Consider the following 72,089-nt stretch of genomic DNA (forward strand, 5'->3'; position numbering starts at 1 on the left):
TCCATCTCAAACATACTTATCACCACTTTGGAAAAAGCAGTTTACTTGTGGCCCTGTACGCTGGGTAGGATTAACCTTCTGGGTGTGCTGGGTGTGTATGAGCTCATCTGAGCAGTAATTTTCCTTTTAGAAGGAGAATATTTTCACAACATGTTTTAAAAGTTGACAGCATTATTGAAGGAATTCAGAAATATTACCACAGGAGAGATTGGCTAAGAATAGAAATACTGAGCACGCATGTTCGTGCATTGTGTTTACTCATCTGCTCTCAGGTTGAGAGATGCCACTGCCCGTGTTGGGGCTATTGTGCAGAAAGTGACTTGGCAATCAGCATCATTGTGTGCTGTAATCACAGGGCTGCGAGAGACGCTCCTGCTGCCGCCCCAATGTTCTCACTGATACGGAGCCTCTTCATTAGCGAACCACCCCCCAAGCATTGTCTGAACCAGCCAGTGTCTGCCACCCTGCACAGACAACTCTTTCATCTTGTTTTGAATTTGATTTTTTTGCAGACTGCAGGAGCCTCAACGAATTTTGCAAAAAGTTGAGCATTCAGACACGGCCTCACTTGCAGGATCCCTGTGGCTGCTTTAACCATTTATCTGCAAGCTGACAGTTTACATGTTAGAACTTAAAGGAAGCTTGGTTACTTTAGTGCCAGCCCCTTATTTTATAAAAGAAATGGAGGGAGAGTCTCAGGCCCTTGTTTCATTGTGGAATGAACTGTGGAAGGTTGATTGGAATCTATCTATCTATCTATCTATATATCCCTTTTTTTTTTAATTTATTTATTAGACACACAGAGAGAGATCACAAGTAGGCAGAGAGGCAGGCAGCAGGGGGAGGGGTAGGCTCCCTACTGAGCAGAGAGCCCAATGTGGGGCTCGATCCCAGGACCCTGAGATCATGACCTGAGTCAAAGGCAGAGGCTTAACCCACTGAGCCACCCAGGTGCCCCAATCCCTTATTTTTCTTAGTTCTACATCTCTCTCTCTCTCTCTCAAACACACACACACACACACACACACACACACACACACACACACAATACAACACAATATATTCTATCTCTGTCTCTCTATCTTTATCTGCCTTTGTCTCTATCCCTGTCCTCTTTTCCTTGATGCTATGCTGGGCCTGGGTCTGCCTCTACTTGGCAGGAGCCCTCTGCACTAAAAATGCTCTGGGAGGTGTCCACACGAAGAAGGCATGCTGGGTGAATGCTGCTTAATGAAGCCTTTATCTGATCCACACCGAGGGGCCTTCCTGCTCATGCCTGGTCACAACCATCTCATCAGGCCAGAGCCAGCTGAGGACAGATGGCCCAAAGCTTGGCCAACGATGGTATGAGGGTTGTCGTCAAGTCGCCCCTGTACACGCCTTTTGGGAACACACCTTTTGGGAGCAGCTGGCAAGCTGTAAGGATCCTGACTCCTGTTTGTTCTCCACTAAGCAGCTGCAGCCAAACCAAGCACGGACCCTCTCCTTTTTCAGAAGAACTCTTCCTCTCCGAATTTCCTTTAGTCTCTTCCTTACCAAGCAAGTCAGAGTAGCTCTTTGGGAAGAGGAGCCCTCCATTCCCCAGCTCCTAAGTTTATACTCCAGGGTCTCACTACAGAGGCCAACTTTAGAATGAGTAATTTGGGGGTGGGGAGAGATATACTAAGGGCTTCGAATTAGCTCCCTGTAAGAGGGTAGAGTGAGTCTGATTAAGCCCAGGTGAGCGTCAGGTTTTACCTAATCTCACTACACAGCTGAACGCCCGCCCAGTGAAGCTCTTAATGAACGGCCATGGTTGCTAATTGTCGACCTCATTTCTGCATCAACCACAGTTGTTTCCAAGTTCTGACCCATCTGATCTATACGTAAACCAGAGGCTGACTCAGCAAGTACACAAGGAAAGCAGCAGGGTCCTCTTTGAGATGTAGTAAGGTTTTCAGAACATGGTAAGATTTTTACCTTTTTCATTAAAGAAATGCATGCCTGCTCCCCAATTTTTCACCAGCTCAGAGAGAGAGGACTTCTGCCCCAGGCCTTGCAGAGTGGTTACGTCCTAAGGAGACGTCCATTCTGCACCAGTCTTTCTTGGCTTAGCAGCTGCTTGATTGACCAAAATCTCTGAGCCGCTGGGAACTGGCACATCCTGGAGAGATGAGCAATAACCAGGCTGACTGATTCTGGGACGCCAGCTGGGGCCAAGGGATCACCCATGGGAGGAGGGGGAAGAGAGTCTATTGCTAATAAGTCTCTCTCTTGTTTACTGGCCACGTTTTAAGATCTTTATATATAAAGGTTTCTTGTAAGCCTCATGCCGGCCCCAGGAGGAAAACAGGGAAGGTAACAGTCCCATTGCATAGATGAGAAAACTGGGACCGAGGGACTTACATTCGCTCAGGTACCATCTTAGAAGCGAAATGGGGAGCGTAATCGGAGTCTTTTGGTTCTTAGTTTCCACCTGTCGGAGATCTGGCAACATATTTAGGTCTGCTGGAGGATCCCTTTCTCATTTTTTCCTCTTTTGGCTCTGGAAGATTATTAACCAGTAGCACCAATATGAGATGCTATAAAGTTTCCTTTCCTAAAGGCATTGGGAATGAATCCCTTTTGTCGGTGACCACAAAAGGCGCAGTGGCTTGAACCCGGATGAACCAAGGCCACAGGCCTGTCCTCAGAACCTCAGCACCTTATGTTCTCAGGCGCTCTCTGAGGGTAGCCGAGGGCCTGACAGGCTCGGATTCTCCTAGTTGCAGGCTGGGCTTAGGTGGGAGGCAGACAACCCTCCCCAGTCCCTCTCCACACACTCAATGCCTGTCGCTCGGGAGACCGGCCCTTTCTAGATCTTCTCGCCTCTGGAGTCAACTTCTGCAGTTCACTTTCTCTGGGCAGATGTTGGCTACATTTTAGAACTTTGTCCTTGGCTCAACCCCAGCAATGGGTTTTGTGTCCCTGGAAAAGGGGACTCAAACTCTGATTTCTCTTCTGACCTTTCCTAAGTCAAGTAATGAATCCCACAAAATGATGCCAGCGCTTCTGAATCCCTTTGGTCCCTTCAGTGGAACCATGACCATGAAGGAAAAGAAAAAAAAAAAAAGAAAAAAGCTTTTGCCTTCCCAGCCATCAAGGTGAACCAGGCTGTAACTCCAGGCCTGCCAGGCAGCCTGATTTCTATCTCCCAAGGAAAGGCCAAAGAGCTATGAACTCCTCGAGGGCCGAGATCACGTTGTAATCAATTTTGAATCTTATTGGCCAGAAGTGGCCCCCATTGCCTCAGCCGCCCACCAGTGCTCAGCGTGTTGAGCGACAGCAAGAGGGGAAAAGACTCTCTCCCAGAGGACTCTGGGAGCAACGTCAGACACCTGGCACTTAATTAAGCCTGTTCTTGAGGCAGAAAGACATTTCATAGATCCAATTCAGAGGTCTGGGTGAAGGAGGGGGCCAGGGCAGACATCAGCGTGCAGCAGAAGGCGTTTTTGATTAGTAGGGGAAGAATTCTGGTCACAGGTGTAGGTAACATTTCTGGCCTGTAGGGAAAGACTTTGACTGTCAGCCATATGTGCCAGAGCTGGGATTTGATTCCGGAAGCTTGCTGCCAGGTCCTCGGAGGCAACATTGCAGTGGCATTCTTCTATTTTCTCCACACCCCACCCGAACTTGAGAAAGGTGGTGACAACTCCTGTCCTATGCACAGACCAGAGTCAGAGTGCTAGCCTTTTCTCCATCATGGGCAAGTCATTTGAATCCATTTTCCTTTTCCTGTCCCTTAAAATGGAAATGTGCCCTGCAGCTCTAATCGCCTCTGTCCCTGCTGTTCCCCCAAGGAATGGTCTCTTTCTACCATCTTTCTCTGACATATGACCTAGAGCTTTGTATCTCAACAGGCAGTTTCCAGAGAGGATTGCATTGTCAACTTGGTAGGACTGAAAACAGCTCTTTAAAAAAAAAAAAAAAATCATCCTGTGAGTTTCTTCTTTGGCTTACAGTTGGAAAATGCCAGGGTTGAGATAGAGCTAAGAAAAAAATAAAAAAAGCTCAGGAGAAATTTATTGAACTTTTCCCCTTTGCACTGTGCTTGTTTTCCTGTCTTTAGTGTGTTTCAATGTACAACCAAGTTGTTAATGTTTTCTGTTTAATAAACAGAACATCTGTAACCTCTGTTCCTGATGTTTCCAATCAGCTCCCCCATCAGCTAACAGGGAACTAGTTTGAAATTCAGAACTCAAGGTCACTTTCACTGTTCCTTCATTTGCATTCTCGGTATAATTCACTGTGTTAATGCTCTCCCTGAAAACACCCTGCTTTAAATATATCATTGCTTCCTCCCTTGGGCGCAGGACAAATAACACAGCCCGCGCCGCTTGGCGCCCTGTGCTAGGTTAGCCCAGTGATGCATATTTGGGAAGCTGTGGGGCTCAAAGAGTGACATTCATTTATATCTTCAAAAACGGTTCTCAGAGCGCTGAGGAATTAGTCATCAGGCCCCTGCTGGCTGTCGCCTGGCCTACTCTGGCCTCTAGACTGGAGAGCCACTGCAGCCTTTGTGGAACCCGGGCTTGCTTCTGTGTTTCACTGGGGCTGGGCCAGGGCCCAGAGTTTGCCCATTCTGAATTCCACCGAAGAGAGGGATCTCGAGAGGAAAGAGAGAGATGGGTGGAGGCCCCAGCTCTCCATGGGGCTCGGGCTGCTCCCAGAGAGGACACTGGGCAGCGGTCCCTGTTTCATTACTAACATGTGAGGAACGGGGACCAAGAGACCATGTCAGCAGCAGGGACTGCTCCCCTGTCTGTAGCCGGCACTGTCCGTCCCCAACTTCCCACCTGCTCCGTCTCTGTCCTCACTTGGAAGTAGTGTTGAATTTTCACTCCCTGTACGGTTTTTCTTCTGAAGCGATTTTGTTAGGTCATTTGCTATTATATATTTTTTTCTTTAACTTTAACCTGTCTTGAGTTTTAAGGTGTTGGTTAAAAACTTCAAGGAAGGGGCGCCTGGGGTGGCTCAGTCAGCTAAGCATCTGCCTTAGGCTCAGGTCGTGATCCTGGGGTCCTGGGATCGAGTCCTGCATCAGCCTCCCTGTTTGGGGAGCCCCTTCTCCCTCTCTGCCTGCCTGCTTGCCGCTCCCGCTTCTTATGTGCTCTCTCTGTCAGATAAACGAGAAAAATCTTAAAAACAAAGCAAAACCTTGAGAGAATTAGTAATAACACTTGAATCGCTTTTTAAAAAGTCATCCTTTGTGTGCTTTCGTTTGTCTTCAGGCTTCCGCCCAGGGCCACCTGGAGCAATGCATGACATCAATATTCTCACTTTCTTTCCTTCTGTGTAAGCAGACACACTCCTGGTTATTTTCCTTCAGCAGAAAAAGAAAGTAGAACAAGTTTTAAAGATCTACACGGAAGGAATACGCCGGTGACTTCAACCAATCCTTTGGCTAGAACACGTAAAAGGGCATGAAATAGTTAAGCTGTAAAAGAATATAAACAAGACAAAACTCACAGCTTGCTGGTTGCTAGGGCCGTGGGATTTGGGGGAAAGGGGAGTAACGGTGGGGGTGCGGGTGCGGGTGCGGCCGTGGAAGTAGTAAACACAGACTGAGGAGCTCGGACTCAGCAGGAGAGCAACTTCCATGTGGCCCAGAACCCGACATCAACTCTCCCTAACCCTGGGTCTCTTCCCAGCTGCCAGTGGGCTCCTGCAAAGTTGCAAGCAGCCAGGGAGAGTTTTTGGAGACTTTGATCCCTGATATGCAATCTAAAGATTGAAAGATTATATTTCCTCTCTAATTAAATCTCCTCTAACCTTGCACTGAGTGCCTGTGAGTTGAGCAGGCAAGATCCGACCTGCTGAGCGGAGAGGATTCCCAGGAAGCCTGGGAGACTGTGCGTTCCACCCAGGGGAGACCCCTATCCAGATCTGCAGCGGGAGCTACTGAAGCACGAGCTGCGTGTTGGGGTAGCGGGCGGACACAGTGGGCAGTCGCAGGGAGCGCGGCACAACCAGCCCTTTCCTGAGATGCTGATGTTGATGCGAGCCCTCAGAACAGGTACTGTGTACCAAGTTCAAAGGAGGGTCTGCATCACAAAGGGCAATCTGTTGTCGGGACCCAGCTACTGTATCAGTACTGCAAAGCAGGCTGTGGCGGCCACAGTAATCCTACTCCCACCCAGACCCTGGGCTAGACCCAGACCCGGGGCTAAAAAGGGGCTCTAAGCATTTATAGGAGCTCTTTGCCCCTACCTTCCAAGGATTCTTCAGATTCTCTTGTGTCTTGGGGGGCGGGGGGGGCGGGGGGTGGGGGGGGCTTGCAAGGCCATTGATTGCTAAATAATCCTATTATTTAAGGACCTTAACGATGTTTTGTTCAACCAGTTCCCTTTGAGGAAATGGATGTTCAGAAGGTTACCCCTCCCCCTTCAAGGTCACCCACCTGCTTCTCGGCAGGGTAGCCCTTTCAGGACTCCTTGGCGGGTAGAGCGCCTTCTGTGCTGGAGAGAGAAATCCTTCCTGATGTCGCATTCCGGTCCTCCATCTCTTGCTGCAGTTCACCAGCGGCGACGTGGGGATGAGGAAGAGCTATTCCCTGTAGGGGACAAGGGACGTAGCCCAGAGGAGTGGATCGCAATGGCCCTTCCCATAAGCGGGGGACTCAAGGAGCACCCCAAACCGCCATTTGTATTCGTTTCCTAGGGTGGCTATAAGAAAGTACCACCAACTGGGGGGCTTAAAACAAGCAAGAGTTCTGCTGTCACGGTTCCAGGTCTGAAAACAATGTGTCTGAAACCGGAGAAGAATCCTTCCTTGCCTCTGCCTAGCTTGGGGTCTCAAGCAATCCTTGTCGTTTCCAGGTCTGCGGCTGGTCGTCACACAGCCTTGCCCTGTAAGTCTCGGTGGGCACTTCTCTGTCTCTTATAAGGATATTGTTGTTGGAATTTCGGGCTCACCCGAATCCAGCATGATCTTATTTCAATCCGTACCTCGATTACATCTACAAAGATCCTATTTCCAAATGAGGTCAGATTCTGAGCTTTTGGATGGGCTTGAATTTCCGGGAGCCCCTATTCAACCGCCATGTTATTTATCCTGAAATGTCAGCTAGTAACAGGACACTAAACCTAAAACATTATATAAAACTGAAGAAATCCTCCCCCCTTTTTTTTCTATTTACAAATCCTTGTGATGGTCTATTGCAAACCTGAATTCTGAAGTTAAAACTCCCTAGCAAAAGGCTAGAAGATTATATTAAACACTCAATAAAGTTTTAAGAGAATAATATATTTTTAGTGTGTTTTTCTACACCAGGCATTGCATTCAGTGATATAGTTGGGCTGTTTCATTAACTCCTTTCAAAAGCCCCACTGAGCTGGCACCATCCCCGTCCCATGCTACAAGGGAAGAAATGGGTTCAGCGAGCCTGGGCAAGCGGGCCAGGCAGACCCGGCCACCCTCCTCATCTCTGTGTTGGCCGCAGGACTCCATGACTGTGTGGTCCCACTGGAAACTGCAGAGAAGAACTGTAACCACTGGTCATTGAAAATGTCCGTAGGATTCCAGATCGCTGGGGCTGATGCCTGGGGGTGGGGATATGGAGGTAAAAGTCAATCCCTGGAGGCAGACTGCTTGAGTTCAAATCCCCCATCCACCTGTAACAGCTCTTTGCTTTAGCTGCTCCTTGCTACAAACACAGAATCGCCGCACACTTAGTAGTTCAAAACCACAAAAGTTTGTTATCTTACAGTTCTGGAGTTCTAAAATTGAGGTGTTAGTGGGGCTGCGTTCTTTCCCAGAGGCTCTAGGAGAGAATCTGTTCCCTGCCCTTGGCAGGCTTCCAGAGGCCACCTGCGTTCCCTGGCATGTGGTCCCTTCCTCCCATCACTGCAACCTCTGTTTCCGTGGTCATGCTGGTGCTCCCGCCTCCTGCTTCTAAGAACCCTTCTGACTATGTCAGACCTGCCTGAATAATCTGGGACGATCTCCCCATCTCAAGATCCTTGACTTAATCACATAGGCAGTCTCTTTGCCATGAAGGTGACACTGCACAGGGTCTGAAGATGAAAATGTGGACATGTTTAGGGAACCATTATTCTGTCTACCACACTCTGTTTTCAGGGGTTAATTACTTAGCTGCCTTAAGGCATACTTTTCTGCTCTAAGAAAAATGGGAGGGGTGCCTGGGTTGGGGCAGTGGGTTGAGTGCCCAACTCCTGATTTCAGCTCAGGTCATGATCTCAGAGTCATGGGATCAAGCCCCACACTGGGCTCTGGGCTCAGCATGGGGTCTGCTTGAGGGTCTCTCTCCCTCTCCCTCTGCCCTTCCCAATTGTGCTTCCTCTCTCTCTCTCTCTAAAAGAAATCATCTTTTTTTTTAAAAAATGGGCAAATAATGGTAACCTAGCTTGTTAAGCCGTTGTGAGGATCAAATAAGAATATGATGAGCTCATTGCCTGGAGAAGTAGGTGAAGGTGGCTGGTCATATTATCGCTTTTGGTGAAGACATGAGCCAGGAGCTGTTGTTGTGAACGAAGGTGGTGCGAGTCTGTAGGGTGATGGGTGTGGGCTTGATGGTCTCCACCTAGGACTAGAGTGCACAAGAGGTGCCCTCATTTTGTATGTAGTGAAAACCCTGTTGAACGAGGTCCAGCCACTTGGACCTAGTGAACTGGAATTTGCGAAATAACAGGCTTTCAATTCTACTGAGACCAAGAGGAAACAGAGGCACTGAGCAAAGCTAGGGCCGACGACACGGGTAAAGAAGACAGGTCTCCATACAAGAGCACCCTGCACTTCTGACACCAACTGCAGGGTCAGGGGCTCCCAAACCACTCCTAGACTGAATAGCTTGCTAGAAAGACTCACAGAACTCACGGAAATCTATATCCTCACAGTTACGACTTATTACAGAGCAAGGATATGGTTAAGATATAAGAGTCAAAGGAAGAGACAGGGTGGAGCCCAGAAGGATTCCAAGGCAAAGCCTCTGTTGTTCTTTTCCCATGGAGTCAAGGCACATCAATCTCCTGGCACTGAAGGGTGATGATACACATGGAGCATTTCCAGCCAGGGAAGCTCAGCCAAACCTTGGGCTTCAGAGTTTTTATTGAGGTTCCATTACAATGGCGTGATTGATTGATTGCTCAGGTGGTGGATCTCCATTCTAGTCTCCAGCTTCTTTGGGTGTGACTTAAAGTCCCATCCTAAATCACATCTTAGGTCTTTCTGGCATGGCCAGCCTCCACTCTTAACAAAGACTTTCCTATAGAACCCAAGGGCCAAGGCCAGGTCTTTTGGGGGGTAAGGTTAAATTCTATGCTATACTGTCCTGAGGAATTGAGTGACTCAACTGAGGTCACTTGGCTAAGCTAACCTATTTAAATTATTAGCACTCAGTAATTCTTCATAGTCTTTTATGATTAGTACAGAATATGAAGCAATATAGTGTGATGATTAAGACTGTGAAGTCTGGAATCAGGCTTCGGGGCCAGCCTACAACTCTGGCATTTATTATTGTGTAACTTTGGCAAGTTTCCACCCTTTCTGTGCCTCAGTTTCCTCCTTTATAAGATGGGGGGGTAATAATAAAACCTACAAAATAGAGTCAATATATGTCAACACTTAAAACCTTGTCTAGCGTGTATTAAGTCTTTAATTTTAGTTTTTCATATTAAGCGGGAAAAAATATGTAAGTAGATTAGAAAGCAAAATTTATCTGTAGTCTTCTTTTTCTCTTCCCACTGAATTGATAGTTGGCTCTATATGTTACCAAAACTTACCACTTATAAGCAAATCATATTATACATACTCTACAATTTCATTCTTATCATAATTTTCATCAAAATTTTTTATTTTTAAATAATAAGAATTTTGGAAATCCTGTAAATATTGAACACATGTGGAAAAGCTAAGCAACAAGAGAACTACATTTGTTGGCTGCACAAGCACTAAAGAAGTGAGCCGTGGAAAGGCACCTGGGTTATAGAAGCCAAAAGAGTCCTTTTGATTTGTGTAAAGTCGCCATAACAAATGTTGTTTGTCCCCACACATTCCTGCTCCAGCTCCACGATTCTTTCATCACCGAGGAGAATAGTATTTGTCAGGAAACACTGCTTTCCTAACGTCGAGGAAGAAAAATAACTGTGGAAATTTCTGCTCACCTCAGTGGCAAACTTCCAGTTTTCCAATTGTGAAGCAGCAAAATATTGTTTTTAGCTGTTATGCCTAGAACTCAAAAGAATTGTGTTTAAAAAAAAAAAAAAAAGACAATTATGCTCAATTAAGGGAAAATGGGATCAAGTTCCAATTATGTGCCAGACACTGGGCTGGCCAGTCTCAGGAAACCAGAATCAAAGAAGACATTGCCTTGGGTCCCCACGTTCCCCTAGCCTAGCAGGACACACAGATGCACAGATGACAGGCCCAGTAAAAGTTTGGCCCCAGGATGTGGAGCTGCATTGGAAGGGCATATTGTTTGTTAGTTTGTTTGTTTTTTAATTTTTTAAAAAAATTTTTATTTATTTATTTGACAGAGAGATCACAAGTAGACAGAGAGGCAGGCAGAGAGAAGGGAGAAGCAGGCCCCCTGCTGAGCAGAGAGCCCAATGTGGGGCTCGAGCCCAGGACCCTGAGATCATGACCTGAGCTGAAGGCAGAGGCTTAACCCATTGAGCCACCCAGGCGCCCTGTTTTTTAAATTTTTTAATAATTTATTTGTTTTATTAAACAGAGCTCAAGGGAAAGGGAGAATCCTAAGCAGGCCCCATACCCAGCAGGGACCCTGATGCAGGGCTCAGTCCCACAACCCTGAGATCATGACCTGAGCAGAAATCAAGAGTCAGACACTCAACAGACTGAGCCACCAAGGCGCCTCTGGAAGAAGCATTTAATTCTGAATGGGCTGCAGGAAAGTGAGGACCCTGAGCTCTGCCTTCAAAGATTTCTGCAGGTACCCCAGTGCGAGAGAGCACCTACTCTATTAAGATGAAAGCAGGATACCACATGGGCATCCGAGACTGGTTATAGCGAGAGAGAATTGCGGCAACAGAGTGGTGACACAGGAGTCATAGTTTTCCTTCCTATGATGTGAGAAGTTGGGCCTTGTGAGAGGAGGCAGGTGGGAGGGTCCGGAAACATCGCTCTCTTGTCCCTCCAGTTCACGTAGGGCTAACTGGTTCATATCAGGCATTTACAGGGGTACTTCATACTTTTCAAGGGGACTTTAGGGTCATCAGCATGATTTGAACTTAGACTGACTTCATGGGAGAGGGAGGATGGGTGACATTAAATGCAGTGGGGACAGTGAGGCCGTGGGTCACAGTGTGAGCTGATCGCGCACAATTGGGAGCAGAATCACAGTCTTCCTCAAGATCTTCCTTAACTTCCACCTTAGTACGCTCAATATTCTTTGTGCTTCATCTCCTACATGCTAAGCTTTCCAGATTCCTTTCCTTTTCTTTCTTCCTCCTCCTCCCCCCTCCTCCTCCCCCCTCCTCCTCCCCCCTTCTCCCCCTCCCCTCCCCCTCCTCCTCTTTCTCTTCCTCCTCCTCTTCTTCTTCTTCTTCTTCTTCTTCTTCTTCTTCTTCTTCTTCTTCTTCTTCTAATGGGCAAGGGTCTCTAAATTTCAAGGCATGCTTGGCACAGTTTACGCTGTAAGAGGCTTACATTTTTAATTTTCTTTTCCATTTCATCAGAACATTTTCGAAAGTTGTACAACTTTTCTTTCCACTGCATTCTGAACATACTCTACCACTGTGATCCTAACCCCTGCAGAGCCTGGGCAGGGTTGGACTTCCAAGAAATCAGTGAAGATAATGAGAGGTCCAGCAGGTCAAAATGTTCCACAAAGCAAAAGTGAACCAAGCGCTCTACCTTGTGAGAGCCCATTACCATGAAGGAGATGGTGGACCATGGACTCTAACAGCCCATGTGCTCCTCGCTTACTTAATACCTAACATGCTCCCTGGAGCTCCACACATTTTCTACCTTATGTCCCCCAAACCATTATCAGTGGGCAGAGTCCTTCCCGGCCTCAGACTGTTGAATTGCATCAGGTTGTACGTTGCTGCATTCCATGGCAGCCACTGATGGTATCTATCTGCCAAGTTTCCATCTGAGTGTCCTCCTCATTAGACTTCAGGAGGAATGCTTAGTGGTACCATTAAAATTTCCTAACTTATTTTGGTTTCACCCTTAAGCAACTGCTTAATTGGCTTGTTTCCCTTGAGACCAAACATTTTCCCATGGTGGGAGCATAGAAAATTAATAGCTTCTGGAATATACAACCACTGGGCAGGGATTTGGGAAAGAATTCTCTTTTTTCTAAGGTTCTTCTGGGGAAAGAATCATTGTTACCACCTTCCTGGGCCTGAATCCTGTATTCTAAACATCGCCTGTACTTACCGCTGCTGACTTCCAAGTCTATTAGTGAAAGGGGTAAGATGGATCCCCATTGTCTGGTGATACTGAGCATTTTTTCATGTGTCTGTTGACCATTTGTATGTCTTCTTTGGAGAAGTATCTGTTTGTGTCTTCTGCCCACTTATTGATTGGATCATTTGTTTTTGGAGTGCTGAGTTTGAGAAGTTCTTTATAGATCTTGGATACCAGCCCTTTATCTGTAATGTCCTTTGCAAATATCTTCTCCCTTTCCGTGGGTTGCCTCTTAGTTTTGTTGACTGTTTCCTTTGCTGTGCAGAAGCTTTTCATCTTGATGAAGTCCCAAAAGTTCATTTTTGCTTTTGTTTCCCTTGCCTTTGGAGATGTGTCTGGAAAGAGGTCACTGTGGCCAACATCAAAGAGGTTACTGCCTATATTCTCCTCTAGGATTTTGATGGATTCCTGTCTGACATTTAGGTCTTTCATCCATTTTGAGTTTATCTTTGTGTACAGTATAAGAGAATAGTCCAGTTTCATTTTTCTGCATGTGGCTGTCCAATTTGCCCAGTACCATTTATTGAAGAGACTGAGCCAACCATTAAAAACAATGAGATCGGGGTGCCTGGGTGGCTCAGTGGGTTAGACCTCTGCCTTTGGCATGGGTCATGGTCTCAGAGTCCTGGGATCGAGCCCTGTATTGGGATCTCTGCTTAGCAGGGATAAGATCTGGGGCACCTGGGTGGCTCAGTAGGTTAAGTGTCCAACTCTATGTTTTGGCTCAGGACGAGATCTCAGGGTTGTGGGATCAAGCCCTGTCTTGGGCTCCACACTCAGTGGGAGTCTGCTTGAGATTCTCTCTCTCCCTCTCCCTCTGCCCCTCCTCACCGGGCCCATGCACATGTGTGCGTACACTCTCTCTTTCTCTAAACCTTAAAAAAATAAAAAATAAAAACAATGAGATCTAGGGTGTTAGGTTACTGTTCACAAGTTCAGGCAAAAATAGCCTATTGTTCTTGAGAAAGCTCAGAAAACACACAGATCAGCAGCATGTAGCTGTCTCTCAGTAGCAATCTCATTGTCCTGGCCAGCATCCTCTCTTCTGGGTCTATAAGCATAGGAAATGTTCACAAAAGGGATTTACACCTTTGAATTGTGATGGCATTGTCTCATTTCAGTGCTCTTTTGAGTTCTTGATTGTATGTACTATACTGAATGGTTAAAGAAAGCCTGTAGAATTTGTTTTAAATAAAAATACTTTGTTTTCAAGTTTCCTGAATCTTGTTGACAGCTGGTTAAATATTGCCTCCTCTCCTCAGAGAATCATTATGCTTGTAGCTAATGCTGGGAACTGCTCATCCTTGCCTCTTCCTTTCTCCCTTTCAAGGAATTTATCCATTTGTTTAGCGCATATTTATTGACTCTGCTCATGTCACATACATTCTGTGAGGCCCTTGGTGCATGGTAGTAAACACAGGGCATGGTTCCTGCCTCCAGAGAATTTAGTCTTAAAGCAGAGACCCATACTTAAAATGTTGATCTGGATGTGCATGTGTTATGTTGTGCATATACATATGCATACACACTCATGCGCATACACACACACACAAATAACAAATAGTGATAAATTATATAAAGGAAAGAAATGAGAGACCTAATTTATACTGGGGTGGTTGGGAACAGCCTTCCTAAAGAAGTGACTTTGGAGCTAAGACCTGAGAATAGGTTGGACCTAGAAAGTAGGAAAAATTAATTACGGGGAGAGGAAGCAGGTTGTATGGAGGCCCTCAGAAGGAGTAGCCTGTTTGACAAACTGGAAGATGTCCAGGTGAAAGATAGGAGTTAGTATGAGCCACACAACCCTGCCTGGACTCCAGGATTTTGCTAACAGAAGAGTGAGAGCAGATGCTGTGCAATGAGGTGAGTTCAGGTTTAAAGGGATCATTCTAGCTAGTGAATGGAGAATTGGTTAAGGGGGGAGAGGTGTTTGCCATAAAAATGGAGCAAGGGAGGAGGGAGGAGAGGGATTCAGCTACTATCTTGTTGGGAGAATTGACGAGACCTGCTGATAGATTAAATATGAAAGTCACAGAGAGGGAGATATTAAAAAATGACTTCTTCCTTTCTGATTTTTGACCTGACCACTTAGTGAATTTCACCTTAGGTGACCTTTCTCCTAGGACTATTGAAAGGGTTCAGAACAAGTCTCCCCAAAATATGCCACTGCAACACAGTAATTATTTTGTGCTAAGGGCAATCAAAGTCCAACAGTTCCAGAAAACCTGTTTCCCCCCCCTCCCCTCTCATTCCCGACTGCCTGTATTTACACTGGAAAGGGAGCCTGTACCAGGAAGAGAGTATTAGCAGAGATTCCTCTCTACTGGAAGAAATTTACGGACATAATAGGGCCATCTTTGTTTTTCAAACCTCTCCCCTCCCTTCCAGTGAATGGCCTTCCTCCCCTTTGTATTCCCAGTCACTATCCCGTGTCCCCTCAGCTCAATTACCTGGGTCTACATATCTTTACAGGGGTCCTGATTGTACCTGATTAAATTTCTTCTTCTGTTAATCTGTCTTATGTCATTTTAATTGTTTGAACAGGCAAAGAACCTAGAAGGGAAGAAGGAAAATGTTTCCACCCCTACACCATGCAATTTGTCTCACTCTAAGTCAGAAATACGCTGAGCTAGCTTTTCCCTTCTGCTGTAGGACCTTGACTGGGGGTGGCAAGTCAAGTCCACAGGAGGTATCTCTGGCAGAATAAATTCCTGTAGGGATATTTATACCCCCGGATCTTTTTTTTTTTTTTTTTAAACTCCAGATCTGATAAAAACAAATAATGTGGAAGTGACTAAAACCACACTCTGTAATCGTGATCACTCACACGTGTTGTATGTGAGGACCTACTAGAGATATATAATGAGTTATCTTACAAATATCAATTCCTCTTCACCAAGGAACTGGCTTGAACTCTTAATTAGCATCAACAAGGAAATGGTTCTGGCCTGGAATTTGCTTCTCCTCCAGGTCTGGGGATATTTTTGTCTATTTGATTGGTTGTACCATATTGGCTTGCCCCAGGACATCTGGGTAGGAATATTCATTTCTTGGTTTTAAGACTCTCAGGAGTGACTCCTTTCTCTGCTTCTGCAAATATGTCAAGTGCACTTTGAATAATGGGTCTTTGTCAATTGACCTCCACAGGAGGTTTTGTTTCTCTCCAAAATGCTTTCAAAATTTTGTTGTATATTTTATGAGTAAGTAGTCATAATTGATAACAAGTGTAATAGCTACTATATATTGAATGCCAAGAAACTGCGCTTAATTTTAGACCTAATCTCACTAGTGGGTGTCATTGTCCTTTGTCAAAGTCAAGTAGTTCGTGAGTGGGTGGAGATGAAATCTGAAGCCAGGCAGGGCTGGTTCCAGAGCCAGAGCTCTTGGCCATTGCCTAAGATTCTCTGCAGAGGCCACTCTGGGCTGTGAGTTAGGAACCCCATGAGCTTTGGCAAGGGGAGGGATATTTTAAACCACCAGAAGAGGAAAGAGGGACTTCCTCTTTGGCACCCCACCTGAATTTAATTTAGACTTGTAGGTCTAACATCCTGTGGGGTGCTACAGATCCTCTTTGATTTTCTTTTCCTTTTCAGTTTTCCTCTGCTACATTAAAAAACAAACCCTTCTCTCCAACTTCATCTTTATCATTCCCTTTCCAAGCCAAAAAGGACAATTGAGTCATCATGGTGGTTCTATTTAAAAAAAAAAAAAAAAGTTTATTCCAGGCTTGGTTTTGCCATATGATGATTGTTTTCTAATTTCTAATTATGGATATTATCTTAAATGAACCATTAACTGCTTCTTCATGTCAAAGCACAGTGACTGGTGCAAAACTGATGCATCATCTGTGCTAGCTAGTGCTGAATCCTAAGGAAGGAGGAGTCACACATTCGTTCACTTGACAAGCTTGTGTTGAGGGCCCTCTCTGTCCCTGTGCCATGACAGGGGTTGAGGTGCAATGATAATGCTGACACTTAAAACACCTGCAGGCTCCTGACTTCTATTCCCATCCTGCCCCCAACCCCACACTAACAGGGAAACTTGGCAGATTATCTCCCTAAGTGTCCGATTTCTCATGCGACAGTTAGGGTTAACCATAGGACCTATTTCATGGGACTGAGGAGGACCGAACGAGAGTGCACGTAAGGCCCTTCGCACAGTACCTGGCATTTTGGAAGTGATCAGTAAGTGTCTCTGGTATTATTATAACAGATAATAATGTTATCTGAGTTTTTATGTTAGACAACATTAGATAATAATGTTATCTGTTATAATAAGATAGGGGAGCTGGACTCCACTGCCAAGGGGAGCTGGACTCCACTGCCAGGCTGTTTATCAATAAGTACACACATAGACACACACACACATCCATGCATGAGGGATAGTGATTTCTAATGTTGGAGAGAAGAAGGGTGAATATTTGATCTAAAAGTATGTTTGTAAAACTAAACGGCATGTCTTTTATGTAACACAAACGATGGAGAGTCAAGTTCAGCAGTGTTGTTGATGTTGGACATCATGGGTCTTCAGGGGGAGAGTAGGAGGGAGAGCACAGAGTCTCATTTCTGCAGCCTACAATTTCAGTTTGTCAAAAGGGACAATGGAATAAAAGAACAAGACAACTTGAGCCAAAGGCTCTCCACGTCCCTTGATGTTTTCCATAGTAAGTAAACCGATGAAGAATGGACAGATTTCAGTCTTGGTATAAGTTTAAGTGGTGCTACACCCAGCATTACCTAGATTTTCGGAGTGAAGACAGATGTGACCTAGTGGTGTGTGGACAGAGAAGTAGGCCGGGCAGAGCCAGGAATGGGACTTGGCCACCATGGTTATGTTGCTGTTTGGCAGTCACCCAGCAGCTGGCATTGGGCTGATGTTTGGTGTGGAGTCTAAGGCAGAGTGTCTGAAGGATACAAGCACAGGCCAGAGTCCTGTGGCTCTCAGCATGGGGCAAGCAAGTAGACCTCACCCCGGAGGTCAGGATGTTCCAACAAGCAAGCAGAACATGGCCACAGAGAGTGGTAGAGGCAGTGCTCAAAGTCCAGCAAGATCGGCAGCTAACCGTGGAGGAGAGTTTCAGCAGGGAGCAGGGTCCTAATCTCTGGGGGAGGACTCGGAAAAGAGGACTGGCCAGGACAAGGCAAATCTTGTTGATAGACCTTGAACTCCAATGACTTCCAAAGCCAGGTCTGTGTAGCAGAGTTCAGGACCCAGAAGCTACCATGGACAGCTAGAGGAACCCAGACAACCTCTTTTGAAGAGCTTCCTAGATGGGGGAGGGATGAGCCCAGGACCCAGAAGCTACCATGGACAGCTAGAAGAACCCAGACAACCTCTTTTGAAGAGCTTCCTAGATGGGGGAGGGATGAGCCTGTTTGTAAGGGTCTGGTGTCACCTGCTATGAGGAACGGAGAGGAGCAGAGGCTGAAAAACACAGAAGTGTTTCCAGAAGCTGTACAAACAGCTGCCACGCTCATTTCATCTTCCTGTTTTCTGGTTATGTTCAACTGCTAGTAGTACACCACATTGCTTAACTTAATAAAAACAAAACAAAAAATCCAATATATGCTATAAAACTACACCCTGCATCTAACCATAGGATTGAAAATGTCTGGGGTAGCCCCAAGCTGCAGTCAACCTTATTGCTTTTGATACATGGAAGTCATAAAACCAACTTAATTTTTTAAAATAATTTTTACATGCCTTTTGCCATAAATTGACAAATTGAAGACAATCCTCTGCCCTTCACATTTTCCACTCTGGGTTTGGAAAGCCAGCCCTGTTCTGAGGAGTGTTCAAACAGAGCACAGTTGTTGGGTTGGAAAGTGGTCATGCGGGTGACATTCTTTCCAATGAAAAATGCGTTCCAAATTTGAAACAGCCACACTGGACGTTCCTTCTGGGCAAGATCTGTTTGGAATATACTGTAGTGCTTACCCAGAACCTTCTGTAAACTGGTGCTCATAAAGGTCAAATGTGGTGGAGAGCAAAAGAGGCTCTTCCAACCCATGCCTCCCCCCAGATTTGAAGCCACTGAGCCCCGGGTATTTTATCCTTGAAATCAAAACAGGACAATCACTACTGACCATAGGCCTGTAGCCCTTTATGCCTGTCCACTGTTCATCCTTCCCTCCTTCGAATGGTGTCTCCTTAGGATCTTCAGGTGTGCCATCAGGGGCAAGGTTAGCCCCTGAAAGGTGGCCAAGTCCATGGGTCCTCCTCTCTTCCTTCCGTTTCCACGACTCTCTCTCTGGGGTATAGATTCCCTGTCACGACCACACCTCTGGGTGTCCAGGTCGGACATCGCAGAGTCATCCCACAGCAAGGAAGAATTGGTGATTCCTTGGAGATGGTGCATTGCCTCAAGGACACAGCTCCGAGTGTCCCAGTGGCCTGGGGCCTGCTGTATGACTCTGTAAGTTGGACGTAACTGAGAGCTTGCAGAATATTTCTTAGCTGTAGATGGGCAATCCTGTTCTGTCTTGCAGAGGTTGGCGGGATGCTCTTTCCTGTGGCAGAAGCTGGTTTTGCCTCCATTTAGTTATTCATTTCAATATTCCTCATCTATAAATGTGTCTATTTTTCAATTTCTCCCTGGAACCACTTATAACATCTGCCTGGTTCCTTCTTTATGGGTAAAATAAAATCTTTAACATGTGTTCATTTTATATCCTTATGAGTCATGATTTTACCTTTTTTTCTTTTCCTTTTAAAATTGTCTTTCCACATCGTCTTTTTCTCACTTGCAGCTTCTCGTCGTTCATTTTATGCACTCGGCGCTCTTTTTAAATGCCTCTAATTTGTCTCTTTCCCTGCAACCCACTGCTGGCCTCCTGGCTCGGCTCACTGGCATTTTTCACAGGCTTAACTGGAATAGCTTCCCAAGTGATACCCTGCCTCCCGCCAGGCGCCCCCATCACCCCCCACCAGCCCCGTTCTATGCCACACACTATTGCTCCGAAACTGAGGTCCCCGCCTGTCCATTTCCACTTAAAAGTCCTTGAGGACTTTGCACCACGTCAGACTACCAGTCAAGCTTGGGGGGTGGGGGTGTCTAAAAGCTGGGCCTTTGACATACACGGTGAGCTGGGCCCTGACCGCATGTCTGTCCCCAACACTGTCCTCCTCCGCCGATAGGTGACCACAATTTCTTCTGATATCTTTTAATACCTTACTGACCTCTGGGCTTTCTCTCACTCCCCTTCCCTGTGCCTCTCCTCCCCGGCCACTGTAGCTGGGCTAGCTCCTAGGTACCCATCAGGTCCCAGCTTAGATGTGTAAGGGAAGAAAAAAATCTTTTTCGCTCTACCCACCCAGGTGCAATGTCTAGGGCCTGCAGATCAAATTGCAAAAAGGCAGAAGGGAAAGGGGTTTGGGGGCTCCTGAGTAGGGGAGGCAACGCTGTGGGTGTGTGTGGGGGGGAGTGTAACAGAGTGATGTCAGACTAACTACTGAACCACACTGACAACTGTAGAGCGGAGACCCTACTTGATGGGTTTTGGGGAAGGCGGGAGATGAAAAGAGCGTGCACAAAGTGCTCAGAATAACCGCCCGGAGTAAGACCCGGACAAACGTTAACTCGTGATAACGTGCCACCAAACGCGAGAGGGAGGCGAGTCGCTGGGACGGCAGACACCTGTCTGAAGGCTGCCGAGCGGCGCACGCTGGGGAGCCGGAGCTTGCAAATCCAGTTCGGAGATTTCTTTCCAGGAGTTTATTAATGTTTGCGGCTCTCCCTCAAGAAAGATTTGCACATTCGTGGTCGTCTTCAAAGAGGGCTTCATGACTAGACCAGGAGCAGTTACAAGGCAAGACCGGGTCGTCCAGCCTTTGCGAGTCTTGTTCTGTGCGTAGATGTCACCTCTCTTGCGTTTCTTCCTGGCGGCTTTCAGGAAAATCCTCACACCTTCACGTCACACGCTTCAACTCTCTTGATATCCGTCCCCCCGGTGCCCCCTCTTTGGCCCTCACCAAACTTACCCTTTGGCTTTCAGTTCTGGGCTCTTCCTAGTGAATAGGGGTGAGAGTCTGTAGCCTGGGACAGCTGGTGGCCACTGTGGCAGCTGTAGTGAGGAGAAGCCGGACCCGACCTGGTTGGGCGTGTGTGTGTGTGTGTGTGTGTGTGTGTGGTTCTGCCCCCTTAGGCTTCTGCTTTCTGCAAACCACTCTGCAGCTTGGTTCTGGGAGTAGACTCAAGCTGAGCTTGGCGGGAGAAAGCCACATGCACCTGTGCAGCTGCGCGGAGTGGGGAAGTGCGAAGGCCTGTCGCCTCCAACGAAGTGTTTATCCAGTCCCCAAGCCAGATCTGGGGACTACAGAGATGAATGTCCCAGATCGGGACTTGGAAGAGCTTGCTCTGTTATCTGGGGGGTTATGGGAGGCCTGCAATAGGTTATCTTACAGGAAGTTCGATATCATAAAATAAGACTTGTAGGGACGCCTGGGTGGCTCAGTTGGTTAAGCGACTGCCTTCAGCTCAGGTCATGATCCTGGGATCCTGGGATCGAGTCCCACATCGGGCTCCTTGCTCGGCGGGGAGCCTGCTTCTCCCTCTGCCTCTGCCTGCCTCTCTGTCTGCCTGTGCTCGCTCGCTCTCTCTCTCTCCCTCTGTCTCTGGCAAATAAATAAATAAAATCTTTAAAAAAAAAAAAAAAAAAGACTTGTAAACTGACAATTCTGCCACTTAATATGTTAGTATGTATCATTCCCTTTTACTAAACTCCCGTGTGTTTACTATCACCCATTCACCCATGTGCCTGTCTTCACTTTTTAAAAAATGGAATCATTTTAAAAATGATTTTTAAAATCATTTTTTAAAAATCCATTTAAAAAGTGGAATCAGGGGCACCTGGGTGGCTCAGTGGGTTAAGCCTCTGCCTTTGGCTCAGGTCATGATCTCAGGGTCCTGGGATCGAGCCCCACATCGGGCTCTCTGCTCAGTGGGGAGCCTGCTTCCCCTCTCTCTCTGCTGGCCTCTCTGCCTACATGTGATCTCTGTCTGTCAAATAAATAAATAAAATTTAAAATAAAATAAGAAATGGAATCATCACATATCTATCTCTTATTCTGCAATTTGATTCCTCCATGTAATAATGTATTACAGACATCTTTCAGATCAGTATTTATTTGTTTATTTTTTAAGATTTTATTTATTTGAGAGAGAGAGAGCATGCACGCACAAGCAGGGTGAGGGGCAGAGTGAGGGTCGAGCAGAGTCCCCACTGAGCGTAGAGCCCAACGTGGGACTCAATCCCAGAGCCCTGAGACTGTGACCTGAGCCACAGTCAGAGTCTTAGCCAACTGAGTCTAGGCGCCCCTCAGGTCAGGGTTTACAGTGACACTCCATTCTCCATGCTATTTGTTGAATGAATGTACCATAATTTATTTGATCATTCTCCCTTGTAAATGTATTGGTGTATACACGTGTAAGCATTATTGTAGAATGCATATCTAGATAGGGATTTCTAAATTTGTAGGTACCTATATGTTAAAGTTTAAGAGACACTACAAAAATGCCTTCAAAAAAAACTAATTTATAAGTCTACTACCTGTGTGTAAAAGTTCCACTTTCCCCCACACACTGAAACTTTTTTCTCTCAATATAAGGAGGAAAGTGTTCTACTTTAGATTTTTATTTCTGTAGTAACTTGCATATCTTTTCACAAATCCTTTTGCCACTTGCATTTCCTTCTCTAATTCTCTGTTCCTATCCCCTGCCTTCTTCCCCACCCCCACTCTTTTCTTTTTTTTTGGTATTTTCTTCAAGTTTGTAGAAGCTCTTCAAACAGCATGGCCGTTGACCTGGTGTCTTATACATGACACGTGATCTCCTCCTGGTCTATCTCTTGTCTTTTAATTTGCTTTTGTTCGCCTCGTTTTTGTTGTTGCCAGGCAGAATCTTTTTTTTTTTTTTAAGATTTTATTCATTTATTTGACAGACAGAGATCACAAGCAGTCAGAGAGGCAGGCAGAGAGAGAGGGGGAAGCAGGCTCCCCACCAAGCAGAGAGCCCGATGAGGGGCTTGAGCCCAGGAACCTGGAATCATGACCACAACTGAAGGCAGAAGCTTTAACCTACTGAGACACCTAGGCGCCCTGCCAGGCAGAACCTTTAAAAAAAAAAAAAATTGTTATTATACATTCACATCTTCACATATTCTTTTATGGCTTCTAAATTTTATGTCCTGTGGTGGAGTCCCCACCTCAAGACTATAAAACCTAATACAGAACCTTAAATTCCATATAAATAGGGGTGAATCAGTTTGGTTCATCCGTAATATTTTATTAAAAAATACAGCAACCAAGTGCCTTGAAGTACAGGCAATACTCATTGTTAAACTGATGAATGGCATCCTTTAAAGGGAGGGTTCTTTACCAAACCACTTACACTTAAATTGAGTTCTTGAAACTTGCAAGAACTCTGTAAGTATTCCCAGTTCTGTCATTGGACATTTTTGAAGAAAGAACATGCAGAAAAAAAAGGGGGGGAACAAGAAAAAATTAAAATCTTCATGTGCAAAAGGTATATAGAGAGAGTCTTCTTGCTTTTCTCAGTGTGGAGTAAACGTTGAGCAGCCTGTGCGTGGGACCCTGTATGTGGTCATCTCCCCACACCTCGTTTGAAGCGAGAGGAGGGGGCTGCTGTTTAGGGAGTTCAAACACCGGAAATCCAGGTGCTGTGTGTTTGGGGGCTCACAGAGAAGTTGAAGAGGCCTCTTGGGGAAGGTACCATGAGAAAGCAAGGAGATGGCACAGTTTAAGGAAGTAAAAATTAATGATGGATGAAACTGGCCCGTCTTGGAGCCACAACTGGGGCAGAATGTAACTTAGCAGCACCTGCTTCTGCAGCCCTGGTCCCGCCCACACCTGCCAGAACCGCCTTCTTCCAAACAGCCTCAGCCTTTCTGCTCAACATCACTCAGCTTGGGCAACAAAAGTGTCTTTTATAAAAAGCAAACCGCTTTTGGATATTTCATGGCCTTCCTCCTTGGATATTCTGAAGGGTTCAAAGAAACTAAGTCAGAAGATGGAGTACAGAAGACCTAACATGGGGACGCCTGGGTGAGGTAGTCGTTTGAGCCTCTGACTCTTGGTTTCAGCTCAGGCTGTGATCTTGGGGTGCTGGGATGGAGCCCTGCGAGGGGCTCTGCGCTCAGCGTGGAGTCGGCTTGGGATTCTCTCTCCCCCACCCTCCACCCCCACCCATGCACGAGTTCTCTTTTTCTCTCTCAAATCTTTTTTTTTTTTTTTTTTTCTTAAAAGAAGACCTAACTTGGCTTATTGTATAAACCCCGTGTGTGGGCATGAGGCAAACTGCCGGCTTCATTGGAGGTGGACACCGAGTGGCCTGAAGCACCTGTCCTAGTCCCCGAATGGCTTGGGGGTGCAGCTGACACTCAGTCACTGATCTTAGTTATAGGGGGGCATGAGAGGGTTGGAAATAAAGGGTTCGAGGCACTTAGGGAATCACAGGGGATTCTTGCTGTCTCCAGGCCGATTTTCCTCCCATCTGGACTGCCTTCCTGTGTTTGTTTGGAGGTATCACAAAACCTCCTCTGTCTCAAAACATCCCCTCATTGCCTTTCACCTCTCTTTGTCTAGATGGTTCTTCTCTTGTTGAAATGTTGTTCTCAAAGCAGCCCCGGGCAGCTATGGGGCTGCGGGAGAGGAAGAACAGAGCAAACAACAAAGGGAAATCCGGGGCCCGTAAGCCGCGTCCACCCGCCCACACGCAGGATCCCCACTGGAAAATGGGCAACTGCTATGTACAGGCAATTTGCAGAGAATGTTTGGTTTCCTAGAGCCACTATAACAAAATGCCAAAACTAGTGGCTTAGAACAACAGCATTGTGTCTTCTCACAGGCCAAGAGGCCAAAAGTCTGACGGGAAGGTATCAGTGAAGCCGTACTCTGTCTGGCCCCTGCAGAGGAAGGATTCCTGCTTGCCTTTTCTATCTTGCGGTCGCCCCAGACAGTGGCTGGCTTGCGGCAGCACAGCTCCGATCTCCTACAGCATTTTCCCGTGTCTTTTCCCACAGTCTATGGTGGGTACATATTCACGTCTGTGCGTAAAGTTCCCTTTCCCATAAGGACACCAGCCAGACTGGAGCAGAGCCGATCCCACTGACCTCACCTTAACTTGATTGTAAGCTGCTACAATGATCCTGTTTCCAAGTAAGGTCATAATCTGAGGAACTGGGTTTAGGACAATTCAGTCCATGACACAGAGGAGTGGTTTTTAAAAGCTCATAAGCTTATGAAGGAGCGCCTGGGTGAGTCAGCTGGTTAAGTGTCCAAGTCTTGATTTCAGTTCAGGTCATGAACTTGGGGTCCTGAGATCAAGCCCCACACCAGGCTCTGTGTACAATGGGGAATCTGCTAGGGATTCTCCTCCTCTCCCTCTGCCCCTCCCCCTGCTCATACTCTCTTTCTAAAATAAATCTTTTTTTTTTTTTTTAAAGATCTTTATTTATTTATTTGACAGACAGAGATCACAAGTAGGCAGAGAGGCAAGCAGAGAGAGAGGAGGAAGCAGGCTTCCTGCTGAGCAGAGAGCCCGATGCGGGGCTCGATCCCAAGACCCTGGGATCACGACCGGAGCCGAAGGCAGAGGCTTTAACCCACTGAGCCACCCAGGCGCCCCTAAAATAAATCTTTAAAAAAATAATAAAATAAGCTAATAAGCTTATGAAGAGATTATCAAAACCATTAACAATCAGAGAAATGCAACTTAAAACAACACTTCCCTCCTATCAGACTTGCAAACATTAGAAAGTTGGTAGTCCCAAGTGTTGTCTGGAAAGTAAGGACAAAGGAATACAGTAGTCCTCTTTATCCACTGGGAAGAATTTCCAGAACTCCCAACAGATGCCTGAAACCACCATGTTTTTTGCATACATACATAGATACCTATGACAAAACTTAATTTATAAATCAGGCACAGTGAATGATGAATAATAACTAATGATAAAATACAACAGTTATAACAGTATATTGTAATAAGAGGTATGCAAATGTGATCTCTCTCAAAATAGCTTATTGTACTGTACTGTACTGTATTGTACTGTACTTCTTCGGGTGATGATATGAGATAATAAAATGCCTATATGGTAAGTGTGGAGCCTACTAAAAAAAAAAAAAAAAGTCCCAGCAGTTTGGCTTCTAGGAATACATCACAGAGAAATTCCCACACAACACCACCATGGGATAGACCCAAAGATGTTTGTTCTAATCTCATTTTTGGTGATGGAGAATTAGAGGCCACATGGATGTCCAGTGGGAGAAATTAGAGTAAAATGTGATAGATACATATTATAGGGTATCACTCAAGTTAGAAGCAATGGCTCAGATACAGACCCAGGAACATAAGAACATGGACAAATCCTAAGAGTGCAGTGTTAGTTAACAACAGCAACAAAAAAAGTAAGAGGCAACATGAGAACTAAAACACCATAATTTTGGGGACACCTGGGTGGCTCAGTGGGTTAAAGCCTCTGCCTTCAGCTCAGGTCATGATCCCAGGGTCCTGGGATCAAGCCCCGCATCAGGCTCTCTGCTTGGCAGGGAGCCTGCTTCGCCCCCTTCCCTGCCTGCCTCTCTGCCTACTTGTGATCTCTGTCTGTCAAATAAATAAATAAAATTTAAAAAACAAAACAAAACAGTGAGTTCCTCATCTCTAAAAATGAGAATTCTTAAAAAAAAACCACCATAATTTTTAAAGAAATTAAAAATATATACATATATACATACCCCATGATTATGGTGTTAATTATAAAGAGCTATGATAAAATGTCATAGAACCATACATCAAGACATTAAAAAAAGAAAGAAAGAAAAAAGGAAAAACACTCTATGCAAAAACTGGTAATATCTAAGATCTGTTGTCTAGTTGTTTTTTTGACTTCATTGTCAATCTCTGGGTTTTGAGAATGCATGATTGTCAGGTAAGATGTCACCACTGGGTGAAGCTTACATGGGACCTCCCTACTATTTATTTTTTATTTGTATTTATGTTTTTTAATTTGGGGAAGGGAGGGAGAGAGGGAGAGAGAAAGAATCTTAAGCAGGCTTTACGTCCAGCACAGAGCTCAATGTGGGACTTGATCCCATGACCCTGAGATCATGACCTGAGCTGAAATCAATAGCTGGCTGCTTAACTGAGTTGTCTAGACACCAGTCTCTACTGTATTGTTTGATGTCATCTAGTGTGTGTGATAAAATGTACATAACTAAAATTTGTTATTTTGATCATTTTAAAAAAGATTTTATTTATTCATTTGACAGACAGAGATCACAAGTAGACAGAGAGGCAGGCAGAGAGAGAGGAAGGGAAGCAGGCTCCCCGCTGAGCAGAGAAGCCCGATGCAGGGCTCGATCCCAGGACCCTGAGATCATGACCTGAGTCAAAGGCAGAGGCTTAACCCACTGAGCCACCCAGGTGCCCCTATTTTGGTCATCTTTAAGAATACAGTTCAGTTGGGCGCCTGGGTGGCTCAGTGGGTTAAGCAACTGCCTTCGGCTCAGGAGATGATCCTGGATCCCGGGATCAAGTCCCACACTGGGATCCCTGCTCAGCGGGGAGTCTGCTTCTCTCACTGTCTTCTCTCTCTCTCTCTCTCAGATAAATAAATTTAAAAAAGAAGAAGAAGAAGAAGAAGTCACCATTGGTGATTAAAAAAGAAAAGTATAGTTCAGTGGTGTTAAGTACATTCACAGTACTGTACAGTCATCACCACTGTCCTTCTCAGAACAGTTTCATCATCCCAAAATGACACTTTATACCCTATACCCGTTGAATAATAACTCTCCATCCCCCCCACGCCCCAGCCCCTGCTCATCACTCCTCTACTTTCTGTGTCTATGAATTTGACTACTCTAAGTACCTCATTTAAGTGGAATCACATAGTATTTGCCCTTCATGTGGGGCTTACTTCACTTAGCATAACATCTTCAACATTCATCCGTGTTATAGCACGAATCGAAATTTCATTCCTTTTTACGGTTTAACAATACTCCATCGTAGGCACACACCGCATTTAAAAACAAATCCATATTCACCTTGATGGGCATTTGGTCGTCTCCACTTTTCAATTATTGTGAGTAATGTTAGGAGCATTGGTGTGCAAGTATCTGAGTCCCTGTGTTGGGTTCTTTTGGGACATACCTAGGAGTGGAGTTGCTTGATCATCTGATAGCTTTATGTTTGACTTTTTGAGTAACTACCAAACCACTTGCCAGGGCAGCTGCACCATTTTATTTCCCTACCAGCAATACAGAAAGTTGCCAATGTCTCTACATCTTTACCAACACTTGTTTGGTTTGGTTTGGGTTTTTTTTGGCTGTTTTAAATAATAGGCATTCTGCTTGCTGGGTGTGAAATGGTATCTCTTTGCGATTTTGATATTTCTCTAATGAGCAATGATGTTGAACATTTTTCATGTGCCTCTCTGTACTATTTTTTTTTTTTTAGATTTTTTTTTTTTATTTGTTTTAGAAAGAGTGAGCATGGTGGCTGGGGCAGGGCGGGGGAGCGAGGACCCGAGGGGAAGGGAGAGGGAAGGCGAATGAATCTCAGGGAGACTATGGGCCGAGGTGGGGCTCCATCTCATGATCCTGAAATCACGGCCTGAGCCAAAACCAAGGGTCAGACCGCTTAATTGATGGAGCCACCCAGGTGCCCCTGTAACTATTTTTCTGATTACAGTGTCTTATGTGCCTATAATTGTTTCAAAATGAAATTAAAACTCATGTATATCATAGAGAAATCTATCCACATATTGATGTACATTACAAGTTCATGTTGTACACGTATCTTCATGTACAACACCTGTTCTTGCAAATAAAAAGAGACACACTAAACAGATTAGAATGGTGGCCTCTCCGCGGGAGGGACTGGAGTTTGGAGGTAAAGAGAACAAACAAAGCAACAGAGGGCCATGGAGAGGACAAAGATGATAACCTGCCACGAACTGAGGTGCGTAATGAACTGAAACTTTTGCACAGTAAATTCAAAAAGAAAAGTAAAAAGAGAAGACAGAGAAAGTCCACGTCATTTCTGGTCCTGCCTTCTCCTCCCCTACAGTGTTGGCTACTGACTAGGGGACTGGTTTGCCTTCCTTAACCGCCAGGTCTCCTTCCCACTGGCCCCTTCCTTGCCCCCCACCCCGCCCAAGAAATCCAAGCTGGGGAGATGCAGTGGGTAGGTCTCCGTGGTCAAGAGAAGCACTGGCAAGAAGCCACAGCCACGTGGCTCCCCTTCCCACAGACAGCAAGCTCTGCGGCTCTGGAAAGTGCCACAGCTTCCTCTTCCGGAAAGGGCAGGAATCCATCCTCTCCAGGGTCCCTTCGAGCTGTCACAGTCTCTGACATTGACATTCACGGTGCAACCTTGCCTTCATCCACTCTCCCCAGGCCAGCAGAACACCCGGGCCCCAGAGCACGGCTGCCACAGTTAGTAATGGGAGGTGCTGGTAGGAACCAGCCCCCACCCCCGCACCCCGTCTGCAGGTGGTCAGAGGGGACGGGTTGTACTTTAAAAGGTGACCTCAATCAGTCTGAAACCTGGGGAGGAAACCCGGGGAGGTTAATTTTTCTCAGCCAGCTGCCACCCGGACAGTTTCAACCTTCTCTTTGGCATTTCAGCCTTTCCAGTGCCAGTTGAGACCAGTTGGTACAGAAGGAGGGAATTTATTAGAGGGTGTTGTCAATTTTTTAAAAATCCAAACAAAGCTCTGGGAAGGTTGAGCCAAAGGTTGTAGGTTGGGGCTCAGAGAGTGAAAGACCTGTTTGTTTTAACCCGATTTAAATAGTTGGCTTCTTTGAAATAAATACCACCAATAGCACTTGCCAGAAATCAGCTTTAATAGCACACATGTGCGAGGTGAGGCTCGAAGTGCTGCACGGCAGAGGCTGACAGCCCATCCAAGAGCGATTTCCCTCGCTGGGGCAGGGAGGGAAGGCTGATCTCCATTATTTATGTTACAGTGGGAACAATTACCATTCTGTTTCGCTTAGGAAGTAAGGAGCTGGTAATCTTTTAATTAAACAACTTGGATTGTTTGGTGGGGGGACTACTGTACCATGGAGGCAGCTCTGAGGAGAGAGGAAGACGGGGGTTGGGCGGCCCCCCAGCCAGCTGGGAGCTCTGCAGACCTCTGCAACCCTGGGGCTTGCACAGCCCACCTCTCCCAACCTGCTAACGGACCTGTCTTCAAAGTCACCTCGATGAAAGTCAATTTGCTCTGGAGGAAACAAATTCACAGATTAGAGGCACAAGTTCTCCTGGAAATTTACAGGTGATAAACGCCCCGCAGGAGGGCACACTTTTTCTTTCTTAGCATCAATGCTCAAGATTCAGAATAACAAACAAGCAACATTAGCTGGAGGGGAAAATAAATAAATTAAGGAATTCAAACTGCATTTCCCAATTTACTTTCCAGAGCTGGTTCTCAGTATATAAATCAGCACTTGTTGGAGTTTTTGCCATTTAAAAAAATGGCAAAAACAAAATGTGGGTGGGGGGGATGAAAAGACACCTCATTTGAAAAAGAAAACATATTACATATGTGTTGCTTTGAACTAATCTCAAGGCAACAGTCTTTAATGTTATTAGAAAACATAACATGGGCATATGTACTCGAGTATATTTAAGCAAGAGTATCACAAAACTACTGTTTGCTTATAGGAACCGGAAGTAAATCCTACATATGCTGGTGCATGAGGGGATGACCAGAGAACCAAACTGGCCGGAATTTGCACCCAGTTGGACCCCACAATTTTTATAAAAAGTGTAGGAAGTGAGGCAGGCACAAAGCCCCTAGAAGACTTTATGTTGCCCTCCCCACGCCAGCAGAGAATGCTACGGGCAACTGGGTTAGATGCAAAGAACCGAATAGGGCAGACTGCACAGGAGCATGTGGGTGTGCATACAGGCACACACCACGACCCCTGCTTGGCATGGCTGGGCTGGCCCTGGGTCCACGTCGCGGAAATTCCTCCAGCGTGCTGTGTGATAGCTCTATGAAAAAGAGTGCTGCTATCACCAGGAGAGAGCCCCACAGTTGCTCCGGTAGGAAGAAGACTCCAGGGTCCTCCACTCTTCAGAACGCACGTTCTAGAAGCCATTCTAGTAACTCCCAGAAGCAAAGGGACAGGATGTGGGAGGGGCTGCAGCTTTGAGTCCCTGGAGGAAATGCACGGCGTTAGCATATCACCATTCTGGAAATCCTGCTGCAAAGAATCATGTTTAACTTAGGAGATGGTTTTTAAGATAGCCTTTCGGGAAACAGAAGTTTGCAAAATGCTGTGGGGCAGTCAGGGATGGGAGGGTTTCCTGGGTTTGAGAATGTAACCCCGCCCTAAAAAATGGCCAGGTGAGCAGAAGGAACCCCGCCCTACTCCTCCCTCCCCTCTGGGTGAGGGACCTGGACAGAACCAGGAGGGGTCCCAGGAGACAGAATCACCTGAGTGATCCCTTCATAATGGTCTCGAGTGATGTCAACTACACACTTGAGACAATGGGTGTCAGGAAAAGCCAGAACACCCACCTTTGCTTCAGCCCTTGACCGGGTGACTGTGCAAGTTTGAGTCTAGAACCATTGTCAGAAGGAGCGGAGGGGCAGGCATGAGCCCCCTGGAAGGTGCCAACTCTTCCTGGTTTGTGGACTCTTCCAGTCTTAGCAGGGAGGGTTTCCCATCTCTGGACCCCACCTCACTCCGCCCCCCCAGCCCATCCTGGGCCAACCTGGACAAACCCGGACATTTGGCCACCTGACCTCTCTCTGGAAAAATCTAGTTTTGGAAAAGAAAGTGAGAGCTAGAGGTTCTCCTCCAGGCGCTATAAAAGATCGCCTTTATCTTGGTAATTCGCTCTCTGCTTATTTTTGTTACCTCTTATCTGTTTCCTGGTAGTAAAGCTCTTAGAAAGAAAATGGCCTGTGGGCGTGTTGGGGCTGGGTGGGGTGTGGTGGCTGGGACTCAGCTCCCGGGGCGGCTGGCCGGCAGGGGTGGCTGATGGCAGCTCGCAGGCTGCCTCCTGGGGCCAGTGGGAAGGGCCAACTGGGTGCTAAGAGAGCTGCTGGGGGTGGAGGGTTGGGCTGGAGGGTGGGCGAGCCTTCCCTAGGGGCAGGCCCTCCTGGCAGGGCTCCAGGCCACTGGCCTTTCTCTCCTCCCTCCACAGCAGATGTGTCCCCCAGTGTGCACGTGGGTGCACTGATCCACGCTTTGCCTCGTGTCCAGACGGGAGCCAGGCTGGGGGCAAAACATTTACTATTTGTCTTCAACCCTTACCCTGCGCTGCTTCTCCTTCCTTCCTTCCGTCTGTCCGTCCTTCCTTCCCTCCTTTCTTCCTCTTTTCTCCTCTCCCCCCTTCCTACCTGGCCTTGCGTCATCTTTATTTCCCCTTCTTTTCAGGGCTCGGTTTTAAAAGTCACTCCTCGTTAAAGCCCAAGTGCCGCTACTGCCCCCTTGTGTCTCCTTGATGGAAGAACTCGGTCGCAGGGTTGTCCGCACCCCTGGGGAGAACCAAAGACCCTGGGATGCCCCGGAGTGGAAAGGCTGTTGACCACACAGTGTTGGCAAAGAACATACATGCCCACTGGGGCGACATTTCAGGTGCGGTGACCCCACTGGCCTCCAGGAAGCCTGTGACTATAGCAGAGGAAATCCCTGAGGGAACATACCTTGATCTTGTCTAGCTACAACAAGCTTGTGTGGGTCCTTGTGTGGGTCCTTGCCATGAGCTCTGGTACATACCCAGGGCAGGACTGTATCTATCTTGTTCAGCACGGAATTTGAATATGCTTAGCACAGCACCCGGCCCGTATTTGTGGGGATATAGGGGAGTCAGATTCATACCACAATTACATGCTAACAATATTTATTATATTTTTTACTACATGCTAGGAACTGTTCTAGCTCCTTTATATGTTTATATTTGTATATTTAAAAGCTTTTACTTATTTATGTGTCAGGGAGAGAGCACAAGCAGGCAGAGTGGCAGGCAGAGGCAGAGAGAAAGAGAGGAAAAGCTAGCACAAGGGGAGTGGCAGGCAGAGAGAGAAGCAGGCTCCCCGCTGAGCAGGGAGCCCAGTGCGGGACAAGATTCCAGGACTCTGGGATCCAGATCTGAGCCAAAGGCAGCCACTCAACCCACTGAGCCACCCAGGCGTCTTTACGTCTGTTATTTGTTATAAACACCTTCTAAATTATTAGAAGGTGCCTTGGAGGCGCCTGGGTGGCTCAGTGGGTTAAGCATCTGCCTTCAGCTCAGGTTATGATCTCAGGGTCCTGGGATGGAGTCCCCCACATGAGCCATGCATCAGGCTCCCTGCTCAGCGGGGCGTCTGCTTCTCCCTTTGCCCCTTCCCCTCCACCACTGCTCATGCTGCATGCTCACTTGCTCTCTCTGAAATAAGTAAATAAAGTCTTTTTTAAAAATTTAAAAAAATAGGGGCGCCTGGGTGGCTCAGTCGTTGGGCATCTGCCTTCAGCTCAGGTCATGATCCCAGGGTCCTGGCATCAAGCCCCACATTGGGCTCCCTGCTGGACAGGCAGCCTGCTTCTCCTCCCATTCCCTCTGCTTGTGTTCCCTCTCTCGCTGGGTCTCTCTCTCTGCCAAATGAATAAAATCTTTAAAAAAAATTTTTTTTAAATAAATTATTACCCCTATTTAGTAAATGAGGAAATGAAAGTACAGGATTGGCAACTTGCCAAAAAAAAGTGGCAGTCAGGATTCGAATCCAGGCTATCTGGTTCCAGAGCACACCTATGGACACTTAACATTACACGTCTCCTGTTTATACGCATCTATCTTTCATCCTAGTACAAGAGCATCGGCTATTAGCACAATGAAATGCATTTGTTGATCTAGAAAAATGATACATTATGGTATCATTTTTTGAATACTTGAGTACTCAAAACTATTTCACAATTCCTTAATAGTCTTTTTTTTTAAGATTTTATTTATTTATTTGACAGATAGAGATCACAAGTAGGCAGAGAGGCAAGCAGAGAGACAGGAGGAAGCAGGCTCCCTGCTGAGCTGAGAGCCCAATCTGGCTCCATCCCAGGACCCTGAGACCATGACCTGAGCCAGCCGAAGGCAGAGGCTTTAACCCACTGAGCCACCCAGGCGCCCCATTCCGTAATAGTCTTAACTACTGCACACTCCCGTCGGAAGGTGTGTACATACGGCAAAGGGGAAGGTTTTGAAAAGTATTGATGTGTGTTTCTGTTTGGCCTTTCTGAGTGGCAGACTTTGGCTTAGGGGGCCCGAAGTTTTCAGCTTGCCCTGGCTCGAGGGAGATTCCGCGCATAGCAGAGCGCGCGCAGGAAAGGCGGGATGGCCTTCAGCCCCCGGCACGCAAAGGAGAATGAAGAGATTTTTCTGATTCATTCCACCTCCACTCCCCTCTCCTCTTTAACACAGCCCAGTCCTGGGTAGCCCTTTGCAGAGAGTTCTGCTTACGGAGGGTAGACAGAGTATGACAGTGAGAACTGAGATTTATAGAAGTGGGGAAAGCCTGATTTTCTCAGCCCCAGGAGATTATGGAGAAGAGCTCTGTAGAGGGCGGTAAGCATACCCAAAATGGGTTATCTATGCCCAGAATTGTGCCTCATTTGGCTTTGGCTGAAGTAAGGAGAGAAAAAAGCCAAAGGCAGAGGAAGGGCTCTGTCAGAACAAGACGCTCGCTCGTTAGAACCCTGAAAATCTCCCTGGATCTGTTCTCAGACCTGCCTGGCTCACCCCGGATGGATCCAGTAGGGAGGGAGGCCCTGGGTGGAATTACTTTGGGCTTCCCAGGATCCTTGCTGTGGATGCTGAGCTGAGAGCGGGGACATTCCCCTGGGCCACACACAGTGGTAGGGTGGCAGGACATCAGCGCTGAGGCTGGGACTGGGGAGGTCTGTGAGAGCAGAGGACCACCGTGACCGCAAGCTGGCTGCAGGAAAGGCAGGAGGTCTAGTGCAGCGAGGGTTGAGTGAATCTGGGTGTTGGTGAGCCTGAAAGCACCCCCAGAGCAGTGCGCAAGCCAGAAAAGTCCAGATCATCATCTCCACGAGCGGCGGAATGCTTGCAGAGCTGTCACATTTCCCTTCAACATCAAGGCGTCTGTAGGGGATCAGCCAGAGGAAAGGGAAGATATCTGAGAGCTGAGCACCTTCATCTAAGAGATACTGGACACTTCCTAAGGGTTCATGTACATTATCAGACTGGATTTCGCTTTAAACCAGTCTGGACATGTAGCTTAAATTTTTTAAATCCTAAAAATTGTGAGAAGCCAGATTACTTGTGACCAGAAGGAAGATGCACATTTCCCTACGGGCGGGTTCAAGTTTGCAGTCCCCATAAAATATAAACACCCAGGCAAGAGCATAAAGGACTGTGCCCGTATCGATTCTTCTGTTTTCACTCTGAGTTGTGTCTTTATCGTCTCAGTTATTTGCTTGGCTCATATCCCCCGCTTCCTGAAGGCAGTGCGGTCTAGCCTCCAGTGGCTAAGGTAATAAGCGGCGCCTGGACTGACAGAACAGGCTAAGTAAAGACAGTGCCCTTTGGCACAAAGATTATTTTGTGCTAAGGACAACTGAGACCCACCAAAAAAAGTTCTTTACTGCCCACTCCTAACCGCCTAAAATTAACTATAAATTTCCTCTTTTGAAAAGGTGCTTCCAGACCTGCTCTCAAGAGACAATTCGTAGCACCCTAGAGACTCTGTGTGCCTAATGAGACAAGCCTCATTTACCATATATTTCCTCCCCGTCTCATAACTTGTACTCCCCCGACCGTTCCAGAGGCCCAAACCCCTTTTCCTTTGTTTAGCCTAAGATGCTACCTAAACCTCAATCATCTGGCTTTTGCCTTGCATCTCATTTCTAGGTGAAATTATTGTGCGTATATACATTATTAATTTTTTTCTGGTTAATCCGTCTTGTATCAGTATGATTTTTGGACCCAGCCAATGAAAAAGGCTTTTCGTCCACGACAGCCCCATCTCTCAGCCTCTGGCAACCACTATTCTACTTTCTGTCTCTACAAATTACTTATTCTGGTCTTTTTGGCTACATGGAATCATATGATATGTGACCTTTTGTCTTTTGTTGTTGTTTTAAAGATTTTATTTGTCAGAGAGACAGACAGAGAGAGAGAGCACAAGCCGAGGGAGAAGCTGGCTCCCCGCTGAGCAAGCAGCCCGATGTGGGACTCGATCCCAGAACCCTGGGATCATGACCTGAGCCAAAGGCAGACACTTTTTTTTGACTGGCCTCTTTCACTTAGCATATCTCCAAGGCTCAGCAGGTTGTAGCATGGCTCAGGGCTTCTTTCCTTTGTTTGGCTGAAGAACAGACTGTTGTATGGATGGACCATATTTTGTTCATCTAGCCCTTGATCAGCGGACATTTGTGTGGCTTTTACTTTTTGGCTGTCATGAATAGTGCCACTGTGCGCACTCACATACGAGTTTCTGTGTGGACATGTTTAATCCTGGGTATGAATCTGGAAGTGGAGATGCTAGGTCATTTGACTACTTCTCATTTCACTTTTTCAGACCCGCCAAACGGTTTTCCCAGTGGCTGTTCCGTCGCACAGTCTCACTGGTGGTGCATCAGATTTTCTAATTTCTCCACATCTTTGTCAATATTTGCGGCTGTCCTTTCTTCTGGTGACAGCCATCCTCACAGAGGTGAGCAATATTTCATTGTATCGCCTATCTTTCTGAAGGCTCCTAATAACCTTCCGGGGAGTGTGCAGACATTTCTCGAAGGTTCTTATATTCTTGGCCTTGCTTCATGATCCTTTTGTTTCTTATGGTTTAGTAGTTTACTGCTGTGTCCTTCATGACTCCGAAATAGACACCTCTATTTAGACTTTTTTTGGGAAAGTGACCAATCACATGACGCCATACAGGAAATAATTTTAAGTGCTTGATGGAGATCGCTGTTTATCTTGCAAGCCCCAAAGTAAAGTTACCACGGGTCTCTAGGGATTCTCTCACTAGTGGCATGGGGTAACTTTTGTGTCCTGTCACACTCTGTATGACAGATGTGTGACCAACCCCTACTCTGTTAATAACTTTACTTTTTAATTGAACTTTTACCCGTCACGGGTGGAGGGGCAGGGTACATGGTGGTTCTGAGTTAATTACAACTGCCATTATTTTTTATTTGCGGCGCCTGAGCAAAGCAGTAAAACACAAGTTAAGTCACATTTGCAATGGGACCATGACTCAATTAGTGTTTTTGAATAATAGGCCATAGTAATTAAGGTCACGGCCATTGCAGCAATAGCATTATGTGGTAGCATGGCTCTGGCAAAGACTAGTTTGCAACCTGTCTCCAGGGAGGGGGTTGAAGAGAGTCAGAAGAAACCAGGCGGAGGTTCTCTCCTCCAGGATTCTTGCCAACTGGGAATGGAGATTCTCGAAGAGATCTTCAGTCATTTTTTTTCACACCCGCTTTATCAACTTCCATTTCAGGAGCTCAAAATGCAACATGAAACTTGTAGGTCCTACAAGGTAATATTTTCAGTCCAGTTGACAGTGGCTCTGAAAAGCCAGGCTTCGGAGACTGAAGACTGTGGGCAAGAATTAACATGTGCCTGGAGACCAGGGTGTTCCGGGGGAAATTAATAGTGCTCTCAGACTGGCTTTGCAAACCCAAGCCTATAAAATTCTTTCTAGGCCAAGAGTAAATGTGCCTTTCTTTGGGATAAGAAGATTGAGGCATAGCATGGTCCTGTGTCTTGGGTAGGAGTCCTCCAAGAGGGGTCCTGGGTGAGGCATTAGGTTCTTATTTTAGATTTCAGTTGCTTTTACTACCATCTCTAGAGAGGCAGCTACTTAGATGATGTGGGCCCTTGCCTCTAGCCTGACTTTTTATACTAGTGGTAGAACATCCCTTTACGGCATCTAATCCAAAGGGTGAGACATTATAAATGTTCGGATCAAGAAGGGCTACAAGAAATTGGCCCAGACTAATGGTCTGAGAGCTATTAAAATGGACATAAAGCCATCCTTGAAAGTGGAATCCCTAGACGAGAGATACTAAGTTTGAGAGATGGACCAGCTCCTCCTCTTTCTCCCACACACCTGCCTCCTCAACAGTTCTGGTCATCCAGAAGCCCAGTCCTTGTTCACACAGAGAGCAACACAGCTGTTCCCTCAGTAGTCTTCTCTGGGCCATTTGGAGATACGTCCTCCCCAATTGGCAGTGACTCTATTTGGAATCACTAGGCCAATGGAAAGGTTTTGTGCCTCCTCAAAATTCATATATTGAAATCCAAACCCCAAAGACGATGGTACTGGAAGGCAGGGCCTTTGGTGGTGCTTAGGTTGTGAGGGTGGAACCTCAGGAATGGACGAGTGCCCTTGCAAAAGAGGCTCCTGAGAGATCGTTCACCCTTTTCACTGTGCGAGGACACAGCAAGATGCTGCCTATGACCAGGAAGGGGGCTCTCACGAGAACACAGCTATACTGGCACCCTGACTTGAGACTTCCCGGCCTCTGGAACTGTGAGAAGTGAATTTCTGTTGCTTATAAGCTGCCCGGACTGTGGTGTTTGGTTATAGAAGCCTGAAGGGACTAAGACAGCCTGATGCTTAATACAAGTGTGTGTGATAGGAATTGAGAGGAAGGTCAGGGAAGGCTTGATGGAGTGGGATTTGAGTACGGAGAGGGAGCCGAGGAAGTTGGAGATGGTGGCAAGTCCCATTGAAAGATGTTGAGGCATTAAAAAATTCTGAGCAAAAAAGGAACATGCAGGGGCGCCTGGGTAGCTCAGTGGGTTAAGCCTCTGCTTCCGGCTCAGGTCATGATCTCAGGGTCCTGGGATCCAGCCAGCATCGGGCTCTCTGCTCAGCAGGGAGCCTGCCCCCACCCCCGCCCCACCTGCCTCTCTGCCTACTTGTGATTTCTCTGTCAAATAAATAAATAAATAATCTTAAAAAAAAAAAAAAAAAGAGGAACACATGGAGAGTTTGGGAAGTAGGGAAGCCATGGAGGCTACAGAGAAATTTGGAATCGCTCCAGAGAAGGTATGGGTAGACTCGAAATGGCAGAAAGAAGTTGAAAGATGGTCTAGGTTCAGTCAGCTTAGATAAAAATTTTTTTAAAGATTTTTATCTTTAGGGACGCCTGGGTGGCTCAGTTGGTTGGACGACTGCCTTCGGCTCAGGTCATGATCCCGGAGTCCCGGGATCGAGTCCCGCATCAGGCTCCCAGCTCCACGGGGAGTCTGCTTCTCCCTCTGACCTTCTCCTCGCTCATGCTCTCTCTCACTGTCTCTCTCTCAAATAAATAAATAAAATCTTTAAAAAAAAAAAAAAGATTTTTATCTTTAAGTAATCCCCACACCCAATGTGGGCCTTGAACGCACAACCCTGAGTCGGAGAGCAGCACGTTCCACCAGCAGAGCCAGCCAGGCACCTCTTGGCTTAGATATTTTTAAAGACACGTGCACTTACTTGCACGGCCCCTTCCTTTGTATCTTTCTAGTGTTTAAAAGATGATTGCTCTTTTGACTTTCAGGACTCCTACTTTCTAATTTGATGTTAGAAACCTGTAATTACTGAAAGAAAGGTCACAAGTGTTTTTGCACTGTGGGCTGGAGGGTGGGAGGTTGGAATGAATTTTCATATATTTTTTAGAGACGGAAAGACTTTCCTGCAGAGGGGAGCGGAACATGTCACCACAAAATATGCCGCTTAGACAGGAGGGCTGTTTTGAGCTGAAGGCAGCTGAGAAGAAGTAGCTCTAAGGAAAATGTTGTTTTGGGTTTTTTTGTGATAATAAAGCAAAGTTTATTGAGTGATAGTGCAAAAGCTCCTGAAGAGGGAGGGGACCCAATAGGGTTACCCTATAATAGTTATTTTTGATCAATGGAGGTTAAGTGGACAAGTCTATTAGTCTGCTCAGGCTGCCAAAGTAAGATACTACAATGGGGGGGGGAGTGGCTTAAACAATAGTAACGAATTGTCTCACAGTTCTAGAGGCTTGAAGTCTAAGACCAAGGTGCTTTCAGGGTTGATGTCTGAAGCTCTTCTCGGCTTGCAGATGGCTACCTTTTTATTGTGTCCTCATAGGTTTTTTTTCCTCTGTTCTTGTACGCTGTGGGGTGAAGGGGAAGAGGGGTATCTGGGCTATCTCTTCCTGTAGGGACAGCAGTTCTATAGGATTAGGGCCCCACCCTTAACACCTCATTTAACCTTAATTATTTCCCTGAAGTCCTTATCTCCAAACACAAGCACAATGGAGATTAGGATGTTAATATATGGACTTTAGGGGAAACAATTCAGTCCAAAACAACTCATTTTTAAGGGTTTATCAGCTCTGAGCATCTCAGAACCTGCCTTTGCTTATTCCAGTTTTCGTAATTATTTCTAGTTGGTCCTAACCATTATTTTATAGCCTTTAAATCACCGAAGGACAGAGATGGTTCTTCCCTTGGCGGTTTTTTTTTTCTTTCTCTCTTTTTTTCTTTTTTATTTACGTTGGTGGTTCTTTATGTTTTCTGGGAACACAAAATGGTGCGAGAATTCCTCTCCCATCCCTGCTACGAGGGAATGCAGAGCTTAGTTCATGTTCAAGAGTATCACTAAAGAAAAGGCCTCTAAATAGTCTTGACTGGTCATCCTTGTGATGAAGTTCTAGAACCTAAGTGAGGTTTGGTGGGCTGAGGTCCGGAGCCAATGACCAAGAAAGAATTCTTGAGATATCTTTGGTGCAAAATGGTGGTTTATTACAGCACGGGGACAAGACCCGTGGGCAGGAAGAGCTGCTGCCCTGCGTTGTGAGGGATGGCGGGTTATATACCTTGCGGTTGGGGGAAGGTGAGGGGAAGGGAGGGTTCAACGGAGTTTTCATATGTTAAGGAGGGCCTACGAAGTGCCTGGAGGAGGCCTTGCCCTTGTGGCTTGATCAATGTCCTCTTTAGGTCAGCCATTAACATCAAGATAGTTGGGAGATTCTTGGTGGGGTGTTATGATCCTGCTGTCATTTATATTCCCTTCTACCTCAGCCTCCTCCAGTTCCGTTTATGGTCGGGAGGGAGACATTAGGGCTTGAGGAACTGAGAGTTATTTGCCTCTGGAAATTTGTGCTATTGATAAGGTAACCTCCCTGTTTGTAGATCTCTAGGACATCTGTAGAGCAAGGGAGATTCCTGTTCTGCAGGATTGTGATCTCTGCAAGTGAACTATTTATCGTTTTATGGCAGTCAGGGCTGCCTGAGGGATGCTACACATATGACCGAGGGGGAGCGGATGGAGAGGGGGGTGCAAGGCGCCAGCTTTTGCTTTGTCTTCAGCCAACCTCGTGCTCCCTCATCACTTGTGTCTTTTTTGAGCATACACCCCTGACATATCTATTTATTCGCTCATTTAAAAATTACATACATATACTATAATCCTGCTATATTATATTGCAAGATACGCACAAAACATTTGAAAACAACCATAATAAACATCATTTTGAAGTTGAAAATAAAGAAAAGTTAGTTTGAATAATTGCTTCCTACATTTCCCTCTGGAGATCACTGTCCTCGGTTTAGGGTTGTAGTAGGAAAACCGAGGATGAATTTGGAACCACTAATCTTTAGATCCTGGTTCTTCTCTTATCCACTGTGTCTTCTCTTCTGAGTGGCTGAGTTTCAGCAAAAGACTCAGGAGCCCCCAGGTACCTCCAGCAGGCTGAGATTCTTGATAAGCTTTGGTCTGTTTAGGTACTGTAAAGTTTTTTCCGGCGAGATAAACACAACACCAGGCAAAGTGGGTGCAAGGCAAGATTTATTAAAAACACTCTCTGGCGAGGTTTCAGGGTTCAGGAGAAGGCGAGCCAGGAAAGTTGTGCCGGGAGGGGGTGGGCACCCTCGGGCGAGGTTCTGCGACTCTGGAAAGCAGAGTGGCGGAAGTCGCGCCCAAGGCAGGGAGGAGGGGGCTTTTAAGGGGTCTTGGGGAAAGCTCAGGGGTCTTTTGGCAAGTTTCCCTTATTTGGATATCCCGCCTGCTCATCGGGATCCCATTGGTCCACGGGAGCCCCGGGTGGGGGTCTCAGATTCCTGCTTGGGCCTTTGTTCTCCTGTCCGAGCTCAGGTCTTGTGGCGGGAACTTTCGCCATCTTTAGTAGCCCTTCCTGCCAGCCCAACAGGTACAAATATGTTTATTTTAGTGACGGATGTAAAGGATACTGTGCCTTCCAGTAGAAGGAGCTCAGGCAGGGGGAAGAGGGCTGGGAAGTTCTATATTACAGGAAGTTCTATATTACAGGAAGGGGGCCAGCATTTTTAGTTTAGTTTAGCATTTTAGTTTTAGTTTATTTTTAAAGAACTTACTTAGCATTTAAAGCCAAAGCTTACCCTTTCATTCTGAAAATTTTGCCAGAGCTCCTTGTCGTCACTGACAGCGAGGACGGCTCAGAAAGGAAAGTTAAATTTTATTTACTTGCAAATGAATCCGGGCCCAAGTGGATTGAAGATGCAAACTCAGTTTGAGGTCTAGTCACTTAGATGTGAATTAAAACACTCTCCCCAGGATAATAGATTTTCACCTCTAAGGAAGCCAGGGGGCAGAAGGGAAAAAAGCCAGAGCATCCAGGGCGACGTGTCTATTGTTATGCTAATGTGCCCTGAGCAGGTGTGAGCTGTACCTCTCAGCTGTGCCTTCCCTTCTATCAAGTTTTGGATGCTTGTGGCTGGATCACAGGGAAGGACCCAGGTAGGTTCTTCCTCTGGATGCTTAAAGACTATTTTTTAAAAAGGATAAAAATCACAACTCTCATACAGATATGAAAATGAACACATGGCTGAAGATGTTCTTTAACTCAAACTGGTGAGGTGTTACAATGGAAAAGTTCAGTGGAAGTTCAATGGAAAAGTTTTTTAAAAGTACTAATCTATGGAGTACAAGAATGTTAAAATGAATGTGTAGAAGCACCCCACCCAGCGTTTACATTAGAAGGGAAGTCCATGGAACCTCTAGGGACCAGACTGAATTTGTTTGTTTATAGCCAAGTGTTATTTTGCATTGCTAACAGTCATATGCAGTTCACAGTTGTAAAATAGCCCCGTTGGAGTCATATAACCCAAAAGAATCCTCTAGAATCTAGGCAATGCATAGTGTCCCATGAAAGCACAAAATACACCCCCCCCATCACTCCCCACCCCCAGCTTAACTCCGGGAGCCATCGTGCATGGTGCCCACTGTGTAGCACAGGGGCTGCTGGGCCCACTTTGGGCTCCCAGTGCCCGGTCTCCCCTCCTGTGCTGTTCTTTGGTGTCAACTGCTTGCCCCAAGCAGAGCACTCACACAAGGAGACATCCCCCCCATGCCTGACAAGCATAACATTTTGACTTCTCTTAGTTCCCGCTACCTCTGGGATACTTGAAAGAAGAGAGATGGGAGAAGGAGATGATGTCTGTCATTGCTTTTCTGTTTCTCTTGGTGACCTGTTCCTCCTCCAGAGCTCCAAGAGGGGCGTGGAGCAAGGAAGACAGGAACATGGTGCGACGTTGGGGACATCAGCAGTGCTGTTCTCGTGGTAAACAGGTCGAGGCATATATGTTAGGAAAGTGGTTTCATTTTAGTTAATTGATTTTTACTGCAGTTTCTACTGCATACTGGAGACATGAGTGAGGGCAATTTAATCTCTCTGAGCTTTGGTATTCGAAGCTGATAAAATGAAATGGTTGCAATAAAAATTTCAAGGTCACTTCCAGTTCTGAATATGTATGAATGTATTCCTATTGATCAGGTATCCTGGATCATACGTTCAGATATAGCAACTGACATTATTACTTTCATGGCTCTTTTCTTTATTGTTCTCATTGTTGAAAAATATTTTAAACAATTTATTTTATGAAATATTGCATAGGGTTGAACAGCACATTGGGAGAAGCTGAGCAGAAAGCTGGAAAGGGTTCATGTGTACTGTTTTTACATTGAAAAAGAGTGTCCAAATCAAATAGCCTAATATAATATCGGGAGGGGGCGCCTGGGTGGCTCAGTGGGTTGGGCCGCTGCCTTCGGCTCAGGTCATGATCTCAGGGTCCTGGGATCGAGTCCCGCATCGGGCTCTCTGCTCGGTGGGAAGCCTGCTTCCTCCTCTCTCTCTCTGCCTGCCTCTCTGCCTACTTGTGATCTCTCTCTGTCAAATAAATAAATAAAATCTTTAAAAAAATAATAATAATATTGGGAGGATGCTAGCTGTTAGTAGAAGTTTTATCATTTCAACATTGCTGTCTTCTCTGCCCTTTGTCTTCTCCACCCAGTCTCATAAATGTCTACTGCATTAATACTAATGTATTATTTTGGATGTGTTTCCGCCATTTTGTGACCCTCCAGAATGACATCTTAATAGGGTACCTGAGGGGGAGTGTGGAACTGGAGCAGTGTCCTTGCACACAGGCCTTGTGTGACATGCCTTATGAGTCACTGTTTCTGTTACTTTTACTTCCCGAATAAAAGTTTTTAAGTAATTAATTTAAAAAAATTTTTAAGATTTGTGTATTTGACAGTGAGAGAGGGAACACAGGAAGGGGGAGCGGGAGGGAGAAAAGCAGCCTTCCTGCCATGCAGGGAGCCTGATGCAGGGCTCAACCCCAAGACCCTGGGATCATGACCTGAACTGAAGGCAGGCACTTAATGAGTGAGCCACCAGGTGCCCCTAAAATTTTTTTTTTTAATTCTGAAAACACAGTAGCAGTTACCCTTTTTAAAGGGAAATTTATATTTGTAAAGGAAGTCTCCATTTTTAGGGGTATCTCCCTCTCTGTATCACTGTATCAGGAACAGAAGAATGGCTCTAAATTATAAGAGAATCTTCTTTTTTGGTCAGTAGAGAAAGCATTGATTTAAGTTTGAATAACAAACCTTACCTTTGTTTGCTGTGCTTTACCTAGTGACCTCCCCATAGCTGACGTTCCTCTCCACCATACTTCTCTTCTTTTGTCTTTAGCTGACCATGGTATTTAAGCTTGAGTTGTAAGCCACTGCTTAGAGATACTCATTTTTCTCTGGGTATCTCCTATGTATATATGAATTATACATTATAAAATTTTTCTCTTGCTAATCTGTCTTTTGTTATAGGGGCCAAGCTAAGAACTATGAAAGGTAGAAGTTAAGTTGTTTTCCTCCCCTACACATCAACAAGTCCACTAGGTTGTATGTAGCCTTTAAGCAAGTCCAGACTCAAACTAGAGCATTTTCTCATGACAGTGCACTAAGCTGACCTGTTGGCTGAGCCAGGCAAAGGACTCCAGGGTATCAAAGAAAGACTGTTGTTTGTTCCAACCCCAGCTCTCCTAACACAGGCCACATTTTCTTTATTTCGCTCTTCTGATTCAAATTTAAACACCAAATCTCCTTAAAGCTCCTTAGAATTGGCTGTCTCTGGCCATTAACTCTTCAGCATTTTGTCTGTGTTCAAAATTTTATCTTAAGGGGAACTCTCCAAGACATGATGAGGTTCATTCCTTCAGCAGCTTTTTCTCACCAGTTTTCTGTTTTCCTTAGGAGGAAGGTAGATTCCATTGCTCTCACGTAATAAAGCAGAAGATTTTACCTATTGGTCTTAGAGCGAACCAAAGCAAATTATAATGAGAAAAATATTTGAGAACTCACCTAAGAATTTTTTTGGGGGAAAAAACTTCTCTGAGAAAAGAGAATCTATACAACACAAACTGACTTCCTGGAAAGAAAATTGTTAATACTTTCTTCCTCCTCTATTTTTTTTTAAGATTTTATTTATTTATTTGACAGATAGAGATCACAAGTAGACAGAGAGGCAGGCAGAGAGAGGGGGAAGCAGGCTCCCTGCTGAGCAGAGAGCCCGATGCGGGGCTCAATCCTAGGACCCTGAGATCATGACCGGAGCCGAAGGCAGAGGCTTTAACCCACTGAGCCACACAGGTGCCCCTTCCTCCTCTATTTTAAGATTAGCGTTTTGAGGGGCACCTGGGTGGCTCAGTGGGTTAAGCTGCTGCCTTCGGCTCGGGTCATGATCTCAGGGTCCTGGGATCGAGTCCCGCGTCGGGCTCTATGCTCAGCAGGGAGCCTGCTTCCTCCTCTCTCTCTCTTTGCCTGCCTCTCTGCCTACTTGTGATCTCTCTCTGTCAAATAAATAAATAAAATCTTTAAAAAAAAAAAAAAGATTAGTGTTTTGACTATAGATTCAGCTCATGCCACAAAGGGCAAGACATGCTTTGGTTTTGTCTAATTCAAGTGTTGTCGGGAACAGAAAATAAAATTAGATACTGAAAAGGCGTCAATATCTTAATGGATGAGAAATGAATAAGTTCTTCTTGTGCAGGTATGTCTTATTCATCTTTATGCCCACTAAAACGACAAGCCTAGTCATTTGTACATGGTAAATGATTGATAAAGGTTTACTGAGCTGAATTATTGAAAACAGGAGAGTCTTGGGATTAGATGTGTGCTCTTGATCTTTAGAAACAATTTTCAAGGACAACCTTGAAGCATTTTGGGGAAAGTGTACTCATTCTTATTTTTAACTGTATTCCTGAAGGTTTGTACATGGTTATTTACTCAATGTGGCATAAAATACAAGGACATAGTTCATTTATCTTCTAATTTATTTAAATTAGTCTTAAGGAAAGCTTACTCAGCTTACACCATTATTAATAGATAAGTAATGCATTTGGAAAAGAGACTTAGATATTGGGGCTGGGAGATCTAGTTCAAACAGGTAGACATCTAACATTTTAGTGAGTATGGAGTACTGCAAATACTTGGCATTAGCCAGTTATAGAGTAAGTTTTAAAGATAGTGAAGTAGTGGAATGGCCAGTAGTCTTGAAGTAGTGGAATGGCCAGATCAGTGATTGGTTGTTTCTATGTCTCCTATCCAGAATAATTTTTCCTTCATTAAAGTTATGGCCAGTGAATCGCTGTGCTTCCTACAAAACTGGAAATAGCAGTGTGGGAGTCACGCCTGAATGAAGTACATAGCAACATAAGGCAGGTGATGTAGATTGATATATAGTATTTCTCCATTTAGAATTTATTTTAATTGTCTTTAGGGGAGAAAAGAGATGGTTTCTGGAAAAACAAGTAATTGCTCCCGCCACATGTGCTTTGGAAGTGCAGTGATACTCGCTGAGATAGCTCGTGAGCCCATGTTACACTTCAAGGCTGGAGTCCTGGCCCCTAACACAGCCTCAGATGGAAAAGAGGCTGAGATTAAATAAGGCTACAAAAGAGCTGACCATTGAGAATATCACCTTTGTATGTAAAATTTAGGTTCTTTAATAACACAGAATGTATGTTAGATCATTCTTGTGATCTATTGTGTCTCTATTCCCGGCCTTGATTTTAAACTTAGTATGTATGTACAGTTTTCAAAAATGAATCCCAACTTTGTAGCACTATTTCCTTTTCCTTTTTCCAAGACCCTTTTCATTCAGAAGAAAATGGATAAGGCACAGAGAAGCCTACTGTGGACTTGGAGGTGGGAAATACAGGGAAGGGGAAGGGAGTGTGTAGAGAGAGGGAAGATCCTAAAGTAATGTGGGCAAGGAGGAAGTGGGGGTGTACTGCCCAGAGATGGGAAAGCATCATCAGGCGAGAGGTCAAATTCAAAGTGTGGGCCCAGACCACTTGGGTTTTCACATATCCCAGCAAGTCTTGATCCTGGATGCAACCAAAAGTAGAACACTGTTCCTTGAGCTTTCCTTCTAGAATTTTTGGGTAAATCCAGATTTCCATCATATTTGGATCAGTCAATCCAGATTTCCATCAGTCTTATGGATCTGTCTTTGGGCAAGACAGATCACTTGGAAGAGTCTGGAGTTATCTATAGCTGAGGTCAATTTAAGTATTTCTGACAGGACAACAGATTTATTTGTTCTCACCTAGATGAGAGAAGGAAAGAAAAATCCCATTTTAATGCAAGATGCATATGTAAAAAGTTGTTCTTGAAGCAGGAGGCAACTCCCAAAGAGAAGCAAAGCCCAGTTTGACCTTTGTGCATCTCTTTTTGATTTTCTAACATTCCTAAAGGATCTTTTGGAAAGAAGGGGGTAATTCTTTAGCTGATTCAGAATCATTAGAGAAAATAATTTTAATAATAGTAATAATAAAAATATAACATTTAACCATTGCTAATATGAGCCAGAGACTGATCTAAGACATTAACTTCTGACTCCTCTACATAAACTTGTACAATTAGAAGGTGTGAATAGAGAAAAAAGGCAAGTAGTTGAGCAGCTTTGTTTTCTTCTTTAATTTGTTTTGCCAGAAATTTGGAAGAATCCTTTTCCAAAAATCTGAGAACTCAAATGTTTCTCAGAAGAGGTCCTGGCAAGGTCTAAATGGCACTCCTCTTTATGAACATTATAAAACAAGGTGTTTAATATAATAGCTGATGTAGTGAACCTGCCAAAGTTTTACTAATGTGCCAAAACATTTACCAGCAAGCCCTTAATTACTAATAACACCCCCTCTGGATTCATTCTGAAAGCAACTTACTCTGTCTCTTTCTTGTCCCTGTTTGCTATCTCCATTCTCAGCTAAGTAGAACACGGATTTTCTATCTTCTTGCATTGGAAGGGAAGAAGGATTAAGTAGGGGTGCACCGGAGAGATAAGGAGAATGAGAAGACTCCACCAGAGCAAGGGTGGTAGAACTAGAAACTTGGGTCATTTAACTTAAACAGACAAGATTAAGTGATCACATATAGGAAGAGCCTGAGTTGCATTTAAGTTAACTTTGGGGGCTCCGAATATGAGGCTAATTTGTGCATTAGTTTCCTATTACTGCTGTAAAAAATTACCACAAACTTGAAGACTACATTAGAGTTGATCATAAAAGATGCAGTTGCTAAATAACTCAAATAGGGGTGCCCGGGTGGCTTAGTTGGTTAAGTGTCCAACTGTCTCCTTTTTTTTTTTACTCACCAGTAAATTTTATTGTTTTCTTTGATTGACTTGAAAACTTTTCATCTTGATTTTTTTTCTGAAACTAAACAAGAAATGTATAGTTTTTATTTTAAAAAAATGCGCAAAGCAATGATGTTTTATAAATTGCCCTCTCAGGTGTTTCTTATCAGCCTGCTTCAAGGAAATCTATGTGTTGAATATCCTTGCTCGCAGTTTAGCCCATACCAAATGGTTGTTTAATACATTTAATACTCAATACATGAGCAGCAAACTGAACTGATCCTTCTGAAGAAAATATGGTTGAACAGCCAAGACCACTGGGTAGATGAAGAGAAGACCACACATCCTGAGCTCCCCAGGAGTAAGTGGAGGCTGCTGATAACAGGGTATGCAGTGTTACCAGACATCGCTGGTCCTAAACCGTTACTTCTGCTTTCCTTTGCCAGTAGGAATGCCATCCCCTTCATCCTCTGCTTTTATCCTCAGAATTTCATGTGGTCCTTTAGAGGCAGATGTTACCCAAAGTTCACATGCAACTCCAAAATTGCCACAAGCTTTCTTGTTTTTTTCACAGTGACCAAGATCAGAACTTGAGCCCATCGATATTACCATTTACACAGACTTTCTGATTTCAGAAGCAACTCCACTCTTTCTACAGCCCACTCAAAATTTGTCTTCACCATCTGGAGCCCTTCGGGAGTTGCTTCCTTGAAGTCACGACGTGACTGTGTATCTTTCTGTTGACTTCGATCTCCTGATGGCCAGAATCTCCAGGAATCATTGTCAATAACATCAGCAAGAACAATTTCTTTGGTGGTTACATCAACCTATTTTCCATCATCATATCAATCAGTGTAGAGTTCTGGGGCAACCAGGATTTCTCCGATCTACCAAAAATAACCTGTGTAGTGTGACTTCAGTCTGGCCTATATTGAGTCCAGCAAAGCAAAAATTTGCAGCAATTAGCTGTTCCTCAGACTACTGTGGCTCACCTATTGGTATCATCCTTGAAAAACAGCTCCACTAGGCGGGTAAGACTTACATCCCTCCTGGACATGAGGATTTCTTTTGAGAAAAGACCCAGTTGCTATTCTTCTACAAACCCATTCAACTGGAGTCATTTCACACTTAGGTGCAGTGAAAGCTGTCTCCGCACGTTCTCTGTGGAAAGCAGTTTTGATACCTGCTTCCTCTAACAACTGAAAAGTACAGCGGATAGTTTCATTTGAGATTGTAGCCTTTCCTTCCAGGTGATTCTTTCTGGATGCATTTCCTGCTGTAATCTGGTCCTTGGACTGTAGGAGAGCTTCTCCTGGACTATTTGGCAATTCATAGACTTCTTTTGTTTTACTCTCATAGAGGTTTTTTGTTTTTTGTTTTTTAACCAATATTCAGTACCTCAGCTGTCGCCATGATCATGCATGGGCAGGGGGCAGCAGCCTCACTGGGAGGAAAGGCAAGTCAAGACTCTGGAAAAGAGTGGTGAGAGGCTCCAAGGGTCCAACTCTTGATTTCAGCTAGGTCATGATCTCAGGGTTGTGAGATCGAGCCCTGTGTCAGGCTCTGTGCTCAGCACAGTGTCTGCTTAAGATTCTATTCCTCTCCCTCTGCCCCTCAGGCCCCACCCCCCTCGGCCCCACTCTCACTCTCTCTCAAAGTAAGTAAGTAAGTAAGTAAATAAATAAATAAATAAATAACAATAAAAAATAAAACAACTCAGATATATTCTCTCAGAGTCCTGGAGATCAGAAGTCTTAAATGAGTTTTATGAAAGTAAAATCTTGGTGTTGGCAGGGCTAGTTACTTCTGGAGGGTCCAGGGGAGAACACGCTCCTTGCCTCTTCTGTCTTCTGGATGTTGCAAGCATTTCTTAACTTGAGGCTACATTGCTTGAGGCTACATTACTCCAATCTCTGTTGTCAATCTCACCTCACCTTCTTCCTCCTCCACAGTCAAATTGCTCTGTGTCTCCCTCTTATATGGATTCTTAGTACATTCAGTGCCCGTGTAAAAGTGTAGATAATGCAGAATAATCTTAAAATCCTTAACTTAATCACATCTGCAAAAACCCTTTTGCCATATATGGTAACATTTGTAGCTTCCAGGGAATAGGATATAGATATCTTTGAGGGTCTGGTTATCATTGTTTGGTTAGCCAAGACTGCCGATGGATCATGGTGCTTGGAGAGCTGCTTTATGATTGGGAGTCTCAACGTCTTGGAGAAGAGTGGTAGTAATATGTCCTTTCCTTCTGGGGAAGTCTGATTAACCCTGAATATCAGTTCCCAAGCTTTTTCCTAAGTTGACTTAATTCTGTCCTTGGGATCAACCTGAGCCAAGAGCAACTTCTCTTTTATCATGGTCTGGAGGGCAAATGTTTCCAAAGTACTCTCAGGAAAGAAAAACTTTTCCTCTACCCTCTTAACGTTAGTCATCTGAAGGCCTGCAAATTAACCTGACAGAGAGATTAGCAAGAGGAATAAACAGATTTAATTACATATGTATGCATGGAAGTTCACAGAGAGCGCAGCTCAGGGAGGCAGTCAGAATTTGGGGCTGATACGCCATCTTAACAGAGAATGGGGAGAGACAGAGGGACACTTCTGGGAAAACAACTGACTTCTTAGTGGGGAATGGATAAGGGGCACTTCCAGAGAAACAAAGGAAGTTTTTGAAAGATAAATGGGCACTTAGAAAAATATTTGGGAGATAGGAGAAGGTCGTGGCAATGCCTCTTTGGGTGTGATGCCAACTTCTACTCTCTAAGAAGAGCAAGAGCCCCTCTGGGGAGGGGATTTATGACAGAAAGTTCTTTTGGGAAGCTCTGCTTTTAGGCAGATAAGGGATTTCAGGAACCCAGATGCCTTTGGCTCAAAACAATTTTTAGACCATGGAGGCTTATTCTGGACCCCTTCAGAGCCTACAGTTGTGCAAGATTTGATCCAACTTGAAGGTCTTCACTTTTGAGTCTTCTGCATATACCAGATATGTGTTCCTTGTTAACACACATTTATGTTACACGGAGAGAATGAACACAATTTTGGGACTAGTGTAGGCTGTTGTTGTTGTTGTTATTGTTTCTGGTTTTTTGTTTTGTTTTTAATAAGGAAGATGTATGACAAATTAGGTCCCAGAGGAGGAAAACCAGGCCAGATGCTGCTGCAATGGAAGCTGTAATCCCTCTAATCTTAGAGGGAGGTCCTTTGTGGGGAGAATCTGTATCTACCTTGTGGGCATGGGTCTTGCTTCATAGCCTGGATCCTGCTGCTGTCTCCGTCTTCAGGCTGGGTCCGACTTTATGGCCCTGGTCTGGGTCCTCAGTCGCTTCCCACACTTCCCTGCTTGGCTTGTACATCTGATCCCCGCTCCTTGAACAGTCTCTAGGAGCTTTTGGGTTGACTCATTCTACTGTCTAAAAGTGTAGAGCCTTAATTACATAGTCCTCATGTTTAAACCTTAAAAACATAATCTTAAGAAGTCTTCTGTCTTCCTTTAAATATCAGAGTCAGCAAAAAGCCGTCCATGAAAGGGTTTGGTGGGGAGGGATGGCTGAGTCCCAGGCTCATCATTCACTGGCACATTAGTTATCTGGGCCCTACAAATGAGCCAGGGTGTCCTTCAGACAGGGAACGGGATGTTTGTGGGTGCCCCCCAAGAGAGCATGAACTTTGAGGCAGGGAAATGATAGAGTCACATGGAAAGAATCCGGGTAAAGGCACTTCTGTGTTCAGGGCCATAGTGGCACCATAAGTGAAGACTGGCTTCTTCATGCTGCCAGGCCTACCCCACGGCTTTCTCTGGCCACATTCTAAATTGCAGGCTATACCTGCTGCCTCTTTTACTTTATTGTTCTGCTGTTGAAAGCTGGCTTTTGTTACTACCACTTTACTGTGATGTCAACTCATCAGCTCTCAAAATGACCCTCTCTCTGTTATTTTATGCCTCCTTAAAAGCACAGGATACCAGTCATTTTCCCTTCCTTTGAGATTGCCAATTTTTACAGGTTGTGTCCCTCCAAAAAGTTATGTGAAATCTTGACCCCTACTATCTGTGAAGGGGACCTTATTTCAAAATAGGGTCTTTGCAGAGGTAATCAGGTTGAAATGAGATCATTAGGTTGGGCACTAATCCAATATGACCAGTGTCCCTATGAGACAAGAGACAGAAACACCCAGGGACCAGGCCCCGTGATGATGGAGGCAGAGGTAGGTGTGCTGCAGAGGTGAGCTGAGAAGTGCCATAGGTTGCTGGTCACGTCCAGAAGGAAGAGGCAAGACAGGATTCCCTCCTACAGGCTTCAGAGAGAGCATGGCCCTGCTGAGCCCTTGGTTTTGGACTTCTAGCCGTCAGAATTGTGAAACAATTAATTTCTGTTGTGTGAAGCCATTCAGTTTATGACATTTTGTTCCTAGAAAATAAACACACTTATGTTTAAAATATTATAATCCTGTGGGGCCCTGGCTCTCTGTCTCATCTCTGGCAATTTCTCTCCCCTCTTCTGGCTTCTCTTCCTCCTCTGGGTGCCTGATGCTCAGTGTTGACCAGGATTTCATACTTCAGTTTTAATTCTCTATTTGTATATCTGGCTCTCTCACTCATTTCTAAGCTCCAGCCCTCACTTCAACACAAGGGAAATGAATGTCAAAATGTAACTTCTAATCATGTCTAACATTTTTACTTTCCGTGGAACATATTCAACCTGGATGTCCCGCTGCCTTCTTGAATTCATTATGTCTAAACTTAAACTAATTTTCAATGACCTCCTCCCCAGCCCCAGTCCCTTTTCATCCCCTTGCCTTCCTCATCTGTCCCTAGCTCAGTGCCCACCCCAACCCTGACATAGTCATCTGTTATCTGGAATCCTGTATAGTCCTGCTTCGAGTCTTCTCACGCTTAACCAGTTGCCAGATGGAGGAAGAGAACTTTTAACAATTCTAATCCATGGAGTAGGTACCCACGAAAATCTGTGTAACAAACCATACCAAACCACCTTTGTTTATCATACTTTTACTTGTCAACTTCCCACAACTTGCTTCCCCAACCCAAAAGCCCCAAACCCCTTTTCCTTTGTTTAGCCTAAGATGGTATATAACCCTCCATCAACTGGCTGCCTATGGGAGTCTCATTTCTTTGTGAAATCCCCAAGCATACACATGTAATTAAATGGTTTTTTTCTGTCCTCTTATTAATCTGTCTTTTATCAGTTTGATTCAAGGGCTTCAGCCAATGAACCTAAGATGGGTAGAGGGAAAAAGAGTTTTTCCCCTCCCCCACAAAGGCTCCGAAAGCGGCTCGCTTCTTCAATCTCTCCCTGTCTTAGACACCAGACTGCCTGCAAGTGACTGGGAGCCAAAGTGTGGCCGTGATGGCCTGGCTGTAGCTGCCCAGCATGAGCAGGGAGACAGGCATTGTGTCCACTGGGAGGCCGGAGCTCTCCCACCCAGATCCCGGGGAGGGACTGGGAAAGCACAGGTAGCTCACATCTGCAGCCAGCCAGCCAGCCGGGGAGGGGCGGGGGTGTGTGGGGTGTGGGTGGGTGGGATTGAGGGGGGTGGGAGGGGTTGGTGGGTGGATGTGGGGTGTAAGGTGGTAATCCTTGAGGGGACCGGCTCACAGATCGATCCCTCCCAGGGCCAGAGGCAGTTTGACAAACTGGAGGTTTTGGGTGGCCTGTCTGTTCTTTGGGGGCAAGCCCAAGAAATCAAATAAGGGCCTCAGGCCCTTTGCAGGGCTGCTTCTTCACAACTCTGGTCATAGGTACTCAATGCCCGATTTAAAAATCTGATGATACCACATTAAAAATGTTGCAATTATCTTCTTTTGATAGTTATTAGTGTCTTAAATTGGGGTGACTCAGATTAGTCTGTCACAGAGTTGATAAAAAGGTTTTCTTGGTCCCTGTTTTGGAAATGAAAATGGGTATCCTCTAAATGGATCTTAGGGGAGTCTAATGGATGACCTTGTTAATGTCAGCTGGATGGGTTTGTAGTAAGCCCCAGCCACTGACCTGTGTTCTTTGCTAAGGCAAATAACATGCAACATTGCCATTGCTTTCTTTGTTTATGTCAGGATGTTTCAGGTTCATTAGATGACCCACCCCAGGGGTGTGTGAAGAAAGAGGTAGACATTAGATGGGTGTGCTTCTGGCCACAGGGAAGTTTCCCAAGCTTTCTTTTTGATTTGGATTGGGAAGAATATGTTTCTGAGCCTGGGCATAAACCCCACTTGTCAAATGAAAACACAAATAGGCAAACAGATAGGCACTTTTTTTTTTTTTTTAAGTTACAAAGGAAACAATAAGAAGGCTAGAAGCAATCAAATTTCAGTAATATTTTCAATAAATTAATGGCCTGTGTTTGTGGCAGCAGACACTTGGAAAAGATTGAGCTGACAGATGGGCGCAAATAAAGCCACAGGAAAACTGGGAAAGATGGTAAATATTATCTGCAGGCCATTTACATCCCCTTTGTTAATTAGCCATTCTGCTCCTTTTACAATAGGTAAGCTTCTTTATTATTATTATTTTTTACTCTGAAATTCTTTCATTTATATTGTTTTCTTTCAAATTTTCTCATCTTTCCCTCCTGTGTTGTTTTTTTTCCTACCCCAAATCTGCTTCAAATTTCAATCCTATTTTCTCTCCCACTTTTCCTGCAGTGAGGTTTTTGCAGGGGAGAAAGCAAGGACATTTCCTTTACCTCCTGTCATCTCCCTAACCATTTTCTTGCTATTAATGTCTAACAACTTCCCAGCTCCGGGGAATACAAATTCCTTCCCTTTTCTATAAATTGTTGTGTGCTGTTCTCACTGCCCATCACTAAAAATACAACACAGCATTATTGATCTCGCTTTCCCTCTCTCTTGCCCCCTTAGCAGAATTTTACAAATGAATTGGTTCTGCCCTGTATCTCTTAATGGTTTGTATTTTCCGACGTCCGGTTTGGCACCCTGGGAGGGTCATTTAGTTGAAAGAACGTCGTCTTTGGAAACAGCCAGCCCTCGGTTCCTATTCTTATTGCTCATATTATGGTTTTGTCTCTTATTAACCAGATGACCTTGGGTAAGTTCTTCAGGCTCTCTGAGCCAGTGTCTTCATCCCAGTGATTCCTACGATCTGATTTGTTGATGAGTCTCGAGGAGATGTGGTCCATATATCACCCAGCACCTCCCTTCACTTCTCTGATAGCAGGATGCCAGAGGGATATGGCCAGGCAAGTGATATCCTTGCTCTTCCTTTTTATTTACAGCTCCCAGGGGGCCATGGAGAGGACAACGGGATGACGCTGGGCTCCCCATTCTGTAGGGCAGTTCAAGAGTGGTGCAAGGGCAAAGAGCTATAATAAAACTCCCTGAAAAATTATCTATTTTGAGTCATTCAGATCTTAGCCAATTGCCATCTCCTCAGAGAAGCCTTCTCCGAGCATACGATCAGAAGTAATTCCCCTGGTCATTCTCTAATCATTATCCTGCTTTATCATCATTGCAACACTCACCACTGTCTGAAATTACTTACTAATTTGTGTGTTTCCTCATTTATGTTTTGTCTGTTTCCTCCACTGAAATGTAAACTCTATGACAGCTGGAAAGCTACTTACCTTATTTTCTGTTACAGCCTCATTGCTTTGATCAGTGTTTGACAAAACTAGGCCCCCAATGAGTGTTTGTTCCATGAAGATCTCTCTAACATTGGAAATTTCCCCAGACTCCGTCAATGAATGAATACAGCAAAAGATTTCGTTTTTGGCTAGGGTTAACTAATCTTAACCGGTTCATTTCTGTGTGGGCAGGTGTAGTGGGTGTGGTGGGGCAGATTTCTTTATTAGACTCTAACTGCATCCTAGTTCAGCACAGTGATCTACCCACCAGTTACCTAACTCCTCAAGAAGAAACAGATAGCAGTTAAAAAGTTTTGTTTCGTTCATGAAGCAATCCTTGCTCCACAACCGATCATTCATTCCTCTCTTTTAAAACACTTTCTTAGCTTGTCTTCTAGAATACTATTCTCTCTCAATTCATCACCTCCCTCGCCAGCACCCCATTTCAGTATCCATGGTTGGTTCTTCTTCATCTCCCCAATCTTGAATGTCTTTGTATCCATCAGAATTCACTCTTTAATGTAGTGAAAAGAAGGGCCATCTGTACCCCAATGTTTATATCAGCAAGGCCATGGTCGCCAAACTGTGGAAAGAACCAAGATGCCCTTCAACAGACAAATGGATAAGGAAGATGTGGTCCATATACACTATGGAGTATTATGCTTCCATCAGAAAGGATGAATACCCAACTTTTGTAGCAACATGGACAGGACTGGAATAGATTATGCTGAGTGAAATATGTCAAGCAGAGAAAGTCAATTATATGGTTTCACCTATTTGTGGAGCATAACAAATAACATGGAGGACATGGGGAGATGGAGAGGAGAAGGGAGTTGAGGGAAATTGGAAGGGGAGGTGAGAGACTCATGAGAGACTCTGAGAAACAACCTGAGGGTTTTGAAGGGGTGGGGGGTGGGAGGTTGGGGGAACAAGGTGATGGGTATTAGGGAGGGCACAGATTGCATGGAGCACTGGGTGTGGTGCAAAAACAATGAATACTGTTAAGCTGGAAAGAAATAAATAAAAAAGAAAAAGAATTCACTCTGTAGGTGATTCATCTAGTCTTGTGACATCAGATACACTCCTATTTTGACAGCCTTCACCTTTTTTTCTTTAGCCTAGACCTTTGAATTCCATATACACATCTTCAACTGCCCTGTGATATCTCCACTTGGATGTTGAGGTTGATTGCATTAATATCCATAGCCTTTGCCCATGAAACTTTACATTTTCTTTCACTAAAGAGGCAAGGTTTACCTTTCCTGCCAACCCTGCTAAACCTGTGCTTAGCCATTTCACTTGCTTTGCCAATAGATGAGGCAGAATTCATGGCATGCAACTTCCATGCCTGCTCCTCAAGAGTATGTATGTGTTTTTACTTATTGTCTCTTGTGCTTCTGCTATTGCCATGCAAAGTAGAAGACATGCCTAGACTCTGTGGTCTCAGAGGCTGTAGGGGAGGAAAATAATTTTCTTCTACTTTTCCGTGTTCTTTTGGCTGATCTATTGATGAAATTGACATACAACAGATTAAGGTAGAAAAACAAATTTAATTAGCTATGGAAGCCTCAGAAGAGATATGAAACCCAAGAACAAGTTGGGAAATTCAGGCTTGTATGTCTGGCTAAAGCAGATCCCCAGTATACTGGTCATTTGTTTGTTTGTTTGTTTGTTTTTTGTGAGTGTCTATTCAAATTTTGTGCTGTTTATAAAATTGGGTGTTTTGAATTACTATAAGGATTTTGAGTTTTACTTTAAATGATAAGGAAGACTTGTAAAGATTTTGAGCAGTTGACAGAAATGATCAATCTTATTTTTGAGTTGTAAGAGTCCTTTACATGTTCTAGGTACAAGTACTTTGTTATATATATGCGTTGTGTACGTTTTCTCCTGTCCTGTGTCTTGCCATTTTGATTTCTGAACAGCAAAAGATTTTAATTTTAATGACATCCAATTTATCTTTTTTCATTGTTTTTTCTTTTCTGGATTGTGCATTTCATGTGCTATGAGCTATTGAGCTTAGAGGTGGCTTGGGATTCAGCACTATCTAACTGATACAGAACCCTAATAGGTATCTCAAAGTGAATGTGTTTAAAACTGAAATCCTGATTCTCACCCTTTCTTGATCTTGCTCCTCAAACAGTTGTCCTCATCTTAGAAAATGTGATCTGTTCTTCCAGTTATCAGGCAAGAAAACTTTATTCTTCTCTTCCTGTTATACTACACATGCAACCATTAGCAAATCCTACTGGAATTCTTTTAAAAATATATCCAGAATCTAACCATGTCTCACCATCTCTACCACTGGGCCAATTGGCTATGATTTGTGCCCTGGTTTTTGCAATAGTCTCCTAAGTGGCATCCCTGCTCCTTCCTTGTCTCATTGCAATTTATTTTCAACACAGAAGCCAGAGTGATATTTTAAAAATTTTAAGATTGATCATGTCTGTCAACTGCTCAAAATCTTTACAAGGCTTCCGTATCAATTCAAAACTCAAAATCCTTATAGTAATTCAAAACACCCAACACAATCTTTCCCTCCACCTCTACTCTCCCTGAAAACATCCATGCCCACTCTTCCAGCTGTAATACTGTTTCTACTGTTCCTGGCCTTCTTGCTACTCCTTTAACACTCTAAAGCAAACCCCTGCCTCAAAGCATTTGCATCTGTTGTCCCATATACCAGTAATACATTCTTCCCACATACTTGTGCCCATAAATTTCTTCATTTTCCTCAGCTCTCTACTCAAATGTCTTTTCAGCTCCTGGCATCATGTACCTTACTGTTTTCTCCCCCATAGCCCTTCCAACCACCTAAGTTTTATATATTTGGTTGATATTTTTTTTTTCACTGCTTTTCCCTCTACCTTGACAAATCTTTAGAATATAAATTACATAAGGGCAGGGATGTTATTTTGTTACTGTTGGATCATCAGGGCCTGAAAATTATAGGCAATTCAAGAATTTAGTGATAAAATATTAATCAGTGTATCACAAACTTCTTAATTTAAGAATTTACAGATTATATTGTAGAGGGACCTGGGTGACACAGTCAGTTAAATGTCCGACTCTTGATTTTGGCTCAGGTCATGATCTTAGGGTCACCAGATCAAGCCCCTCATTGGCTCTGCACTCAGTGTGGAGTCTGCTTGTCCTTCTTCCTCTGCTCCTCCCTGACTCTCTCTCTCTCTCAAATAAATAAATAAATCTTAAATTTAAAAAATTGTAATTTTAGAAAAATAGAAAAATTCTGAATATTTTCTACACTTGGAGAATAATATATTTACAATGTTGATTTTCTAAAATAGTCTTACTGCTCACCGATGGAAGGCACCAGGCAAATGTTGGGTTAGGAATCAGCCATTCCAATTGTGTTTGGGGGGATTTGAAATAATTATATGAAAAATGCTTTTAAGTAAGTTTTTTAAAGTAGAATAAAAAAAGTGGTATATGTCATAGTAATAATGGAAGAAATAGGCATTAAAAAAAGGAGGAGAAAAAGTACACCACAACTTCTGAAAGTATATTTCTTAGTAGTGGAATAATAAATTGTAAGTGTCTTTTAAACTAAGCTAGTCTATTTCTACTTCTAGTGGAACTCTATCTTTGCTTTTCCGTTTAAGAAAGAAAAATATGTTTTTTTCAAACCATGGAAGCCCCCTAACACCTAGATTGTTGGTTCTGCTGCCCTCCGTTGAGAATGGCTGTCATTTGTTCATTTGCTGCCCTCCGTTGAGAATGGCTGTCATTTGTTCATTTGCTGTCCCCTGCAAACTGAGTCCAGAGAGAGGGACTTCACTCTCTCAGCTGGGCAGCAGAGACTAAAACAAACACAGACTTCTTTTCCACCCTAAATCCATGCCCCCTCTCAGAGGTATAGGAGGAAGGTGCTACTGGTGAACATGGATTCTGAGTGAGCTTTAGTCTCTGAGAGTGTGAGCGCTGCAATTCCTGCTTTGGGAACACGATACGAGATGAAATCCTCCTTCCATCTTCTGAATATGTTCACAGGCCACCCTGAGCTTCTCTGCAATATCCCTTTTCCACTACCTTTTGTTCCCCCCAGCCCCTAGGGAGAAGCAGCTCTGGTGAGTTTATACAGTTGAAAACATGAATATAAAAAAAAAAAAAAACAATAAAAATCTTAATTCATTTGTATGTCTTTATTGGAGAAGTGTCTGTCCATATCTTCTGCCCATTTTTTGATATGATTGTCTGTTTTGTGTGTGTTGAGTTTGAGGAGTTCATTATAGATCCTGGATATCAACCTTTTGTCTGTACTGTCATTTGCAAATATCTTCTCCCATTCCGTGGGTTGCCTCTTTGTTTTCTTGACTGTTTCCTTGGCTGTGCAGAAGCTTTTGATTTTGATGAAGTCCCAAAAGTTCATCTTCGCTTTTGTTTCCTTTGCCTTTGGGGACATATCTTGAAAGAAGTTGCTGTGGCTGATATCGAAGAGGTTACTGCCTATGTTCTCCTCTAGGATTCTGATGGATTCCTGTCTCACATTGAGGTCTTTTATCCATTTTGAGTTTATCTTTGTGTACGATGTAAGAGAATGGTCGAGTTTCATTCTTCTACATATAGCTGCCCAGTTTTCCCAGCACCATTTATTGAAGAGACTGTCTTTTTTCCACTGTATATTTTTTCCTGTTTTGTCGAAGATTATTTGACCATAGAGTTGAGGGTCCATATCTGGGCTCTTTACTCTGTTCCACTGGTCTGTGTGTCTGTTTTTATGCCAGTACCATGCTGTCTTGGTGATCACAGCTTTATAGTAAAGCTTGAAATCAGGTAACGTGATGCCCCCCATTTTATTTTTGCTTTTCAACATTTCCTTAGCGATTCAGGGTCTCTTCTGATTCCATACAAATTTTAGGATTATTTGCTCCAGCTCTTTGAAGAATACCGGTGGAATTTTGATTGGAATAGCATTAAAAGTATAGATTGCTCTAGGCAGTATAGACATTTTAACAATGTTTATTCTTCTGATCAAAGAGCATGGAATGGTCTTCCATCTTTTTGTGTCTTCTTCAATTTCTTTCATGAGTGTTCTGTAGTTCCTCGAGTACAGATCCTTTACCTCTTTGGTTAGGTTTATTCCCAAGTATCTTATGGTTCTTGGTGCTATAGTAAATGGAATCAATTCTCTAATTTTCCTTTCTGTATTTTCATTATTAGTGTATAAGAAAGCCACTGATTTTTGTACATTGACTTTGTATCCTGCCACGTTGCTAAATTGTTGTATGAGTTCTAGTAGTTTGGGGGTGGAGTCTTTTGGGTTTTCCATATAAAGAATCATGTCATCTGCAAAGAGAGAGAGTTTGACTTCTTCATTACCAATTTGGATACCTTTTATTTCCCTTTGTTGTCTGATTGCTGTTGCTAGGACTTCTAATACTATGTTGAACAAGAGTGGTGAGAGTGAGCATCCTTGTTGTGTTCCTGATCTCAACGGGAAGGACGCAAGCTTTTTCCCATTGAGGATGATATTTGCAGACACTTCTCCAATGAAGACATACAAATGGCTATCAGACACATGAAAAAATGTTCATCATCACTAGCCATCAGGGAGATTCAAATTAAAACTATATTTTGATATCACCTTACACCAGTTAGAATTGCTAAAATTAACAAGACAGGAAACAACATGTGTTGGAGGGGATGTGGAGAAAGGGGAACCCTCTTACACTGTTGGTGGGAATGCAAGTTGGTGCAGCCTCTTTGGAGAACAGTGTGGAGATTCCTCAAGAAATTAAAAATAGAACTTCCCTATGACCCTGTCATTGCACTCCTGGGTATTTACCCCAAAGATACAGATGTAGTGAAAAGAAGGGCCATCTGTACCCCAATGTTTATAGCAGCAATGGCCATGGTCGCCAAACTGTGGAAAGAACCAAGATGCCCTTCAACAGACGAATGGATAAGGAAGATGTGGTCCATATACACAATGGAGTATTATGCCTCCATCAGAAAGGACGAATACCCAACTTTTGTAGCAACATGGACGGGACTGGAGGAGATTATGCTGAGTGAAATAAGTCAAGCAGAGAGAGTCAATTATCATATGGTTTCACTTATTTGTGGAGCATAACAAATAGCATGGAGGACATGGGGAGTTAAAGAGGAGAAGGGAGTTGGGGGAAATTGGAAGGGGAGGTGAACCATGAGAGACTATGGACTCTGAAAAACAATCTGAGGGTTTTGAAGGGGCGGGGGGTGGGAGGTTGGGGTACCAGGTGGTGGGTATTATAGAGGACATGGATTGCATGGAGTACTGGGTGTGGTGCAAAAATAATGACTACTGTTATGCTGAAAATAAAAAAAAATTTAAAAAATCTTAATTCACATATGAAGGTAAAAACATACATCAGTCCCATCAAATGTTTAAAAAAATTGTCAAGACTCATGTAATTTCAAAGCAGATGGGCAGAATGAATATTGCAAAGCTTGTTTACACTTTTATAACATGGCTTGCCACTTTAGGTGACAAACAGAAGTACCAACCTGGCTTTGTAGCATCCTCTAAACCCTGCTGTTTTTTTATGCGCAACGAAACTCCTACACATGAGTTGTTTTTGTTTTGTTTTGTTTGACTATTATGCTATTATTTTAGCACTCACTTTTATTATCATGTAAAATATTTTTCCAACCCATAACAATGTCACTTAAGTATTCATAAAATAGCGACGAAAGTGCTCATACTGAAAAATGTGCCCCCAAATCAATAGCTTTTGAAGGGAAGTTATATGTGATAAGATGCCGAGAAGAAGGGGAAGCAACCGCAATGAAACATGGCGCAGTTAACGTGGGAGATGACATTCTGAAATATTAGATGTAACGTGGGGAGCAGGAAAAGTGGGTTTAAAGCCAAAATATGTTACAACTTGTAAATGTGCTCTGAGAATACATCTGTCTTATTTTATATTTATTCCTTTGAGAAAATCATTCTTGAATTATGCAGGTTCGAATTACACAAGGTCTTCTGAGATGCATCCTTTGTATGAAATGAGACCTCCCTGTACTTTTATAGCCAGAAATAATCCAACTTTAAAAAAATGTCAGTGCTGCTTGCCACAAAATAAACAAGTTCCAAGTTGTCTTTTTAATAGGAAAACTACATTTTTAGATTATATAATCCATCAGTTTGAATTGCTTAGAAAATCCCCCATGTGCAAATATGTGTGAAGGAAATGTTTTTTTTGGTGATAAGAATCAGGTAGTTAATATTTCCAAAGCATTTTGTTCAGACATATGAAGGACTAAATTAATTTCCTTGAAGTGTTTAGGAGAATGCACAGTTATTAATCTAATTCAGCTTCTTGTTAGCGCAAAATTCACTGGAATAGTGCAGTGGAATGGTCAGCTGTCGAGATGATTTATGCCATTTATTATTTTTTAAAGGAGGATGTTTTGCATTTTTTTTTAATTTCCATGTGATAACCTCAGCAGAATGAAATCCCATTTCTAGGTTCCACAATGCCATGAAAACAGGTTCGGGTTTTCAAGTTCAGCCCTGTGATTTGTGTGTATAGTTTCAATTTGTGATGTGTCAGCCAATGAACAGCTGATTTAATAACAGTTAAGAACCCCTACTACCCAGGAACGACGGGATATTTCTTTGGATCAATAGTATTGCCTGCTTTTACCATGGAAATAAATCATTTTACCATGTGGTTGCCAAAATGTGAGGGTTTTTGGATCAATGACACAAAGCTATGTCGTCTTTGGAGAGACTAGGAGGTCTTAGTCCATCAATCAGATCAACTTTAATTAAATCTCATTTAATGGACTATTGCCTAATGAAAAGAACACTTAAAAGGAAGTCATAGTTGAAGCACCCAGGGCTTTTCTCTTCCCACAAATGGTAAACCCTCTAAAAGGAAGGCAACATTGTACTGGAGCTGGTGTGCAGATGAGTTTCTGAGAGCGGCTCCCTTTCTGAGGTTCCTGCTACATCCTTCCCCTCTTGATACAGAAAAAAAAGAAGCTGCGGGCTGTAGCAGGGAACCGAATTGATCTTTAATTAGATTTTCAATGTTTAAAAATAGAGATCATCAAGAAACTTTTCCCCTTTCCTTATGCTCTTTTACATAACCACATCTTTAAAAAAATGGTGGTAAAATATGCAAATGGTATATGCCATTTTAAAGCCTGTCATTTAGTGGTATTGATTCTATTCCCAGTTGTTGTACAGCTATGGATGGTACCTGTTTTCTAAGCTTTTTCATCATCCCAAACAGAACCCGTGCCCATGAACATTAAAGCCCTCTTCTCTCTTCTCCTGGCCCCTGGTAACTCAAATCCACTCTCTGTCCCCTGATTTTGCCTATTCTATCTATTTTATTTGAGTGAAATCACACAATATTTGTCCTCTTGTGACCAGCTTATTTCACTGGGCATAAGGTATTTTAGCTCATCCGTGTTGTAATGTCTCGAGGTTTCCTTCCTTTCTAGGCTGAAAAGTGTTCCATCCTATGTATATACCACATTTGGGTTATTTATGCATCTGTTGATGGGCATCTGGGTTCGCAGCAGCTCATGGCTCTTCACACAATTGTAACTTGACAGATATTTCACTCTTGGTCTGGAATGTACTTCCTTCCTCTTTTATCTGTTCAACTTCAGCTTGAACTTTGCCTCTTAAGAGAAGCCTTGTACTACTCTGGGCAAAGGTAGGCCCTGCCCCACCCAAGTGCTTGTAGGCCTTTAAAAACCTCCATTTTGATGGGGTTCACAATGCCTTGTAATTATATTGAAAAGTCCATCTTTCCCAGTGCATGGAGAGCTCATCAAAGCACTGGGTGTCCTGCTGTCCTTTGGCTTTGCCACCTTGCCCAACAGGGAGTAGATGTTCATTAGGGCGTGTTCCTTATACAGGAAGCATCCTCCTCGCAAATGGCAAACACAGACCAGTGACCCATTCTGTCCCTCTTCCCTGTCATTCTCAGTGCTGACCACACCATGAGCTTTTTTGGTGGCGGGGAGGGAGGTTCACTGTGACAGACTTCTGGGGTTTTCAGAATTCAGAAGGAGAATATCTAAGGTGAATTTATAAAAAGGGAAAGAACAAGAGGGGATGTTGAAACTCCCAAGTACGGTGGTGGGAAGATGAATCTTGAAGACTTGAAGCCCCTAGAGGGGCAAGTGTCAGACCCAGACATGGATGGGACAAAGGGAACATGGTGGGGGCAGTCAGCTGTCCCGCTGTCCCGCTCGCCTCTCACAGTGTATGCTCAGTGGGAGGCGGCTGCCCAGCTGGGGTCTGCATAGCCTGGCTCTCTTTGTTTCCAGATGGACCCCAGAACTAGTTGTCACCGGTGGAATAGGAGTGGCAGTGATCTGCGTCGCTTCCACACAGGCACCGGCGTCTTCTCTCTCTCTGTGTGTGTCTCTCTGTTACTCTTGCCTGGAACCAGAAACCCTGCTGTCTAGGGGATGACGGGTCCTGGCCAGAGAGAGCCCGAGTCTCTCATCAGTGCATGTGGATGGCTGCCTGCCGGAGCCCCAGGCCAGCTGAATGTCAGTGAGAAGTGAACCTTTATTGTACTGAGCTGAGGTTTCAGGGTTTACGTGTTACAGAAGGGAGTATTACCATAACTGCAGAGAAACTGTGAAAAACAAGTCCAAGCAAGCCACTGGCAGCAGGCAGTTCAAAAAGTACAGTCTTCCCCCAAACAGAGAGGCAGCATGCGATGAGTCACCCTGGGATGAGCTTCCCCGTCCCCGCTTTGGCAGGGGACTTGGCGCCTAGCCTTCCACTGTCAGCTGTCTCAGAGACTCGAGGCTGCAGAGAGTCACCCAGCCCCATGCAGAGGGCACTTCCCTGGAGTGGGCAGACCTGTGAAGGTGATGCGATAATCTCTCTCTAGAATAGGTGCCGTTATATGACAGACGTGATAGGTTATCTCGCTGTTGCTCTCTGGAGGGGAACTGGAAGTCATGGAGATGGGCGTTGGTGGGCCTGCAAGAAAGCAAATGTATACACTGTGAACCGCCTGTGGGGCCGCATGGCAAGGGTCTGAGGATGGCCTCTAGGACCTGAGAGCTGTGTCTGGCTGACGGCTAGCAAGTGGACTTGATCTTGGTCATACAGTTGCAAGGAAATGAATTCTGCTGTCAACCCGAATGAGCTTAGAGAACCACCAAGCCCCAGAGAAGAACGTCAGCGCTGGCTATTGCCCTGATTTCAGCCCGGTGAGACCCTAAGCCAAGGATTCAGTCAGGTTATTCCTGGATTCCTGATCTACGGAAACTGAGATGATAAATTTGTGATGTTTTAAGTTGACAAGTTTGTGGTAATTTGTGACACACCAGTATGAAACCCAAGATCATGCCCTTTCTCCGGCTGTCCAATAGCTAATGACTGATCTGATCTCTATGGGACTATAAAGCCTGGCTGTCTTGGCCCAAGTTAGAATAATTCTAAAGGGATAATTGGCTCCAGATGTTCCCATAAGATTAGCTGGGGCTCTGATTGGGCCAGCTGAGAGGTTCTGACCCCCCCCCAATTCCAGCATTTGAGGGGTTCCCCCCATACTAACAAGTAATGCTCTGACACCAACTGGGTATCCTACAATTTCACTTAATTCTGACACCATCTACTGGGAGATTGCATCAGATTCCACAGGTTAAGGGCTCAGGTCTACAAGTCTTTCTCCCCACCCTCTCCTTCAGATGCCAGTCACAAGTCCAAGTTCTTACCTATGCTTCTGATCAATGGGCTATAAACCAGATGTTCCCATACCCCACCTCGGGTTTGATTAATTCACTAAAGCAGCTCACAGAACTCTGGAAACCCATTTACTCATCAGATCACCAGTTTATTATAAAAAAGGAATAGCCAGATAGAAGAGTTGCCGAGGGCAGGTATGCGGAAAGGGAGTGAAAATTCCATCCTCTCTCTGAACACATCACTCTCTGGCACCTTCCTGTATTCTCCAACATGGGAGCTTTCTGAACCTGTCCTTTTAGGTTGTTATAGAAGCTTCATTACAAAAGTCTGATTGATTCAACCTTCAGCCCCTCTTACCTCCCCAGAAATGAGGGGGTGGGGCTGAAAGTTTCAACCTTCCCTTCACATCTGGTTCCCCTGGCAACCAGTCCCCATCCCTAGGCGGTCCTAAAGTCACCTCATTAACATAACGAAAGACATCTTTATTGCTTTCATCACTCGGGAAATTCCAAGGATTTTAGGAGCTCTGTGCTAGAAACAGGGACAAAGACCAGATAAATATTTATCACAGTTTGTATCACACGTCCACTTGTCCCTCTGCCCAATTCTCCTTCTCCAGCTTCCCCATAGACACCAACAGTGAGAGCCCTCTCTTATAAACCACCTGCATGCAAATCTCCATGTTAGAGTTTGCTTCTTGCTAAACCGGGCAATGACCCACAGTGGTATGATAGTAGAGTTAGGGGCTGATGTGGCCCAGAGGGCACAAAGAAGACTTCCTGAGGTCACAGTGTACAGGCCTATTTAGCCAGAGTGATTCCATCTCGGTTGAAGAGCCTCTTCTGTTGTTTACACAGCAAAACTTAAACTGACCCTGCCCCCGCCTAAGGGACTTACTTAAAAGCAAGTCAAAAACGAGTCCCAGGTAACAAAGCCCAAATACAAGGGTGGGTCAGGTGAGGTGGAGATAATGGCCAAATGCAGGGATGAGTCGGGCTGGTGGAGACATCCAATCAGTGGGGTGTGCATACTGTCTCCCTAGCTACTAAGGAGTGTGGGCCCTGCCTTTTGGGCGCCTTTGGGCACCAATTCTGACCAAGGTGATAAGCTAGTTCAAACAGCTACTATGGGGTGAATTGAAATTCAACTGGCCACCTGTGTGTGACCTAGCATGACTGTGCAGCTTTCTCTGTGTGTTACAATCGCATTGGCCACCTGTGTGTGGCCAGGCTCAACCACATGGCCTTTGCTCTATAAAAGTTAGTCTGTGGGGCTGGGAGGGGTCACCCTGTCTGTAAGAGGCGGCGCCGGACGGGCAGTTTGATTCTCGATACTGGCGCAATATAAATCTTTGCTTGACCTTCGCTTTGTATCAGTCTCGCTCCTTTGATCACGGATCCTAACAGCAGTACTTGAACAAAGCTCTGAAGAATATTAGGATTATCTAGGCAAAGAGGAAAGTGAAGAGCATAAGAGACCGATGGAAGAGCTTGTGAGAAGACCTAGAGGCAAAAAAGAAGCATGGGGCCAATTAGAGATTCCCTGGGTAAGCCAGCCTCTGCTCGGGACAAGGAAAATACTTCTGTGAGACTTAAGGCTTCGTGGGAACAATTCAGTCTGATGGCCTCCTCCTTATGTGTAGAATTTGGCAGCATTGCAGGAATGAAAAGTATGGGCTGGAAGGGGTGAGTCTACTTGCAGAATTGGGAAAGATAAAGGGCTTGGTCCAGCCAAAGGGGAGACATGGGGGAGAGGGGTGGGAGGGACTGGGCGGCGGGCTCAGCCTGAGTAGGCCTGCTAGACCATGCTACCGACATAGGACTTGAGCCTGTACTTCATGATAATGATGAGTGATTGGAATAATTTTGGGGTCATGGAAGAAATGGTCAAGAATTCCTGAGATATCTCTGGTGCAAAAAAAAAAAAAAAAAAAAAAAAGTGGTTTTATTAAAGCATGGGGTCAGGACCCGTGGGCAGAAAGAGTTGCACTGGAATTGTGAGGAGTGACTGACTATATACTTTCAAGTTGGGAAGGGGTCAGGGGATAAGGTATGTCTCTGAGGAATTTGGAAGCAAGGCTTCCAGGACGTGGAGGGTCTAGGTGCTGTGCTATTAAGATACCATCATCTACTACTTTCTAGTAAAACATTGGTCATGAGACCCTTCAGATGTATATCAGTGGGTCATCCATTGGGAGGATGATTGCTAACATATATCTTGGGAGATGGGTAAAGATAAATGGATGTTTCCAAAGGGATTTTATTTTTTTTAACATTAAAGTAGACTTATAGGATCCTGGAGGTTTGGGCAATGTCAAGCTAATGTTGCCTTCTACCCCTAGCAAAAGTATTCACACTGAGACAGCTGAGCTCCTGGAGGAAGATCACTCTGTCTATCTCCAGTACTTGTCATTGAGCTGCAAGTTGTAAGGAAATTTAATTTTTTTTTCCTGGGTTTCTTTTGCCTTTGTTCTTCATATCAAGTAGTATCAATTTATTCACGTTTACTCAAGTATATTAGTCACTAGCACTGAGGTAATCCAGACCTACAGGCTGGGCATTTTGAACAAATGAAGTAATTTTTTCACAATCCTGGGGCCGTAATTCTAAGATCAAGGTGTTGGAGGATTGGTGTCTTCTGAGGTTTCTCCCTGTGTCTTCACATGGTCTTCTGTGTGTCTGCATCCTACTCTTTTCTTCTTGTTAGGACACCAGTTATATTTGATTAGGGCCCATCCAATGACCTTATTTTTACTTAATTACCACTTTAAAGTCTTCATTTCCAGTCAACATTTGAGGTGTTGGGGGTCAAGACTTCAAAATATGAATTTTGGAAGGACATAATTCAGCCCATAATACCAGGAGTGTAGACTTTTAGATTGTTGCAATCTTGAAAATACAAATCATGTGGGGTTTGGGGGATGGATTTGATATATATTTCAGAATTATTTCTGTCTTCAACTCACATCTTTCATCTGTTCCTGCAAAGGTAGGGCACCGGCTGAGCAGAGCATTGAGCTCATAGGCACCGTCAGGAGGCAGATATTAGGGGGCAGCATACTGAGCGAGAGACGATGGGAAAAGTCTGGCTCGATTAGCTTTTGTGCAAGGTACTGACCCAGGTGAGAAGTGGAGCATCAAGTATGTTCTCCGCTCACCTATCCTTCCTTTAAGCATCCTTATATCCTCGTCCTATATTGGACTGTAGAAATGTCTATCACAGCCCCAAGACATTCACCGAACATGAGGAACACTCACAGAATAGAACATTAATTGAATACTTACATCTTGGAAAATGTAAACTTTGGGAAACACACATAGTATGTAATTTTGTAAAGTTCAAATTTTGTAGGTTCACAGAGAACCCAGCCAAAACCTCAACAATTTTATTATAAGAATAAATCAAATTTTATGTAGAAGGACAGTAAATGGCCAGACTTCAGTTTTGCTGTGACCCTGGAAACAGTGCTTTATATAAAGCCGACTGTTGTAGAAGGCACGGTCAATCTTAAATGACTTGGTGGTTACATTCTTATTCCAAAGAAATTACAGATCAGGCTAAGAATATATAATACATGTAAAGCCACAACATCTATAAACCTTTAGTATAATCATATAAGTAGTAAAAAATTATATTAGAGGTCATAAAATGGACATAAATGTACTCTGTATATTGATTATAAAATAGACCGAAATATGTTATAGAATATATGTATGTTTTATTAAAAGTATAACTTTACCATAAATTTGACTCACTTCTGGTATGCCAACTGTACTAAACATATAATTAACATTAAATTTGTTTAGCTTTTCATTCTGAGGTGACTTCAGGTTGTGCTTTAAATCACCTTTTTCTCAAAATCTCTCAATAACACTGTTCAGGGCAGGTGGGACGCTCATTATTTTCCCCACAGAGATGCCTCTTTGCAGTTAACCGAGGAGGTATTATTCCCAGGGTTACTCTCAAAGTTGGACTCTCTTCACTGGAGCATTTTTAAGCATTTAATGATGGTTTCTGTGTGAATTTTGATTTTGAGATCAGCTATCCATCGAGCCCATTCCTCTTTTCTCTCTTTGTTGCCTTTCTAACTTCAGACATCAAGTTTTATCCAAGTTGAATGCCCCCAACCATACCCACTTCCTATTTCTGGAGCCTCCTTTCAATGTGTGTCTCATGGAGTTGGGGGTGAGGTGCAGGGGGTCCTCCTCCCGCCATGGAGCCTGAGGTTGGGAGAACCCCCCGCCCCCACCCTTTGACAGCCAGTCTGAGGACAGAACTCAGCCTCAGGGAGACCTCAACCTTGGTCCCACTCTGCTTAACTGCTGGACCTGATTGGTCTCCCATGGAAAGAGGCAGGTCCTGTTTTCCCTTACAAGTTTTGCACCTGGCCCAGAGGAGCTATTTACTCACATCCTTCATGGAACGAATGGATTCTTCCTTCTGGGGTCCACAACCAGGAGATCAATTTCCTTAGTTACCAGATCCGGAGAGGTTTTAGAGTGGTGAGGTCCAAGCAAGGAGTTCGTAGATTTGAATTCCACGGACCTTTCCATGGATTCATTAGGTTGCTTTGGAGTTGGGTCTTGGGCTCTATCACCCTTGCAAAATTCATCAGAGTTGGAATTATAGAGAACAGGATACATTTATTAATTTACACCGTGCCATTAGTGCAGCTGGCTGCACATGGCATTCTCTTCTTGGGTATTTCCCAGGTAGCTAAATTCAGATCAGAACACCACTGGGTGAATATATAATTAGACTCCAAAGGGAGCTGTATGTCCCTAAGGGGTATTTCTAACAAGCTGTGGTAGCTTAACAGAAATACCTTTTTTTCTCTCTGGGGAGAAAGAATGTTTCTGCTCAGCAGTTGTCTGAGAGAAGATAGTGCAGCTGCTGAAGCTTGATCTGGGGGCTTACAGTTTTTGTGTTACATGTGTTTAATTTTTTCAATGCCCTGCCTTCCCTAAATTTAGAAAGACTATGCTGCTCACAGAAGTATCAGATAATGGTTATTTTTGCCTGAGTATGAATTCAAATCTATACATTATCTTTCTTTCTAAGGTGTTCAAAGCTCACCTAAAAATTTGGACCCCAAAGGGTTGCTTCCTGTAGAAGGAAACTCAAGGGTCGGTGAGCACAGGAGTCGGGGGAGTGTTTTTTGGTCAGAGGGCAATTCGTAACTGTCACCTCATGTGAGCACACTCCTACTCTGTCTGTAAATAAGATGCTGTTTCTGCTTCCAAGATCCAGAACTGTCTGAATGGAGTTGCGTAACTGTTGGGTGGGTTTTCTAGAAGACTCTCTGACACTGATCCTCAGCTATGTTTTTCTAACCTTAACGAGGACAGTTGCTCAGCTTTGTCTCTTGAGTCTTCAGATTCTTAATTAAGTACATTTCCACGCCAGAGCTCTTCCCTTTCCCTAGAAAATTCATCTGCCAAGTACCCATACGGGTCTCTCACTTGCTTCAAACCTGTGCTCAGCATCTCCTCAGAGAGGCTTTCCCTCACCATCCATCTAAA

The 72,089-nt window shown here is 44.5% G+C and overlaps 1 pseudogene; it reads right to left on the bottom strand.

Annotated features, from left to right (window-relative positions):
- Positions 1-3,410: 3,410 nt before the first annotated feature.
- LOC116571464 lies at positions 3,411-49,731 on the bottom strand (annotated as a pseudogene).
- Between the last annotated feature and the right edge of the window lie 22,358 nt (positions 49,732-72,089).

Source organism: Mustela erminea, chromosome 13, assembly GCF_009829155.1.
Source record: "Mustela erminea isolate mMusErm1 chromosome 13, mMusErm1.Pri, whole genome shotgun sequence".
Classification (NCBI taxonomy): domain Eukaryota; kingdom Metazoa; phylum Chordata; class Mammalia; order Carnivora; family Mustelidae; genus Mustela; species Mustela erminea.